Genomic DNA, 72089 nt, shown 5'->3' on the forward strand with positions numbered 1-72089 from the left:
CCTCGAGACCGGCCGTGACCAAGGGAAGTAGAATCCAAATGGGAGGAGTACCTTGAGAGAAAAAGGGAGGCGTCAACCTTAATCCAAATCAAAATAGGAAAAGCTGGGGTCCAGTGGATGATGGACATAAGTAAAAAAGATAAAAATGCTGCAAAGAGGTTTTGGAACCACATAAGGCTACAAGCAAAAAAGACGGAAGGGGTCCAACACTCACTGACCACAAAGGAAGGAAAAAGAGTGGAGGGAGAGGAAGCACAGGAATATATTAGGCGCACAATAGAAACAGCCTTTGCCAGTCTGGAAGTGAATGCCGCAGAAGAAACGGAGAATAATGAGGACCACAGGGACGAGGAGCAAGAATACAAGGAGATGACAGCAAGACAATGGGAAAGAATAGAACGGAAGGTCCCCTTGGGAACAGCGACAGGACCAGATAGCATACCCATGGGATTGATTACCAGATTAGGACAAAAAAGCAAAGTAAAATTGCGACAGTTGATTGAACAAACAATAAAGGGCGGTCAAGTACCAAAAGATTGGAAATTAAGCAGGATGAGACTAATATACAAAGGCAAGGGAAGCAGAGATAACATAAGGTCCTATCGGCCAATCACAGTTACATCAGTTATATACAGGGTAGCAATGCAACTTAGTAAAAGTAATGATGGAGGAATGGGCAGAAGGAGGGAATATCCTCGGAGAACTACAAAATGGTTTCCGCAAGGACAGAAGACTAGAGGATAATTTATTTGTGGTTACCCAGTGTATAGAAACAGCAGCTGCAAGTCAGAGACCACTATGGATAGCGTTTTTAGATATTAAAGGGGCATACGACAGTGTAGATCAGAAAAAACTGTGGGACCAGTTGAAGGAATATGGCCTGAATAAAAACCTGGTTCAGTTCATACAAGAAGTGTATGCAGATAATGAGGCAGTGATAGTATGGGAGACGGAAACAACAAAACCAGCAAAAATAAAAAGGGGGCTTAGGCAAGGGTGCCCACTGTCACCGCTGCTTTTCATGATATACATGAGCCAAATGGAAAGGCGTCTGGAGGAAAGTAATAAGGGATTCGATGCAAGCTATATGCAGGGAGGACAGAAAGTAACACAAGTTCTACCAGGATTGATGTACGCGGATGACATTGTACTGCTGGCAGATAAGAGGGATGGGTTGCAGGAGCCGCTTAAGATCTGTGGAGAAGAGGGCGAAAAGCTGGGACTGCAATTTAGCAGTGAAAAATCAGGAATAATGGTATTTAATGATGAAAGGGGGGACGTGCTGGAAATACAAGGCACCAAGGTTGAACATGTGGAGAGCTATAAATACCTGGGCATATGGATCAACGAAGGAAAAAATTACCTAGAAAAGCATGAAGGAATTACGATAGACAAAGGGAAAAGGAGTTCGGATATTATGAAACACAGGGCCCTCTGGAATTATAACAGGTATGAGGTTGTTAGAGGGGTACGGAAGGGTGTTATGGTACCAGGACTCACTTTTGGAAATGCAGTCCTGTGCATGAAATCAGAAGTACAGTCAGGCCTTGAAATCAGACAGAGAAAGGTAGGTAGATTGGCATTGGGAGCACATGGCAACACACCTAATGAAGGAGTCCAGGGAGATATGGGCTGGGCATCATTTGAGGTTAGAGAGGCAATTAGCAAACTAAAATATGATCAGAGACTAACCGAAATGGAGGAATCAAGGTGGGCACGAAAAATGTACAAGCACCTCTTCATGAAAAGCCTGAATACGAAATGGACTAACAGAACCCGAAAGCTCAGATTTAAGTACCTAGAGTTTGGAGATACACCGCAGCAAAACAGCAGCATTGAAAAGCAGGTAAAGGAGGCAGAAAGGAAAATGTGGGAGGAAAGAATGCAAGGAAAATCAGCATTGGGTATGTATAGAACTCGAAAACAGGATATAAAGAAAGAAAGTTTATTCGACAACTCACGAGGGAGCTCATTGCTGTTTGAGGCTAGGACAGGGGCCCTCAGAACAAAAACGTACAGAAAAAAATTTCAGGAAGTAGATATATTATGCGCGGCGTGCGGAACTGAGGAGGAAACAACGGAACATGTTGTTCTAAGGTGCCAAAAACTTCGTCCTGCCCTTCCCGCGGAAAAAGCGGCAGATCTGGAGAGAGCGCTGGGATTTGCTGGGGAAGATGGACGAATGGGTGAGGAACGCGTTCTGATAACAGAAGAGAGGTTAGAGGATTGGTGGAAAAAGTCAAGAGAATAAAGAGAGGAAAAAGATGGAGGGGGGCGGATACGGCGAATTAGAAGCTAAAAATGGGAAAGAGATAAATATATTTCTTTTAATTTTTTGGCTAGGCGGCGCAAGCTGCCGCCCGATTCAAAGCGCAAAGCCACTATCATCCATCCATCATCAGCATTGGGTATGTATAGAACTCGAAAACAGGATATAAAGAAAGAAAGTTTATTCGACAACTCACGAGGGAGCTCATTGCTGTTTGAGGCTAGGACAGGGGCCCTCAGAACAAAAACGTACAGAAAAAAATTTCAGGAAGTAGATATATTATGCGCGGCGTGCGGAACTGAGGAGGAAACAACGGAACATGTTGTTCTAAGGTGCCAAAAACTTCGTCCTGCCCTTCCCGCGGAAAAAGCGGCAGATCTGGAGAGAGCGCTGGGATTTGCTGGGGAAGATGGACGAATGGGTGAGGAACGCGTTCTGATAACAGAAGAGAGGTTAGAGGATTGGTGGAAAAAGTCAAGAGAATAAAGAGAGGAAAAAGATGGAGGGGGGCGGATACGGCGAATTAGAAGCTAAAAATGGGAAAGAGATAAATATATTTCTTTTAATTTTTTGGCTAGGCGGCGCAAGCTGCCGCCCGATTCAAAGGGCAGAGCCACTATCATCCATCCATCATTCATCCACCCATCCGGCATGGAGGCGCAAACGTTCCATGGCGTTGCGCAGACGTGCACGTGTCTGCCACTTTTCTTATTGGTACAAGCACCGCAGCCCTAGCATGGTCGCCGGATAACTTTGGGTGTTTTTCCACGCACGAGGCTGACGGGGCTAATCGTGACATTTGTGTGGTCCGCGGCATTTGTTCGACCAATGTCATCGATGCTTCAAGGAGCCTCATTGTACAGCGGCGCATTTTCTATCTTGCGTGTTCTAGAAATGACAGTGATAGCTCACCTCGCCTCAACTTGTGGGTGCACTTCGCTGCCAGGAAAGGGAAACATCGACAGCAAGTCTGTAAGTACTGCTATGACAGCTCCGCTTTTCCAAACTCTCCTTTCCAGGCACTCATTGCGTGAAATGTGAAGGGGGGGGGGGGGGGGGGGGGAAGCGAACTACCATGAAGGCCTATCAGCATGTGCGACTCGTATATTGACAGGCCTGCATGTGTGTTTAACTTCGTCAAATAAAAAGCGGAATGCGTGGCGATAGGCCCGATCAGGCCGCCTGTCGTTATCAGAGATATCAAATATCAAATAAAATATTTATTCACGTTGAACTACCATGAAGGCCTATCAGCATGTGCGACTCGTATATTGACAGGCCTGCATGTGTGTTTAACTTCGTCAAATAAAAAGCGGAATGCGTGGCGATAGGCCCGATCAGGCCGCCTGTCGTTATCAGAGATATCAAATATCAAATAAAATATTTATTCACGTTCGTTTAGTACATTGGTTTTCCTGTCCAACCTAAGCGCAGTATGCTTGTTGGTTGTTCAGGCAGTATGGTGAAACATCGAATGTGATATATCAAATAAAATATTTATTCATGTTCGTTTAGTACATTGGTTTTCCTGTCCAACCTAAGCGCAGTATGCTTGTTGGTTGTTCAGGCAGTATGGTGAAACATCGAATGTGTACAAAATTATTACCAAAACAATGCCACTAGTACATGCGTACAGTGCAAAAATTGTGTATACATATTGAACAAATAGGAATACTCTCGAGAAAAGAAAACAAGAATGAACACAGGTCATCATAAAAGCTTGAAATGAGCAATATTTAAACAATTCTTAAATCGAGACCAAAAGCAGGGAAGGTAAAATACAGCATGCAAGAGGCCATCAGTGATTTATCAGCAAGGATGAGCACCATTTTCTTACTGCTTTAGTCATTTTACATTTGGTTTTGAAACTCCGAAACTCTTTGCAAAGTTCATTGAATATTTGTGGCACTTAATATCTTCTTAACTTTTTCCCGTAATGCGTAAAACATGTTGGCTTTACAAAAGTTTGTCTTTTTTAAGGCAGCGTTTTTCTTGACGGGTATTTTAAAATCACTTCTAAAGTAATGACGTGTGAGCACAGTGTAAAAAAATAGTTCCCGCATTTCCAGTACGCCTAGTCTATTGTCAATAAGTTTTCCTCCTTACCAACCTCCTGCAACACAGTACCATAAGTTATACTGTTAACAATTCTTTTAATTATGCGATTTATGGCTCCCATATTGTGATCAGAGCAAGTTCCATACAATGTCAAGCTGTAGGTTATTACAGATTCAGCTAGCGCCTTGAATATGATGAGCCTTAGGTGCATCGGAAGTCTTACCTCTGAGGTTGTACATCATCGTGGAAACAGCTCTAAGCCTGTTACATATATACCGCACATAATTATTCCATGTTATGTGCTCATCAAATATTATTCCAAGATATTTTACCGAAGGTTCAAATGGCATGACATATTACATGTACATGGATCACAATGCGAGCCATGTAAAAGAAGTGACTCGCTTAGGAGTATCCGCTTGTGCGGGTTTATAAAACAGAGAAGCATTGTTTTTTGCCGGTTTAGATATATTGAATTTTGGGCAAGCCAGTCTATTATCTTGCATATATCCTGCTGAAAACATTTGAAAGAAGTGACTCGTTTAGGAGTATCCGCTTGTGTGGGTTTATAAAACAGAGAAGCATTGTTTTTTGCCGGTTTAGATATATTGAATTTTGGGCAAGCCAGTCTATTATCTTGCATATATCCTGCTGAAAACATTTGCTCCCAAAAGTAGGATCAGTGAATTCTAGTGCTAGTGCTGTGTCGTCTGCATACTGAAAGATTCTGGACGTTAATTTCGAAAAACCGAGTTCAGAGACGTACATATTGAATAGTAATGGGCCCAGTGTACTTCTTTGTGGAACACCAATTTTTATCATATTAAATTCACTGTATTTGTTATCAATTCTAACACACTGTGCTCCACCTGTGAAACAGCCCTGAAAGAATTGACATCTGGTAGCTCTGTGGTGATAGTGTGGAAACGGCCCCGAACCTGGACTGTCTCGACTCTCCTTCCTCTGTTAGCAGGAGGCCTTTGGCGAACTCATTGTCTGGGTCGCAAGCAAGAAGGTCAAACACCAGTCGCCTTTTTGCGTCCTCCTGCTGGAGCGAGTTCTACGGTGCACACGACGCTCCTTTGGCAGTGTCATTCTCGGTGTACTGCCTCCACCCTCCTTCACTTTATGCCAGTCTACCGACTGAACTGAGACCCCTTTTATTGCTTTGCTCCGAGATACTCTCCACTGCTGGGGCAAGTCTGTGCATGCCAGCATATCTGGCGCCTCGGCAAATCCCTTCGACTGCAGCAGCATAACGGTGCGCAAGACGGCCAGCAGGTGGTTGCAGGCCAGCTTTCCTGCAGGGCATTCACAACAGCCGTCGACAACATGGGCTGAGGCGTCGAACGCAGCCATCACAGCGTATGGCGGCGCATTCTTTTTTTTGCTTCGAAAGCACGGTGCCTTCACAAAGATGATACCGCCGCTGTAAATAAAGAGAGAGTTAATTTTCTGAACACGTTCTCCCAAGAAGTGAAAAGTCCTCTCTGTTTTCTACATGCTTTAGCGAAGGAAACGGTGCATGCGAGTAAAATGAGCACAACTTTACGGTCGATAAACGCTTGCGCAGAACATAGCCTTACCTGCTCTGGCTGGTGTTGGTCTTCAGCGCGGCCACGTTGATGTAGGACTCAATGTGGAAATTGTAGCTATGCGCATAGCTTCGCTCTGTGCCCACCCTGCCTTCATAGAAGTCAAGTCATTCCGCCATCCCGTAACATAACTGCAAAGCCACGGGGGAAGGCAGCCGCTCGCTGTTGGCCTGTTGCCAACAAGTGTAATCAACAGAGCAGCTGCAGTATGCGATTTGATGTAATAGGTTTGAAAGCCGCTGCAACAGCGCCAACAACCATCCAACAATGCTCGCGCACGCACTCGCTTTCCTGTATAATGGCGCCGCAGCACACTGTTGCCAGAACAAGCAACAACTTTTTACAGTGTTGCTGGCATTTATGCAACTGGTCTATTCATTATATTTGTCATCAATTCTAACACACTGTGCTCTACCTGTGAAATAGCCCTGAAAGAATTGATGAAATCGTCCCTGGAAACCCATGTTTTCCAACTTTTCCAACATTAATGCATGATCAATAGTATCAAATGCTTTCGATAAGTCTAAAAAAGTGCTAGTGTAAGGTGATTGTTTTCAATTTTTATCGTCTTAAATTCACTATATTTGTCATCAATTCTAACACACTGTGCTCTACCTGTGAAATAGCCCTGAAATAATTGATGAAATCGTCCCTGGGAAACCCATGTTTTCCAACTTTTCCAACATTAATGCATGATCAATAGTATCAAATGCTTTCGATAAGTCTAAAAACAGTGCCAGTGTAAGGTGATTGTTTTCAATTGCGGTGTTAACGTAATCTGAAAATTCTTCTAAGAGCGTAGTTGTATTCCGTTTTTTTTTTTGAAGCCATATTGTGCCGGGTTGCTTAGAGAATACTCCTCGCAAAAAAACTGCATAACGGATCTCACGTGTTTGTCCAAAATATGCGCCAGAGCAGGTATAATAGAAATTGGTCTATAGTTTACGCAGTCATTTTTCTTTCCGCTTTTATACACAGGCCTCACTATCGATATTTTTATTAATTCTCTGGGCATTATTCCGGTTTCTAATATGCCGTTCAGTATTTTAAGAATTATGCGTTTTAGTATGTTAAAGTTCCAGTACAGATCACGCACACGGATCTTATCAAAACCTGGCGGCTTGAACGTCTTCATTCTACTTAAAATGTTCCTCTGTTAACTCTGGAAAGTACGCTGTTTGGGCGCATCAGGTTCGCGATAGTTTGCTTCTATTTTCTTTGGCTTACGTTTTGTTGCTTTGCCGCTGGAGCGCCATATTCATACTTACCACCGATCGCAACAGCCGCGGCGCAGTTTTTCCGGCGACATTCGCCCACGTGGATGATACCGCCCTTATAGTGCTTTGATTTTACTTCTATCATTGCGTGTTATCAACGCCTGGTTGCGGTGCGGACTAATAAATGTTGACCAGTTCAAGAAAACGGGTTTTTTCGTTTATGATCGCACCGAATGGATACCGTCGGAAGCATACGTGAAATGAAACGTGCGCTGGAGTCTGCATTTTCTCCGAGCGGACACAAGGAGGCTTTATTTACAGTAACTGCAGCACCACATTTATGAGACACACTCGAGGGCATGGCGTATTCACTTCAGAGAAGGCATAGATAGCCAAAGGGATTACTGTGGTGAATTTCGCATACCTTGAATAACACTATTATTACAGACACAGTTGCATTACGTTCCGTACACAGCCTGTATTTTGTATGACCGTGTACTAATTTCACTTGCGGCCAGAACCAACTGGTCTGTGGAATATAAATCATTGGAGCTGTGTGCAAGCCTATCTGTCTGATTACAACTTGTTGACTTCCCAGCAGTTCAGCACAACTGTGCACATGATAATGTTTGAGACTGAAATGTGTTGGTACAGATCCAGACAAAGGAAAACACCCTTACCAGTCACTGCCATTGATAAAATTATTGTAAGCACATGACCTGCAGCCCACAAGAAAACAGGAACAAGGAGAAAGTACAAAGAAAAGATGCATATACCACAAATCAGGACGAAACTCATTTCTCACATAAACTGCACAGCTTGGTGTTCGCTTCAGTAATTAATTTGTAAGCATGACCTTATCTCGTAGGTAACTCTGGAAATGAAAAACAAAATTAGCTGTGGTTTAGCTTGTGTTAAACCTGGAGTTACGCAAAAATCAGTCTGCATGGCTACGCTTAGGTTCGGCTTGAACTTAAAGACATGGCTTTTAAAGACAGCGGTTTACTCTATGGTTTTAGCTTTATGCTATAGGGGAATCACTTCACGTATGAGCACCCTTGTCTCTCATCGTTGACCATTCTCGTTCGGGTGTAGAAGACTTCTAGTGGTATGACATCGTCTCTACGTTGAACTCCAAGGCACACCGCCATCACAACATTCGAAATTTACTCCTTCTGATACTTCAGGCTCTTTGTCTTCCTGCGAAGCTGGCATGTCTTTGGCTTCTTTCTGGATGTCATCTGCAGGCAACCCCCGTGTGGCATCATAGTGCCTGAAAAAGACTGAAGATGGATATTGAAATCCCCCGTGTGGCATCATAGTGCCTGAAAAAGATGGATATTGAAGATGGATATTGAAATCAGTAAATGACAAGCATAACCTCAGTTTCATATCCGGAAAAATATTCCGACAGGCAAGACTATTTTCCGCCATGTGTCATGGCTGCCACGTGGCTTGTTCAGCTGAAGATGACTGCGCCAACAACATGCGATCTACGAGCGAGAGCACAACAGCTGTGCTCTATAAGTTATCTGCTTTTATTGGCGCGCTATGCACCTGTCGATTGCAATTATGCAGCGGAAAAATACCGCGTGATTGCTGAGCCGAGCATCTGCAATATTTAATAGTCCAATTGGGTTGAATCCTGAGGTAATGCAAATTAAACGTAAGCCAAGCAAAATTATGGGAGACATTTAGGCTTGGCCTTTAAGGCATGGCAGCATTAAATACTTCTGCCTCTGGGTCCATTTCTGATTCTTGTGTGCATAAGCACACTATTCTCTTAATCAAGAATGATCCTATTTGTCTCTCTATTATCTTGCACATACTCATCAGCACACAGTTGGGAAGCATTGTAGGTGCAAAAGCACTTGAAATAGATATATAGGCCAACTTTAATTAAGTCATTCTAGAATGCTTATATGACTTAAATGTAGCATGTTTAACTTGGGATATCCAAGGGACCTAGGGATTTCCACTTCACCCTCCCATCTCGGCAGGAGCTGCCCAAGTGGACAGCTCCTGCCAAGGTGGTAGCAGCTGCCACTGTCTGCCAAGGCATGCCCGTGATTAAAAAAAACAACAAAAAAACATCACATAGCAAACAACGCTAACACTGGATTTTCTCCAGAATGGCGACTTTAATGGTGTAATATTATCATTTGAAAGTACGTACGGAAGGGCAACTCATCAATGTACCTTTTCTTACTTCTATAGCAGCAGAACTGAACATGCAATTAAATGGATTGAAATTGTGACAGTGAAACTGGTTAAGTTTTCCACAGACTTCCAGCACCATCAAAGGTCCTCAATACACTTGTCACCACAAATGGCTAACAGATATTTAATACAGAGGGAATAAAATAGTAGAAGTTATATTATGTCGAAAAAATGCTGGTTTTACCTCTTAGGGCCTCCACTTTTTATGGGGAGAGGGGCTTCTGCGGGACACTCTCGCACTCTCCAAGGAAGCGGTTGGATAGCGTTTCTGTAAAACTCCTCTCCACAAGTGCCTCCGTTGTCCAAATAGCCGTCGCGGCACGTTTGACAAATATGGAATTGTTTTGCGTTGCCATGAGCGATTCGTATGCATGCTGTGTGATGTACACCCCATTAGCCTAGTGCACCTGGAGCAATCAAAGAACTTATTTTGTAAAAAGTTATAAAGCAGTAAATAAAGCTTTAAAATTTGATTTGAATGAACCAGGAAGCACGGTTTACTAAAGTTAGGTAAAGCAAACAAAAAATAGATATTCCATCACTCGATTTTTTAGCTGGCTTGATTACCACTGGAGATATTTCAGTGGTTCCAGTGACGACACTTTTTTTCCAGCACGGTTTTCATCCCTTCCATTCCTTCATCGCTGCCCTCGTTTGCCATGTTCTCTGCATCGTCTGCAGTATAAAGGACACAGAGCTCGAAGTGCAACTGCCGCTAAAAGGCGTGATGGCCTTGGTTTTGATCGTGCATGCCTAGAGGGCTCATGCAGCAACATGAGCATGACATATCATATTTTAGTGATTCTAAGCAGCCCCCTTATGTCGCAAAAACATTTTGGTAAAATATTTGCATGCGATTTTAAGCACCTCCGTTTTAGCGTTTCCCTTAGCACCTTACTAGATGTTCTGTACACTATTTGGTCACACAGCATAGATTCTCAGAGGACGTCAGAATTGCAGCTCTTGGACTTCAGTTGCAGGTCCCGACAGAAGTGCTCAAAAGGCTCACCTTCAGCTTGTGTGCGGCTCTGGAACATGTAGCGCTCGAATGTTTCATTGCTCTGGGGTAAGCAATAGGCCTCAAATGCTTGCGCCAGCTTGTCGTAGTCATTCTTTTCTTTCACGGTAAAATCGAAGGTGTTGTAAATGTCGATGGCCTTATGACTGGCGAGGTGATGTAAGGGGGCGGTTTTTTTTGGTGTTGCTATGCTGCTTTCCAGGTTTCGGAAACTTCTGCTGTTGAGTACGATACCATCGTGCCGATTTTTGCTACCATGTCACTTGGCAAGCTATATTCTTGGTATTTTTTTGTGCCTCCGAAGCCCATCCCGTACACTTAGTAGCGCATTTAGTGTGTCAATGTCCAATCTATTACGTTTCCTCTTAAAAATGCTCATGTCGCTAAAGCATCTTTCTACTCTAGCATCTGAGAAAAGCAATGGCAGCACTCTCGTGGCAAGTGTGGCCAGCTTGATAAAGGGGTTTTCACCCTATGCGTCTCTATATGAACCGACTTCTGCCCATAAACCACCGGTTGTATTAGTAGAGAACAATTTCATATGCCGCAAATTTCTCCACTGCGTTTCGCCAGCGGACATGGCTCTCACGGAGAGAAACTGTGCCGCCAATTCCGTAATTGGCTCCTATATTTCTTTCAGTGCATTCTTTACAAGAGGAGAGAAGCCTTTTGCAAGCACTGAATGTTTTCTAGAAGCAGCTGACACAGCTGGTTGAAGAGTTCCACAATGAAACGTCGACAGCGAAGGCGTAGCTCCTTTTCATTGTCACATGGCAAGCATGCGTCTCGGAGTGCTGTTTCAAACCGGTGACCGAAGTACGGATTTGGGTCGAGATGCTCGTTGGTATTGGCCCTTAAAACATATCGCAAAGTTGACAAAGATACTTTTGCGGCTATTGATTTGACAAGGTTCTTCAGATCCTCGAATAATTTCGTCGGGTCATGTTTTTTCGCTTGATATTATTTGTTGACACGCTGTATTTCCGTTAAAACCCAGTCCAGCAACAGTACTTAGGATTTGTGTTTGGGGTCACTAAACAGTTCATAAAGCATCATTGCCGTGTAGCAATTTTTCTCTTCGTGCTTTTTCATAAACTTCCTTCAGTTCAGTCCATTTGGCAAGTATCCTGTTTACTTCAGTATGTATTGACAACTAGCATGTGCCACAGGCTTGTGGTATAGCAAGTGGATTCTCTTGGTCGTTTATTTCGCGGTATAAGCTTTGGTATTCCAGTCTCCTCGTTGAGGAGTGAGCAAACCATCAGTACGTCTCTCTCACCAGAAATTCTGTTTCGCAGCAAGGTAACTGATGCATATGAAACTGCAAGCTGAAGAGAATGGCAGACGCATCGAACCATAACAAAATGAAGAATTTCGTTTCTTAGTCGAGTGTAAATGCCACTATGCACATGACGTCATGACGCTTGCATTGTCTACTCCAATGCCAACAAGATTTTTGGAGTTCATACCCTTAAACTATACAGTGGTGCACTACGTCGTACGTAGCGCCTGGTTCTGCTACCCTGGATGCTGTAGCGATGCTTCCACTGTAGATGTTTACAAGGGTTGCAACGATGACCTTGGAGAGCTGATCGATGCCGCGATCGCACACTATATGGGGCTGCTGTGTGCAAAGAAAAGCCTCGCGGCCTCTTCGCAGCATACATGAAACGGTGCTGTAAAAGAGTGTCAAAAAAGGTTGCATTCTGAACATAGTGAGTTTTGGGATTCAAACTTTTAGACCGCAATCCATCTAAAAGCGCTGAGGCTGTGCCTTCAGCGTTGCATTGTTTGAGTTCTTGCAGGGTAAGGAAAGTTTAAACGACCTCACCGTTTAACTGGAAAAAATACCAGATGACTATGCCGAGGACCTTCACGACACTAATATCAGTCAACTCGTCGATCAGAACACTTTACTTTCTTTGGCAATATCTTCCCGCAACGAATTTTCAAAATGCTGTCTAAGGACGCCTTTTATAAAATTAGTACACTTTGTGCGATGAATTTTGATCTTAGGTGTGAACTGGCTATCCTGAAAAATGCGCTTGCAAGCTTCTCTCAAGTGGTCAATGGTGTTCATTGCACAATGTTCAGCAACAAAAAAAGAAAGGGTGACTTCTGCGTGCTGCGCAAGACTTGGTGTTATGGCATCCGATATAGAAGGCCGCTGAAGTCCTTTGCGTGGCGTGCATGCTAGGTGTTTTACAGATGTGGCTTGCTTATTGATGCCCGCTTTCTTCGCCTCGATAGAACATTTGCAAAAAGCCTTGAAGGGGTCCCAGCCATCACCATAAGTCACTGCTTGTACTTATCCTCCTTAAGCCAGGAGCCTCTGAAGTGATGTTTGTACATTTTGCTTTTGTCTACTATAATGTCCCGAGTCGAAAGATCCTAAACCTATATGCGCCACGCTCTCAAATTACTTTTCTTGATCAGAGAAATGATAAAGGGGAATTCGCAATCATACAACAAAAAGCTACGTGTTCGACGAACTACTGCAATATATTCAAAACAGTATCTGGCAAGAGCGACAGTAGTGAAAAAGCTATTGCAACAACTGCACCAACAAGCGATATAGCAAACAAAAACAATTTTGTTTGCTATATCGCTATAACAAAAACATGACCGTAGGATCATGTATGGTGTGGTACACTCTGGGAGACTAGTGCGCGCTCCCTAATTGGCTCGCTGGCTGGGAGTCAGTGGCCTCAGGGACAGTCCGGTGACAGCAGGCCGATGACTGGAGCACGGTCGATCCTCCCACTCTCTCTTCAAGTGTTTCCTTCTTTCTCGCAATATATCCTGGTCTGGTTTGCGTCTTATTTAAAAGCTACTAGATGGCGCTATATGCCTGGTGTCAGTTCCATCATGTGTAGCACGTGTATGGCAAGTTTGTTTTCACCAGAATAGTGATTCTGAAATGTAGATAGATTTAAGCTGGACTCCACCAAAATACCTACTTAGCTAGATTTTGAAGAAAGAAGCTAAAATAGCTACTCATAGCTAAACTAAGTTTTTGGTAGCTAGTTGAGTCCAAAAGCAGATAGATCTAGCTACAAAGTAGCTAGATTGGCAACGCCGCCGCCAATAAATTTTATTGGCCCCGTGCCGGAAGTGCCTTGAGCACGTTGCCATACTGGTTGGCGTGCACCATAGTTTTAGCGGATATCGATACATAAAGCAGCAGTTCCATCCCTGCATAAATGCCTTGCTATTAAATATTACCTCAGCCATCAGATTATTTCCTGAGTATTATACTATTTATAGCAAAATCCTGTCTATAAAGGGGCAACAGTGTTCTTCACAAAGATCATTACTAACTGGTGCTCATAGTGGAAAACTCCCCTTATTGCTATAAAAGGCTGATAATTACAATTTATCACAAACAATCCAATTGTCTTTACTTATTCACTGAACAAGACCAGACACTGTTATGTCACCATGCAAGTGCCTAACATTCATTCATTATTTTTTTACTAAGTCTTTGACAGAAAGCTAATACAAAAAAAGCTTTTGCTAAAAACAACTGTATAGTAATTGGAGTCTCTTCTCCATTTTCCCAAGCGCTTTTCAGTAATTCGTCTGCTTTATCATTTCCTTTATTTCCACAATGACCTTTAGTGTGTGGGCGATTCCTCTGTAGACGAGGTAGACGCAAGACACACACACACGCACGCACGCACGCACGCGCGCGCGCGCGCGCGCGCACACACACACACACACACACACACACACACACACACACACACACACACACACACACACACACACACACACACACACACACACACACACACACACACACACACACACACACACACACACACACACACACACACACACACACACACACACACACACACACACACACACACACACACACACACACACACACACACACACACACACACACACACACACACACACACACACACACACACACACACACACACACACACACACACACACACACACACACACACACACACACACACACACACACACACACACACACACACACACACACACACACACACACACACACACACACACACACACACACACACACACACACACACACACACACACACACACACACACACACACACACACACACACACACACACACACACACACACACACACACACACACACACACACACACACACACACACACACACACACACACACACACACACACACACACACACACACACACACACACACACACACACACACACACACACACACACACACACACACACACACACACACACACACACACACACACACACACAGTGAGCCGTGGAAGAAACATCTTTATCTCACTCAGGAGGTCCGTCCATGCAGATGCGGGGGGTCAGGGGTCGTTGTCGGGAGAGCAGCCAGGCAGCGGCCAGCGGGAGATCCAAGAGTGAAGAGTCAAGAGGGAGAGGCGACTGCCTGCGCCTCTCTTTCTAGGGTCCGAGCGGGGACCGGTTTCCCTCGTCGGCGGGAGAGGAGAGGGGCAAAAGGGCAGTGCACAGGAAGTGCTGGGAGTGGCGCGGCCTTCAAATGCGGTGCGGCATGCCGCTGGCTTTAAAGGTATGTGGAGCAGGGCCCCACAAGTGTAAACAAAAGTGATTTGTTCCGTTTTGTTTTTTGCTAATTGTTTTATTGCTTGTACAAATCGGTTGGTATTGTTAGGGTTGTTTAATGCTTTCAGGGTGCTAAGGCTGTGCTAAGCCAAAGAACGACTCAATTGGGTCAGACGACATTTTCCTTGTTAAAACAAAGTGAAAGTACACGTCTTCAAGGAGGTATCAAATGCACTCAACATTTGAACGTGTTGTCATCACCAGGGCTTCGCAAGTCTCCTTGGTTAAGAAGTTCTTCGCCAGGCACTGGCTTTTGAGATCGGCCAAGTAATCTGGGAAGCTTGTTTCAAGCCAGATTAGCATACCTGCCAACCTGAAGATTTCAAAATTCGTAAAACCTCCGCGACGGGGGGGGGGGGGGGGGGGGGCTGTTTTTTTTTTTTTTTTTTTTACTTCCCGAGAATTTATCTTTAGCGACACCCTTGCTCCTTGCTCACTCACCCACAAGCAAAATCCGTGTCCCGTAGAGTAATGAGCGAAAACTCCATTGTGTCTGTCACGATTTATTTTTGCAATGCTTTTGCAGTTGCTGACTTCGCCTGCTTCAAAAACTTCTCTGTGTAGGCTTGCTCAAAGCAGGTGCCACTCTGGTGTCCTTTCACCATCAGCAGACTTTCTAGAGTTTTCTCGGAAACTGATGAGCGAAACTCCGTTCGAGTTTTGTTGACAGAGCTGAATATTCTCTCACATTCAGCGTTACTGTGGGGAATGGAGAGTATGCCCAGCATAACCATTGAGATTCTGCGGAATCTGGGCGATCCGTCGAAATCTCGAGTGCTTCCCAATTGCGACCACTGTATGTCGCACCTTGGCTCATTCAGTATGTCTGCTGGAATCTGGTAAGCTTGTATGTTGGCAAACTCCACTTCGAGTGCATCAACTGTTTCTTCGCTTGTTTCACCACTCTGCTGGGGCAGAATAGCAGGAAATGCCATAATGAAATGGAGTACACTGCTGAATGAAGCAGTTTCTAGAGCCTGCACTTGGGCAACTTCAGCCATCTTCAGGCTGATGTCTTCCAGCGGGAACTTGTGGCGAATATAATCGCATGCTGCAGTGAAGTAGAGACGTACAGCCGAGAAGAACTGCTCTTTCTCATTTGAGGTCAGCGTCTCAACTACAGAGGAGGTTGTCATGCCAATGACGATGTCTTTATCATCTTTTTGATTCTCGACCGCTCCGTAGGCAACTTCAGGCAATGAATGGCATCCCTTGAGAACACCTGGCCGCACAAATCGAGTCAACAGATCCTCGAGAAGGCGGTTCAAGAGGCCCCTGAGCACATGAATCTGAGGAGCCTGCGACTGAAGTAGGCAGTTTGTCTTCTCAAAAAGAGGGATAACATTTTGGAGAAAAAGACAGCATGCCCTGCTTAGCTCCGATGACAAAAAAAAAAAACAGGCGCTCTTCACGGGTCACGTGGCTAGCTTCTGCAGATGCCTCGCATTGAAGTTTCAGTTTCTTTACTTGTGGTGCAGAATGAACTCCTTTTCTTTTTAGTGAAGGTCCATCACAGTCGGTGCTTTTTTTTTCAACACCTGCAGCAGCCTTGGGAAGGTGTGCAGCAGTCTTTGAGGCCGGCGCAGGATTCTTGGCGATTTGTAGAGAAGTCTTGGGAATCTGGTAAGACTCCAAAAACAAGCTCTGCTTATTACACTGTTTTGTTTCATTCAAGAAAAAGCTAAGTAGTGGTTTCCACTGGTCCAGCAGCCTCTTCAAACACTTCCCCAAAGACAGCCAACGTGTCGGCGAATGCTTCAGCATCTTCCTGACGTCGACGTCATGCAATCTTTGAAAGTCTTTTAGTCGATCTTTCCGCTTTGAGCTTTTCTCTAAGTAAAAAAAAAAAATGTCAACCAAGGCCTCATCAACCTTTACAGGAAGACATGCAGCTCCTTTTTGGGCGGCCAAGTTGATGAGGTGGCATGGGCAACCAACCCCGATCAAAGCTGGTTGGGCCTCCCTCAATACAGTCGAAACGCTGTTTTTTTTGCCAATCATGACATGGGCATTGTCCGAAGACAATGCCAACAGGTTTTCAAGAGGCAAACTTCGGGACTTCATTTCGTCGAGAATCAGATTTCCAATTTTCTGACCCGTCGCTTCCCCTTGGATTGTACCGAGGCAAAGGAGGCGGCTTTCAACTCTACTGGTCTCTTTAACGAAGTATGTCGCAACAATAGGGTAAAGCTGCGTATCCCTATTGTTACTTCCGTCCACAGCAATCGAAAATACCTGTTTTTTTTAGGGCATCCAGCAAAGGAGTCTCTGCGTTCGCGGCCATTTCACGAACAATTGCCGTTGTCTTCGTCCGTCCACAGGCGTAGCGTTTGGCTTCCTCGCACTTGGGGAACATTTTCCGGAAAAGTGGTCCAGCGTGATCACTGACACTGAGCGGTATGTTGTGTTCAACTAAAAACGCCGTGAAATGGCATTCTGCACGAATCACACCGAGGTCGCTGTCACTGCGAACAAAACTTGTCAGGCTCGGCTGGCTGTCCGCGGCTCGCACGTATCCTTGGTGCTTTTTTGAAGCGATGTGGATCTTTATGTCGGACTTGCCACCATGTGAAATGTTAACATCACAGGCACACGTGGTGCAAAATCCGAACTTCTCTCCTTTCTTAGACGGCACGAAGCACGGAAATTCTGCCGTGTACGACTTCAAAAATACTTGGAAGTACTGTCGCGGCTTTGAGCCCGCCATTGCACTGCGAAACCGCTGCTACTAAAACTTCAGAGTCACACTGAGTCGGACGCGGCCGCAGATCACGCAAGAACAGAGGCCTACACTAGGGTGGCTAGAACTTGTTCAGGTGTGAAAAGCGCGGCGCGTTTCCATTACCGGAAATGGCACCGCTGCTCACCGATGCCGCCAGGGGCGCTGATGCTAAGGGCGCTGTTAGGGTGGCTATCCGCGGTCGCTGCTCATGCATGGGGGCAAGTGCGCGGACTGCGCATAATTGCATGATTTGCGCACCGTGGTTTGGCTTTAGAATGCCGCTGAAGGTGAGAAATGGCTCGGTGACGGTGGTTTGTCGACACAAAACAATTATGAGGCCCGAGTTAAGAAATATTCACCAATCAGAACGGCATTCTGTCTAGAGCAGACGACACGCAGTTGCGAGAATCAATTTTTTTTTCGGCATAAATTTGCGGAGGTTTCATTTAACGGCAGCTGGACCACTCATAAGGTTCAATTTGTGTGCTGGCATGAAAAGTAGCTGACACAGACCCTCAGACACCTTTCTAGAACGCCCATCCTTCTCCGCGCTGCTAGGGTGATTCGCTCCTAATGCCTTCAGATTTTAATTCATTTGCTTTCATCTCGGCTTCCTCAACAATGTGTGGCATTTTTGTTTATTATCACCACCTTTGCCTCCTGCGGTGGTTTTCTTCGAAGTCCACATGTCGACTAGAAGCTAATAACAATCTGCCTCTTAAGAGCTTCAATTTCAAGCTCATGTGATGTAAACAGAGCATGCAAATTCGCGCTAATACGGTGAGAAAAATTTCAACATATGCGGAAGGTGTTGCATGCTTTTCTTTTGCTCTTTAGATGATTACATGGCAAGACTACTCTGTGTCGCGCAGTGCGTTTGTATCGTGAAAGAATTAGTGGGGTTTTTCTTGCCGAGGCCAAAAGGAAATGGCAAAATTGTACTGGAGGGCTACAGATTAATTTTTTGCCCCATTGAGTTCTTTTAAATGCTTTGTAATCTGAGCAATCGAACGTTTTTGAATTCCCTCTTCTAAGAAATGCTCCAAGGAAATGTAGCTCGTGGAGCATAAAAAAAAAAAAAAAAGATGAGTGCACTTACCCAGCAAAACAGAAAAAGACGTGTTTCTGACAGAATACTTGTTTATTAAATCTATCATTATGTGAAAATACGGTCGCCGGCATGTGTACATGATGGTACCCCAAAAAGACTTCAGGTGTCTAGAGAATGAAGTGTGGCAGTTTTCCCTTATTCTGCAGCCCGCTAAAGCACACATGGCTTCACTCTCTTGGCTTTCCTTTCATCTTCCTTTTGATTTACCCCTTTCAAAAAGAAGTGAACCCGGGTTAAGCAGTAAAATTTAACTACAGAATTCGTCAGAGTAGGTGAGTGCTGGGGGCAGCCTATTTTTGTTGTTTCGCCAATCATTTTCCACATGTCAGTCACCGACTTAGCGTGGAGACAAGTTCTGCTGAAAAAGCTAGTAATTTTGTTCTCTAGTGTCATAATAAGGTTGTACAGGGAGTGTGTGGGATACAAAAGCCCGCCAAGGTCCCACAGCATTGATGCTTCTGCGGGCAAATCGGAGCTGGGTGGTGGTAACAACCTTTATTGCCACGAAATGAAAGGAATTATTTCGGGCTGGGGCGAGTCTAGGGTGGCCTCCAGTCGGGAGCGACCTCTTGAGCTCGCGTGACGAGGGCCAGTTGCGTAGTTTTCCTTGGGCTGGCCAACAGCTTGTCCCATTCCTCCGCTGAGGGAGCTGGCAAGAGTGTCTTTGGAGGGGGATTGCTGGCGCATTCCCACAGTATATGGTCTTGAGTGGCCTGCGTCCCGTCACCGCAGTGCCGGCATGCAGGGTTGAATTCTCCGTTTGTAATTAACGATAGTCGGTAGGGGCTAAGAATGGCCTTTGTTTGTAGGCGTCTGAGTGTCGTGGCTTGCGCCCGGTCGAGGTCGGGGTGAGGGGCGGGGTACGTGCATCTTAGCTCGCGATAAAAGTTTGTTACCTCCGCGTATGTGCGCGGTGCCTCCACAGGCGCGTCCGTTCCCGATAGATCTCCCGTCTCCCGGTTGGTTAAGCCTCGGGCTAGACGGTCGACCCCTTCGTTTCCGGAGTTACCCGCGTGAGCCGGAACCCATACGAGATTGATGTTGTGATTGAGAGATCGGTTGCGCAGAATTCGCGCCGCGAGTGCGCTTACAGAATTTTTGGCGAAATTTTGAACGGCGCTTTTTGAGTCGCTTAGAATAGTTTTGGTGTGGGGATCCGCGATGGCCAGTGCGATAGCTACTTCCTCTGCCTCGCATATGGAGCTAGCATGAAATGTTATAGCGTTAATGAAGGTTGACTTTGGAGTGGCCATACATGCCACGTATGCTCCGTTTTTGATGTGCTGAGCTGCATCCACGTACACTGCTTGTGGATCGTCCTCGTACTGTTTCTCAAGGGTCTGTGCCCTTGTCTTCCTGCGGGCATCATGTCTACCTGGTAGCATGTTTTTGGCTATTGGTTTAACAACTAGTCTACTAGTTATGTCAGCCGATAAATGGGATGTTGCGCACACCTCCTCAGTGGGGTGGATGTGGAGCTTGTCGAGAATTACGCGTCCCGCAAGGCTGCGTGACAGGCGGGTCACTTGTGCTGTCTTATGGGCTTCAATTAGTTCAGATAGTGTGTTAAAAATTCCTAACTGCAGTAGTCGATCTGAGTTAGCGTATACTGGTAAGCTAAGGGCCGCTTTGTATGCTGTTCTAATTATGCTATTAAGTGCATGTTCGTCCCTACGACGCAGATGATAGTACGGGCAAGCGTACATGATTCTGCTTATCATAAAGGCTTGGATAATCCTGCACAGGTCGGCTTCTCTCATACCCCTGCGACGTGTGGCAATGCGTCTCACCAGCCCACCTATCTGGTGCGCCGTGACGCGTAGCCGGCGTATAGCTTCTGTGTTCTGCGTATTATTCTGAATCAACATTCCGAGAACTCTGATCGTGGCTACCGGGGGTATCGGATGGTTGTCAATGTGTAACTGGATAGGTTCTCGAGAATCTGGCTTTACCTGTGAAGCTTGTTTGTTCCTTATAACTAATAGTTCTGATTTAGCCGGTGAACAGGTAAGGCCGTTTTCCTGCACATAAGACTGTACCGTGTCGATAGCTCGTTGTAATGAATCTGTAATATCTCCATCGGAGCCAGAATTGGTCCATATGGTGATGTCGTCGGCGTATATGGAATGATGTATGTGTGGGATATCATCTAACAGACCCGGGAGGCCGCTCATAACGATGTTGAAGAGAAAAGGTGAAAGTACGGCGCCTTGCGGTGTTCCTCTCGTCCCTAGTGTAATTTTGTCGCTAACTTTGTCAACGAAATGGAGCGTAGCCGTACGCGCATTCAGAAAGGCAGCGATGTAGTCGTATGTCCGTTTGCCTACGTGTAACTGTGAGAGGTGATTGAGGATGGAAGCGTGTGACACATTGTCGAAGGCCTTACTCACATCGAGTCCCAGGATGGTTCGCGTGGCTCTTATGCGATTTGTATCTAGAATGTCTTGTTGAATTTGCCACATAATGTCCTGAGTCGAAAGACCTGCTCGAAACCCAATCATGGACGGGGGAAACGTGCCTTCCGCATCGGTGTGCATAAGGAGCCTGTTTAAGACAACGTGTTCCATTACCTTCCCGAGACATGACGTTAGCGAGATTGGGCGGAGGTTCCCCATCTCGAGTCTTTTGCCTGGTTTAGGTATGAAAATAATTTTAGCGTGCTTCCATTCCTCAGGGACGCTGCCCTCTGTCCAGTACCTGTTGAAGAGGTCCGTAAGAGCCTCTACTGACTGGTCTTCTAAATTGCGCAACATCTTATTGGTGATGCAATCTTCCCCCGGTGCCGAGGTGGTGTTAATTTTGTTAAGAGCAGCCCTAATCTCTGCTACGGTAAAGACGCTATCCATGCGAGGATTATCCAATCCTGAGTACCCATCTGGCGTGGGTATATCCTGGGAGGTGTTAATGTATTTATCTTTTAAAGTGGTCATGAGCTCTTCGTCGGTGCCTTGGAAAGATTGCGAGATCCTATGTAGGTTCTTGTGAGAATCTGCCTTAGTTCTCGTAGGGTCCAGTAAATGTCTAAGTAAAAACCACGTGTTCTTGTTGCCCAGTTGCCCATTAAGGCGGTCGCAAGTCTGATGCCACTGTTCTCGGCTAAGTTCCCACGAGTAAGCCTCGATTTCCTTTTCAAGCCGGGTTAGCCGAATTTTTAAACGTCGGTTATGCTTATTTTTACGCCATCGAGCATGGATACTTCCTTGTGCTTCAATCATGTGCACTAGCTTAGCGTCCGGACTGGGGCTGCTGTCCTCAAGGGCAACAGTTTTTGAAGTGTTTGCGGCGTCTTGCAACAGACGCTCCGTCCATTGTCTTAAATCTACTATACTTTCCGCTGGCCTTTGCGAGCGGACATATCTAAAGGCGTCCCAGTTCGTGTGCTTCACTTCCTGGCGACGCATTTTGCAATGCGTAGCTCGGAAAGTGGTACATAGTACATAGTGGTCGCTTCCTATGTTTGTATTTAGGTTTTCCCATCTCGCATCGGGGATATTTCTGGCAAAGGTAAGGTCAGGGCACGTATCCCTGGTTACACTGTTACCAATGCGCGTAGGTTTATCAGGGTCGACGAGTAAGGTATGCCCTAGCGCCTGGGCTGTCTCCCATAATTTAGTTCCCTTTCTACTGTTAACTGAGTAGCCCCATTCTGCATGGGGTGCGTTAAAGTCTCCAACAGTCAGCAACATTCCATTATGAGCGGCTACATGCGCCTTACGGAAGAGTGTGGCTATTTTCGTGCGGTTGTCTTTAGGTGGACTATATACGTTTAGAATGTAAAGGGGAGATTCTGTTCGTTTGTTCGGCAGGATTTGTATAAATGTATGAGAGACCTCCGGTATTTCCAAATCTAATTGGTTTGCAGTTAGATTACGGTGTACAAGTGTAGCTGTGATCGGCCGGCACTCAGCCGACACTTTCTCATTGTATGCTGTATACCCTGCAAGCTTTACTTCTGTATTCGTCTCTTGAAGTGCTATGACTACCGGCCTGTTTGTTTGGGCCAAAACTGCATATTCCAGAGCCTTGCGCTTGGCTCGGAATCCCCTGCAGTTCCATTGCCACACTATAACAGATGTACTAGCCATCGCGTATCGGGTAAGGTTCCGCTCGCGCGGGTTGCAATACGCTGGGTCGGAGAATGCTGCTGGGGGACGGACGCGCCGAAGCACCGTCAGCTGGGCGTGAGAATGCTGTGTTGGCGGGAGGCAAAGAGCCTGCATTTGGCGTTGGAGATATCAGATTGCTAGGGGATGCTAGTGCGTTAACCCTGGTTGTAAGCGTGTCGAGTTTAGCTAGGACAGTTTCGAAAGTAGTCGGAAACTTTTCCATTGTGTCAGTTACTTTGTTAAGCTGTGGTATTAATTTCTGGATAGTTTCCTCCACCTTGGCTAGTCTTTGGTCTATTTTTGCAAATCTCTCTTCATAATTACTCTCTAAGTCATCTGTATCTGGCCGAGGTACCGAAGGTGCCTTTCGTTTGTTACGGCGGTTTTGATCTACTTCCATGTCCTCATTGCGGCTGACTTCAAGGCGAGCGCAAGCCACAGACGACTGTTCATTTTTTGATTGCGCATTTGCAGTTTCTAGCTGTTTGATTTTTGCGTTAGACTGAGCTAACTGTTGTTGCAGTTGTCGGACTAACTCTGCCAGCTCCCTTACCTGTGGGTCGGGTGCTCGGCGTTGCTTGTCTGTAAGTGGAGTCTTCCATGCCAAATGTTTGGCAGGTCTTCCTTCTTCTCCGGAGTTGGAGTTGATCCGCGAGCTGCGTCTCTGGGACGATGACCTGCTCCTATCTCTGCTCCCACTGCGTCCACGTAGAGGGGGAAAAGAGTCATCTCTTGGTTCCTGCAGCTGAAGTGGTGGACTTGTGGCGAGGTCAGTTGGGGGACTGCTGCTTTGCAGTGGCGGGAAGGATTCATCCCTTGGAGGTGGTTGTTGGTGGCCGCGTTCTCGGGGACGGGACTGGCGGCCGCTTGGCGAACTGTCTGGGTCAGTGGCAGTGTCCGTGGGGGACTGTGAAGATTTGCGCCTGTGGCTAGACACGAAGCGGTATTTGCAGCTTCTGCTGCCTGTTGGATGTGAGCCTTTGCATACGATGCACATGGCTTGGCAGGTAGGTGGTTGGCCGGCTGGTGGGGAGTCGTGAGCGACGCCGCAGCGGCGGCATGTAGGTATTCGTGGTTGGGGGCACACGTCCGCTCGGTGACCCAGCTTGCGACAGTTGAAGCACGCCTCCGGACGAGGCTTCAAAGGGAAGACTTCGAAAGTAAACCCCAAGTACCGCACGTATCGGGGCAGCTCGGTGTTGGCGAACGTAACGACGAAGTGCTGCGTCTTGCCCATACGACGTGCAGCAACGATGGGGAGATCGGGATTTCGAGCGCGGAGCTCAGCCAGGATCTCGGCATCGTTTTCGTAACTGTAGGCTCGGTACAAAATCCCCCGTACGGAATTGTCCGGGGCTGGGGCGTAGGCGGCAACCGGGACTACAGTCTTGTCGATGGTGATGGTGCCGATCTTGGCGTAAGACACTGCACGGGCATTGTCAGGCGTGCTCACTGTGATGGTGTTGTTAGTGGGGTGTATGCGGACTTGGTCGGCAGTAACCGCTAGGCGGTGGTCGACGTTGGCGGCTGCGTAGATAGCAAGTGCAAGTCGTGCGGGGCCTACGGTGTGAAGGTTCAGCGTGCCCTGTGGACGGAGGACGATCTTGAGGTGTTCCGAGGGCAGGCGGGGCAGAGGACGCTTTTTGGTCAAAGGTGGAGGGCGTCCGCGTGTCCGCGGATTCGGTGCAGTCGATGTCGTGGCTGGCGTCTGGGCCTCGGCAGGTTGTTTCTTGGGCGGAGATGGTCTTCGGTACCGGCGTTGCATCTCGAATGCCGTCCATGAGCCATCGGATAACTCCGCGGCGGTAATGTCGGTGCCTTCCACAGTGTAAGGCATAGTCAAGGCGGTGTTGGGCTTGGCGGGACGCGACGTCGCCACCGCCGCTGCGCGCGAACGCGCCGATGTCGTGAGGCAGCGATAGGCTTAGCTGTCGCAGCTGTTGCGGCCAAAAATATTTGGTCGAAAAATCATCAAACTGCTTGCCTTGGTCTGGAAATCAGCACACCGGGTCCGGAGCGATAGACGAACGTCCAGGGCAAAGTTGGTGAACGCAAGTGGCAAGAAATACGAAATTTTGCTGTGAAATCACGGAGCTCATGTGAGATGCGTCCGCTCGCTCCACGATCCTGTAGATTGTGTCCTCGGAGCTGGGCACGTCTTCTTTCTTCATTAGGCAAGCATCCTTGCAGTCCTCACAGTCGACAGACAACACACGTTTCCTTGCCACATAGCCAGCGATATAATATATAAGGCGGGCATCACTTCGTTCAGCTGAGTAGGAAGCATGGTCCACAGACACTTCAGCTGCATCGCATTGGAGTGGTCGGCTTTCTTCTTCTTGCTCTCCACCGTCGGTCTCGTTCAGTAGTTCCTCTACAGATAACAATGACTCAACCACGCCATCAGGCACATTGCCTCCTTTGGGACTTCTGGCAAGACTATAGAAACTGAGGCACCTGAAAGTAAGCACGGAATAGTAACTTATCTTTGAAGCCAAGTGTAAACAATTTAAATATGCAGTGTATATGATGCATGCAAGGTAACAAACTGAATATGGCAGAAAAACAGCAAGATTAGTAATACCTCATGATGACAATGAACTGGGCCGGAGTCGGGTGATCATTGGCCCCACCTGCCTGTCTCACAATCCCGAAACACCGTTCAAGGCAATCTTGGCTGAGGTGCGCGGTCATGAGGTACTTATATCCGACTTTCCCCGTGAGGTAGTCGAGTAGGCTCTTGGTTGCACTGAGGGTCACACGCAGACCCACTGACGTGCTCCTGCTTAAAAATCCAAGCCCTTTAGCATGGCCCTCCCAATGGTCGAGAAAGTGCAGCATTTCGACCAATGTTTTCTCGTTCCTGCTGCCAGGTCTGAAACACCATTACGGAATGCACATAAATTTATTGGTTAACAACTGAGAGAAATGTGCCAATAAATTTGAGCCTACCTTAAGGCTTCTGCTGGGAATCTGGATGTCATGGCCTCAATCAGATCAGCCATGAGCCCAATAAAAATTTTTGTCGGGTCGCTGTTTGGGTAGCTGTTCTCAATTTGCTCTTTGTAGAAGGCCAAAGCATTCCTAACTGGGAGCGCTAAAGACTTGAAAAGCAAGGTCTACCCTCATCTTCTCGAACCCATTAGGAAATATATGGGACCTCGTAAGCTTTGGTGCAACCTTCAAGGTGACGCTGCCACTGTCCAGCTTCCACATTGTTGAAATGTGTTCCCAGTGTGCCTGTAAAATGGTGAATTTCGCATCAGAAATGATAACAATGAGGAAACTTTTATGAATATGTGCCAAAATTTCAAACAAAGTTTCTGAAAAGCATACCCGTCCATTGTGGGTGTTGAAACCTTGTTTCTTCATCATGTTGCGCACACATTTGACAAGATGTGGGAAATCGGATATAAAATGGAGAAATCTGCCCTTGTCACAGGGGTGGACGACTCTGCACCTTATATCATTGAAGTTCCCACGTACACCTAGGATGTTCCACATAGATCGATTCCAAGGGGCACCATCAGAACAAATATAATCGACACGGAGACCAATTTTTTCACTCAAAATCGTTGCTTCCAGAATAATTTTTGCCAGAAGCCTTGCTTTCACATTTCCATTGGAAGCGAACACACCTAAGACAGGAAAAACATTGAATGAGAACATGTGACTTGCTATGAAAATTGTGAAATAATGAAATTAATTTACCAATAACTTGAGTCCATTTGCCCACAAACGGCTGAAACATTACCACCAGGCCGTGGTCAGCTTTTTTTCTTTTGTCACATTCCTCAGTGTACTTTCCCAGGTCCACAAAACCTTCTATGTGCTTTGACGATGTCATGTCAAGGTGGGTTGAAAGCTTCATTTCATCAACGACTAGACCACCATGCCTTTTCATTTCGTCTATATCCTGGGCTTTTGACTTCACACATGCCAGAAGTTTGGCATTAAATCCATAAGAAGCTCTGAAACCCTGAAAATGCAATAATGTCACCACTTGGACTTGTATAACACGTTGAGCCACATACCTTAATGTACCTTTGTAGGCAAACACGACTGGGAACAACCAGAATCTTGTGGCTTCTGAGGTGTTCATAGAGGCGTGGGCTTTTCATCCTTAGAATTATACATTCGAGAAGCCATTCCTTGTCATAACGGTATCCACGCCGAGACTTTCGATTACAGGCTTCAAAACAAGCACGAGCAGCAGCTTGCTGCTTTTTTGGAAGCTTTTTCAGCTGAAAAAAAAAAATATATATATTTTTTTATTTGTTCTAAGAGTACACGGACAGTTTGTTATTATGTGCATATAAGTAAATGTAGTATAATTAAAGCATTTTGGCCCACCTTTTCTTCGAAGACAGTTTTCTCGATTTTGCAGTTTTTTTCTCGGAGCTCTGTCAAGCTATCTTTCAGAGTCTGGATTTTTTGGCCTTTCCGCTTCAAAGTGCGCACTGCCTGTTTCAGTCTCTTTGCAGCTAATGAGGCTAGCGGAGCCGTCCTTGCCAGTGGGCGTTTTACTTTTTTCTTAAGGCGCAAAAGGCGAGCCATAAGTGTGTTTCTGCATGCTCTACATGCGGAGCACCTTTCAGTAGGGGCATCTGTTGGGCATAAAAAAAAAAATGCGTTTTTAAAAAAACACATCAGCTCATGCGAATTCATCTGAGGTAAAGCACCAATTTTCCCTTCTAGACACACATTCTACGAAATAATTGCATAGCATACCTTGTGATGAAGATAAGGATCCATTGCAAGCAACGGAGTACACGTGATTTTGGGTCACTTTTGCCACTGCTGTCAGGTTAACAGGCTGGAATTTGCTCGATTCTCCAACTCCATTGCACATGAGAAGTGCGTCAGCATATACCAACATGTCTTGAGCTTCTTGCAATGTAACAACCTCTGTCTTCTTGTGAAGAAGTCCGCCCAAAAAGACGCTGCACATGGAAGATCCTGCATTGTCTCCCATTTCGAACACAACTATCTTGTTCTGCACCACAGGAGGAGTTGCGTGTCTAATAAACTTTGCTGTCTGATACGACACAACATTCTGGTCTTCAAATTTCTGTAATGACCAGAGCTCACTTGGGCGCATAAGCCCACTGCTTAGGGATGCCAAGAAGTGTAATGCCTCTTGCGAAACATCTGCATCGTCTTCTGCCGCCGATGCTGTTTCCCCTCTAATAATATCATCTGTGCGACTGTTTTTGGTCGGGACAGCAGTTTCCCCAACGTTCCTTCGCTTTCTCTCCTTTGGCAGAGTCCTGCTCAAATATTTAGGTAGGTTCGGAAAGATGGTTGGAATCGCATCTTCTTTTAGGACAGGAACAGCTTGGGGCACTAAGACCTCCTTCCCGTTTATGTTGTGCTTGAAGTTCCGCACAATAAACCTATCAAGGAAAGAACGAAGAGAACCATGCATGAACTGAAGTCTGTATACGAGAACACAAATCACACCTGACGATCAAGACAGCACCAGCGGCCACTAAGGCAAGCACCTGAGAATGCGCATATACAGCGCTAAAAAGCGCGCCGTGGGATAAAATAGTTCATACCTTGCGTCAAAATGCTTCTCGCACACAGCAGAATTCTCTTCCAGTTGCTTATCAGCCCTGGGAATGGCGTTGGTCCATTTGGCGAATAACTCTTCCGAATTTGGAGCTCGGAAGAGGGACACTTTTTCTGTTGAAGATCTGTACCCAGAATTGCATCCAGGCACGAAGCACCAGCGCTGTGTCTTCTTTTTTTTTGCTGTTGGTGGCATTCTCAAAGCCGAGCCGACAACAAAATAACCAAAAAATTTCAGAACGCAAAAAGCAGCGCGTGCGATGCGTTCTTACCACGTGCACAACGCTACTGCAGCAATGCGCCGGGCTGCTTGTGTGACTGCGGCCACTCTCCTGAACTGGTATTAGGTTATATTCTCAGTGCTGCTGCCAACACATTGCTGAACAACCTGTGCAAAGTTGAAAACAATAAACTAGATGAGACCAAGCAGAGCAAGACGGCGAAACGAAAACTCGAAACTCTTGAAGCATAAATCTGCTTGCTCTTTAGTTATGGTGCCTATCTTTATCATATTTCACCAAATATGAATGTGCCATCATATGTCATCAAATATGAAAAATAAATCTGCTTTCAAATGAAAATTTGTGCCTGTCTTAACGTTTATTCAACTAATTCTGCATGAAAGTGTAAATTTTCTCGCAACTTCTCTCCTGCCATTAAAGAAAAAGCCAGATGAATTGTATCAAACTTCTCATTTATTTCAAGACTGTCAATATTGGGCAAAACTGGTAACGCAAGTATAACAGGTGGCTCCAGTAGCAGCGTAGAGTAAAGAAAGAACGCGACCGCGTAGGGTGAAGCCGACTTTCAGGCTGATCTCACTCCGATGACGTCACACAACCTTGCACAGGCCTTGTAGTCTAGGTGGTGTTGGGTGAGCCCTCAGGAGGGACACAGAGGGAGCCCAAATTCTCTACTCTCATTGCAGCCGGTCACTGACCCTGTCTGGTCGAGTAATAGACAAAACACTTTTATGACTTTTGTTTTAGTGTGTCTACGAGTCGAACGAAATGCTTTTCTTGTATATCGACATATTGCTTGAAGCAAATACTCCATGATTTTACACGATTTCCAAGCATCAACACTTCTCCTTCCCGTGATCGTTTCTGAAGGCCATGCTAGCAAACTGCCGTTCACTTCAGTGATGGTGTACTTAACAACAGTGAAAAACGTCCCATGTAATAGCAGTTGCAATGAAATCATGCTTAGTGTCAATGATGCTGCTGTCAGGGCCTTTTTGAGGATAAGGTGTGGCCATTCCAACATGGAGAAGGTGATGTCAGTTATGCAAGTCCCTGTCATGAGCTAAAGAGTGTTTACAAGCCGGGAGAACACATTGGAAAGGTAGGATAATGCACATGAGGACGAAATTGTTTTCTTGTATTTCAATGCACTGCTTGAAGCACGCACTCCATATCTTTACACGACTACCAAGCATGAACATTTCTGCCTCCAACGACTATCAAGGCCATGCTACCAAACTGTCCGTTCACTTCAGCTGAAGGTGAACTTAACTGCGGAAAATGTCCCATCTAATAGTGGTTGCACCGAAATAAAGCTTAGTGTCAATGATGCTGCTGTCAAGGCATTTATGAGGATAAGGTGTGCACATTCCAACATGAAGGTGATGTCAGTTATGCAAGTCACTGTCATGAGCTGAAGAGCGTTTACACGCCACGCGAACCTACAGGAAAGGTAGAGTAATGCATATGCCAACGAATTGTTTTTTTTCTATTTCAATGCACTGCTTGAAGCACACACTCCATGTCTTTACACAACTTTCTCCACAAATACAACCATGATATCCAAGTATACAGATTAATAATACAACCGATATCCAAGCATACATTTACGAGCTCTTGTGCCTTTACTTGTGGCAACAGGTGGCTCAGGTCTGGGTTCTCATATCTTGGGGAAATAGGATAAGATAAAAGCTTCAAGATTGCGGGTAGGTCTCCGTAGATATACTTTCCATAACCAATCCAGTGATCCAGGGATACGCCTGAGCTGGTGATGGTGAGGTCATCACTTTAAAATATGTCCATTCCAAATTGTTATCCCTTGGTGAACAGCCTGTTCAGCTATGGAATTTGCCTGCTTGACCATTTTTATTTTTTTGTTCAGCCGGTATTTGTTTTCCTCGAAATATTTTGAATAGTTTCACTTCATGTCATAATACACAAGTGAGAGCAGTTTGTACGCAGGAAGCCTTTTTTCCATGCTACATGTCAATTCTAAGGCGTTGGTCGGGGTTGTCTCGGTGCGGACCCTACTTGTGAACGTCAATCCATGGCATCCGATGTTCTCACATTTACCTATCCCTCTAAACCAAAATGGTCCTTTTTGTAGCATTGATTTTACGACGTATTCTGCTTTTTCTACCACACAGAATCAGTGTATAGCATGTACATAGTTTGGCAGTGTAGATTTTGCACCAAAGTAAACGTCAGATGCAGTTTTGGAAACCTTGGCTGTAAGTTTTTCAAGTTTGGATGCAGCTTCACATTCCCGTTTCTGGTCGCACCCGTGGCGAAGTCGCTGCTGTATACGTCTTGGCACCTGTAGGCAGGCTAGAAACGATTAGCCGATTGTGCCCCCATCAAATGTTAGGTGTATCCTCTGTCCACATGTCGATTCCAGCAGGCAGTGGTTACAGGACCCCTATCACAATAAGCATACAATGACAGTATGCTGAGTTTGTCAACGCTGCTTATCTGCTTCTTACGATGTGTTGAAATTGGCTTCTGGCAACACTACCCATTGTATTCGTTCAAAGCAGCCTGAGGGTGAAAGAAGTTGGGCCTCTTTCATTCCTGCCTCACTTCCGGTCTGTTCGCCCTTTACCCGGACCAATGATGACGTAAAATGACTGGTGCATCTGCAATTGGAATTGGGAAGCAGTTCTGATCCAAAGGTTCCTTGCAAACATTTACCCGGCCGAACTCAGACGGCAATTGCTGAGCAACTTAGCATTTCTTGGAGATATGAATGCTCAACTCAGCAGGTTTTAATGGGCATGCTGCTCCCTTCGGGGTCCGCACACCCCCATCCCTCCGTCCACTAGGCAATTCAGTTCAGTAAAGGCTTACTGGACTCCTTTTCTCCTAAGGATTCCGACTACAGAGGGGTTGACGCGAGAGTGGCTGTGGCTTTTTCTGTTAAGGAAAATGAAAAGTTTCCACGGTCAGCCCTGAGGACATATCCTCTGGGCAACGGACTCCCGGTGGCAATAGCTAAGGTATGCGTTTTACCCATTGTGCAGTCAAAAAGGTGCTCCCCACTTCTACTTTAGCATAGGATGACAGTGAACATACAGAATCACCCCTGGGCATTCCATTCGCTCTCCACGCACTACTGAGACTAAGCGGGTCAACATAGGTCCGAGCTGTCATGGATATCCCGCCCGGCATTAAAAATAAATCTCAGTCTCCTTCTAGGGTTGAGCCCACTGCTGCACCTCCCATTCACTCAGGCCACCTCGGGATTTCTAAGACTCCTGTCACAATGACTGGCCTTACACCACTTACTAGTAAGGCATCCCCTCCCCTCTCTGAGGATGGGAGGAGCCCTCAGGGGGTACAAAGAGGGAGCCCAAATTCGCTACTCTCATTGAAGCCGGTCACTGACCTTGTCTAGTCGAGTAATAGACAAAATACTTTTATGGCTTTGTTTTTTAGTGTGTCCATGAGTCGAACGAAATGATTTTCTTGTATACCGACATATTGCTTGAAGCAAATACTCCACGATTTTACACGGCTTCCAAGCATCAACACTTCTCCTTCCAGCGATCGTTTCTGAAGGCCATGCTACCAAACTGCCGTTCACTTCAGTGATGGTGAACTTATCTGTGAAAAATGTCCGATGTAATAGCAGTTGCAATGAAATCATGCTTAGTGTGAATAATGCTGCTGTCAGGGCATTTTTGAGGATAAGGTGTGGCCATTCCAACATGGAGAAGGTGATGTCAGTTATGCAAGTCCCTGTCATGAGCTAAAGAGCGTTTACACACTGGGAGAACACATTGGAAAGGTAGGATAATGCACATGCGGATGAAATGGATTTCTTGTATTTTAATGCACTGCTTGAAGCACACACTCCTAGTCTTTACATGACTACCAAGCATGAACATTTCTGCCTCCAGCGAACATGAAGGCGATGCTACCAAACTGCCGTTCACTTCAGCTGAAGGTCAACTTCACAGTGGAAAATGTCCCATCTAATACTGGTTGCAGCAAAATAAAGCTTAGTGTCAATGATGCTGCTGTCAGGGCATTCATAAGGATAAGGTGTGGACATTCCAACATGAAGGGGATGTCAGTTATGCAAGTCCCTGTCATGAGCTGAAGAGCGTTTACACGCCGGGACAACCGATTGGAAAGGTAGAATAATGCCCATGCCAACGAATTGGTTTTCTTGTATTTCAATGTACTGCTTGAAGCACACACTCCATGTCTTTACATGACTACCAAGCATGAACATTTGTGCCTCCAGCGGCCATGAAGGCCATGCTGCCAAACTGCCGTTCACTTCAGCTGAAGGTCAACTTAACTGTGAAAAATGTCCCATATAATAGTGGTTGCAGCAAAATAAAGCTTAGTGTCAATGATGCTGCTGTAACATGGTGCACGCCACCTGGGACTTGTGGAGTAAAATAAAGAAACACGCTTGCTGCTCATTCCTACACGGGGCAAGGACAGTCGAAAGGGAAGCGAAAGTATAGAAAGGACGAAAAGTTAGTACCGCTCCCCACGCCTTCGGTGTGAAGGGAGTATAAATCGAGAGCCAGAGTCTTGGGTTGACCCTGACCTCCTCCCAAAGTGCCCGAACGAGCCATCGGCGGAGACGCCAGCAACAGCTCTCCGCTGTCCTAAGTCTCGTCGTCAGAGTCGCCGCTGCAGACGCCAGCGACAGACGCTCGCTGTCTTAAGTCTCGTAGTCATAGACTCGGCACCGCACGGCCGTTGTAGACGCCAGCGACCGCTCAATCCCGCTGTCCTGAGTCTAAGATGCGCCAGAGCACCACCCGAACTTAGAGAAGCAGAGTAGCTCTGCCGGGAGCAGCTTGAGCTACAGAAAATGAGACTGAGTCGGATGATTCCTTCAAACATCTCCGCAGGTACTCACACACGCGACAAGTGGTGGAGGTGCGGGATGCCTAATCCCCTATGGAAGACCGGGTATCTTCCGGACAAAACCGTCGTGACCGACGCGCACGCGCTAAAGCTCATGACGGACGCATCGTCAAGCCCGACGCGCGCGTGCTAACGTTCACGACGGACGCATCGATCCGGCCGGAAAATTGTGTGACGGGGACTCAGAAGAAACGCCCCGGGCTGTAAACGACCAATTTGCTGAAATTTTCCGAATTGCATCAAAGACGTTTCCGCATCAATGAGCTCGAAGAGAATACTAAGGAACCGACTGATTCTGCTGACAATGAGCTTCCATAGTGCACCAGAGTGGGGTGCGACCCTACGGCCCACCGCCCTGCTTCCAGGGTAAAGCAGACGAGGACGTGGAGGATTAGATCCACCTGTACGAACGATACACAAAAGCACTCTGTTGGTCAGAGGCACAGCAGGCACATATATTTGCGTTTGCGGGTGAGGCCCAGCGGTGGTATAGCGCCGTCCTACAGGTGAAGTCAGGCACGCGACAACTAGAGAATTGGCAGCAATGGCAGGAGGCCCTTCTACGGGACTTCGCCAGGGAACACGTGCAAGATTGGGCTTACATGCAGCTGCAAGAGAGATGAAAACTCCTAGAGGAAACACCCAGGCAGTAGGTATCCAGCAAATTGCAGCTCTGCTCTCAGGCCAACACATCAATGACGGAAGCCGAAAAGGTATGATGCCTACTGAGGGGCCTAACAGCCGATATGGATATGGCCATTTCCAACCCGAGAAAGACAGTGGATTTTCTCCAGCATTTGCAGCGCCTAACCCATGTAACCACTATGGCCCACACAATGGCTGCCGTGCCCGCGCATGCGTTGCTGGGACTGGGCACAACAACCCCACCCCTATCTCACCCCGAGATCGGAGAGGAAACAACCAACTCAACGGGTGGGCCCGTTGGCAGCAGGGGTAGAGAAAGCCACCCCCCTGCAACTGATAGAATCAGCAGACGCGTCTCAAGTACTTGCGGCGCTTCAAGAGAGCGTAAAAGCTCTCACGTTGGCTGTCGAAAAAAATGGCCCTGCTGGCGCCACGGAGATTCCCGTCTCGCCAAAACAGAAATCTCTCCAGCAAAGTGGTCTGTTATCGGTGCAAGCGACCTAGCCATATCATGCGGCAGTGCAGGCAACCAGCAGAGGGAACCGGCTCAACCCAATACCAGGGAAACTGACAAGTCGGGGCTTAGGAGTTACGCCCCGGGAAGCGCAAGAAAACTCCATATGCGCGACCTGTCACCCCTCCCACCTAATTTTAGTCCCGGTGTCTGTTAACGGCAGGGACGTAGTAATGATAATTGATCCAGGAGCATCCGTACACATTGCCTCACGCAGCTTTGTCTCAAGAATCGATGCTGCAATGCACTCCAGAACGGCACTCATCAAGGACGTGAACAGCAAATTAGTCAGCACTGCTGGTGAGGTGGAGCTTATCATTAGAGTGGGTTGGGAAGAGATAAGAGAGCAGCTACTTGTTCTTGAGGCATTTCCGTACGACATTCTCGGCGGTCTCCTTCTTTGCAGACATTCGGAGATGGTGATAAGCCTCCCCAAGAATAAGACCATGGCATACTGCCAAGCGGACACCCAAGTCCCATCTTTCTCGGAGATTACATTGCCGGTAACCATCGCAGAAGTGGGTGAAGGCTTTGTCGAGCCAACAAAACAACCATCGGAAAAGATACGTCCATGCGTAGCACGAATGCTGACCGACGTTAGAAGAGAGCAGACCACGCGGATACGTGTCGCAATCCCCACAGCCGGCAATGCGACTGTCATCATAGCTCAAGTGACTCCCCTCCAGAATGTCGAAATCTCTGTAGGGCCACCTAGCGCTCCCTCAAACAAGAGTTCTGCTATTTCCCTCGTGTTGGTTGCAGGAAAGCATGTGCGTTTTGAATCGCAGCATGTTTATATTTTTTTTTTCTTGAAATATCAGGGATGCATGACTGAACTTGTGAGCAGTGCTCTCACAACGTGTCCTCGTCCTCAACCGCCTTTCAGCTTCGTTTAAAATACCAGTGGCCTACTTTTTCATGAGAAATTGCACTGGCCGCGAGCTGCACACGCTCGTGCGGCACATCCTGAAGGAAGCTCAAGACAGCATTTTTCATTGTGCGCATTGTCACCGACAACCACAAAATCAATGTCTTAGCTTTCCCAACTTCCGTGCAACGGAAGACTCAAGCATTGCATTGAGCACCCAGGAATACCGAATCAAAAGCTTTTCTTAGCATTCGATCGGTGCCACTTGGTCAAAAACGAACGATCACAGTTTTTGTCGCGTGACATTGAGAAAGGCAGCAAAATAACGGCAAGCCACTTAAAGAGCCTCTACAAAATGCAGCCTTGTGAAACCAATTCGATTGCTAACGAGAAAACAAGTGTTCCCCACAAATATTGAAAAAATGAACGTGAAAAGAGCAATTCAAGTTTTGTCTGCTGCCGTGACAGCTGCACTGAAGCTCCTGCAAGAGCAAGCGGGCCACACATGCGACACAAGTTTAACGGGTGTCGGGCCACTGGTTGAATTCAGGGAAACCGTGCACCGCTGGTTCATGCTTATGGACGTGAACAATAGGCCGTATGCAAAATTGGTAGCGCCATCTGGTGAACGCGTTCGAAACTACATACGCCATCTTGTGTTGGGCGAGGGACCCATACTGCCCATACGCCTGGGTGTCTTACGGACGGATTGAGCTGCGTGCGTGCGCGTTAAAGCGGAGTGTTTATATAGTGCTTTCTACCGGCAAAATGCCCGCACACTGCTGTGTTCCACTCTGCAAACAACGGGGAGTGATTGACGACTGTGGAATCAAGGTAAGACTCGCGGGATTACTTTTTAATCGAGAATGGTTTCACGCAAAACCGATCGTCTTCAAGCGCCGTGTTTTTAGCATTTGATGCGCAGTGCTAGCGACGTTTAACAGCTGAATTTATTACTAGTTTTGACTGTAGTGTGCGAGTAATTTTAAAGCCAGAATCCAATACGCTTTAAAGCGACGTACCATTAATACTTGAGAAAGGCTTGCAAAATTTGAGCATTACCCACTGGTCGTAAACACTGCAGCTGCGATGATTGAACTAGTAGTGTGTTAGGTGAGTGTGACCCAAGCTCGTTATATGTACAGGTTGTCCACTCCTAGTGTGAACATGCGAGTGTATGGCCATGCTCATTGAAGGGCGACTGCGACCGACTCGGCCGCGCATCGAAGCGAAGTGGCAGATGACGCGAAGCACCACGTCAATCCTCTGCGCCACTTTGATGCGATGACGGCTGCGCCGCACGCAGTGACCCATTATATAGAGCCCGCCGATGCGGTCATATGTTCACACTAGCAGTGCATGACCTGTAGATAACCCATTAGAGTTCACCTCTATGCCCTTTCTGCGCCCCCCATGCAACACCTCATTCATCGTTTACGCGTGTGTGGCGTCCAACATTGCGTAATCTGAGCCGTTCCTTCTGCTGCTGTAGCCTTTTCCGCTACGACTGCCGCTTTGTGTCTGCCCACTGTAGTATCCACAAAGCGCCTATTTCAGGCCATTTTACGAAGGTCCTTGCTGTTTAGTGCAGCACCATGGCAAGTCCGGAATATGTGTGTGTGTCTGGTACATGAAATGTTGAATGCCATCTTTTTTTTTTTTTTTTTTTTAGGTGTCATTTCATGGATTCCCAACTGATCCAGCATTGTACAAGAAATGGATCATTGCAATCCGCAAAGATGAAGGCGCCAACTTTACTGTTGGCAAATCAACAAAAGTTTGCTCAAAGCACTTTCGTGAAACTGACTATGTGCCTGGTGTGGCAAGTGGCTACAGGCTTCTTCGGGACACTGCTGTGCCATCAGTGTTCAGCTTCGTTAAAGATAAAAAGATCCGGAAGCCACCAAAACAGCGTGCGCCACCAGCAACAAACACAACTCTGAAGCAAGCACGTCACACAGTGCAGGCATCAGGGTCGACTGAGAGTACCGGCAGTAGCAGCATTGCTATACCTGTGGATGCATCCATGTGCAGTGATGAACAGGACACCGAAAGCTCATGCGAGCGGCCACAGAAGACTGATTGTTCGACACGAGATTTGGAGCCGGTCATTTCCGTTGCAGAAGAACAGGAAAAAGAAATAAGGAGACTTCAAGATAGGTGCACACAGCTGGAAGAACAGCTGACAGCAGCCAGGGAGGCTGCTCGCCAGCTGCAAGCTGAGAAAGAAGACCTAGCTAATGAGCTTGCTGAAGAAAGACGTAAGGCAGCCGCCTTCTGCATCGAGTCATTTAAGGACTGTGATCAAGATGTCACGTTTTACACTGGTCTGCCCGATTACAGCCGCTTCATTGGCCTTCTGCTTTTCTTGAAACCGGAAGAGAATGGCTGTGATGCTTTCTGCACCGACACTGTGGGTGATGCCAAATCCAGTAAGGGTCGCAAACGAAAACTGACGGGGAAAAATGAGCTATTTTTAGTTCTTGTGCGGCTTCGCCTTGGCCTGTTTGAAACTGATCTGGCACACAGATTTAATGTTTCGCAGTCCACTGTCTCAAGAATATGTACCACCTGGTTGAACCTGATGTATGACAGATTATGTATGATACCCCTGTGGGCACCACGAGCTGTAGTGAATGCAACCATGCCACCAGAGTTTTCTGAAAAGTATGCATCAACAAGAGTGATACTAGATGCAACTGAGATCCAGTGTGAAGTCCCGTCATCTTTGTCACTACAGTCTAGCACATATTCAGTTTATAAGTCCTGCAACACGTTTAAAGGACTAATAGGTGTGCAACCTAATGGACTGCTCTCCTTTGTGTCTGAGCTATTCACTGGGTCAATCTCAGACAGAGAATGTGTGATCAAGAGTGGTTTTCTTGATTTAGAGTTTGATGAGGGTGATTCTGTCATGGCAGATAAAGGCTTCCGTGTTGAAGACCTCTTGTGCAAAAAAAATGTTCACTTGAACATTCCTCCATTTCTGATAAATAGGAAGTTTACGAACAGTGAAATGAAAGAAACTCGAGAAATTGCCTCGCTCAGAATTCACGTTGAGCGCAGAATACAAAGGATCAAGTCATACCACATATTTGACAGACCAGTACCCGTCAGCTTGGCACCACTTATCAATCAGATATGGACTGTGACAGCCATCCTCTCAAATTTCCAGTCACCCCTAATACAACCTCGAGGAAGCATAACTACTTCTGATGAAGCAAATGTCTGAATAAGTACAAACGTTCGTGACTAAAGATTTAAATCCCATTAGAGCAAAATAGCCACGACTGAAGCCTCGGAGTTAGCAAATCTAACTGCCCTTAGCAAGTGCTCATAAAGTAAGATATATAGGTTTGGTTGTTGGGGTTTAATGTCCCAAAGCCACTCAGGCTATGAGAGACACCATAGTGTAGGGCTCAGGAAATTTCAGTCACCTTAGGTTCTTTGACGTTGTCAAAGAACCTAAGGTGACTGAAATGGTGACTTTTTTTTTTCTTTCAAAAACAACGTACCTGAAAAATCATTTGGACGAGGCAGTAAGTAAATATTTTCCAGACATGTTTAATGAACTGTGACGCCACCTATAAGTCGTGAAAATTGCCAACAATGCCACGAGAATGAGAAGGGTTCCCACTTCCGTAATTTACGCTAAAAAAACTAATTTTTAAAAACGAAAATGGGGGTGTATGCATACCTGGGTAGTGCATAGCTAGTTGCAGCTGACACCCTGCTTTGATAATTTGCAATATTGGGTGGTTCAGGTATGATGAAAAACAGGTTAGTGCCAAAACTATAACTTTGTTACTACTATATGTTGTGTACACGAGGTCAATGAGCCAAATGAAATGCTACTCCCTTTTGAAAAGCTGACATTAAATAAATGGTACTACAGAGGACGTGCATTCCTATGTGCTGCACTACTGGTTGTGGTGAAGATGTTTTGAGGAATGCTCGATGTGTCGTCTCCTAAAGATGTCCCGCTGTGCATCCTGTGCACAGCTGGATTAACGCCGTTTATTCGGGTTGTAGTGCACTGTACATGCTGGAGAATCAAAAGAAATTAATGTGACAGAAAAAATATCGGAAGGCGAAAATGCCAAGAAAAATTTGCTTGCATGGATAGCACAAATTAGCGTTAATAAATAAGTGAAATTGAACTACAAGAACTTAACTTACAGCGAAATACACATAATTTTGTGGCATAACTTGTGTACTTACATCATAACACTGACCATTTCCTACGTTTGATGCTTGTGATGTGCACAGGATGCCAGTCCGCTGTAACTTTTTAAGGCTAAGGGTGACAGTTCAAGCATCTAGACAGTCGTTGCATCCGGCCATTTGACGCAAAGCGCTAGAATGGATTTCAACCAGATCACTTGACAGATTTCTCGTGAGGACGTAAAAGCACCCACTTCCTAGAAAGCAAGTACTTAATACTAAGAATGGAAAACTTGCTTGTCAGCAGCAGTGCCTCGTTAGTTTGTCCTCAGAAATGTTTTCCTACTTGATTTGCAGGCACTGTTGAGACTCAAGGTACTGCACACACAAGGTAATGGCACACGCAAGAGGCATCAAAAGGAACATACATCTGTCTACTTCTAGTGGAACAGAAAAGCTTTTGTATAGCACTGCAGAATAGCACTAGAGCATCAAGCCAAAATTAGGAGCATCCTTTGGGAAACTAGAAGCATTCTCTGCGATCAGCTTTCTGCATTTGAAGGGGAGCCATTCAATGCAGGTCCATGCCGAATGATGGTGAATAATGATAATGTTCAAGCCTGTAATAACATTGTTAAATGATGCAGATTTTAGGCCACTTAAACGAACCTGGACGACCAAGAACGGAGTTGCCAACGGCCTCTGGCTGCTGGTGACAAGAGTGGGAGCTGTAACGCTGGCTGACCGATGGATAATTCAAATAAATAGTGGAACGTGTCATGGGCCACAATTTTTCACAGCAACCTGCACGTGACGAATATTGCTCTGTGCTTGCCAGAATCTTCTGCCTTCTCTGTGACAATGCACCGGTTCACACAGCACTGGTCACTGTTGCACACGCAGCTGTCCTAGGGAATGCAATATTGTATCATCCTTTATATTCACCTGATCTTGCTCGGAATAGCTTCTTCTTTCCGACGAAGAGCGCACTGTGCGAGAACACTGCCAGGACGACGAGTAAGTGATTTTGCAATTGAATGCTCTTCAGAACACAAGAAATGAAGAGGTCTAGAGTGATGGTATGCACCAGCTCGTCCATCAGTGTGTGAGCTTGGGCAGAGAATATGTATGCAATAATGAAACTCTTACTCACGCCAATAATACGAACTTCATGAACGACCTTCGTATATATGCTGACGAGCAAGCTGTCCTGCTTTTCGCATACACCTCCACCTGTACGCTGCACTGTCATTTAAGTCATTCAGTCTACAAGTATCGGACAAACTTTGCAGTGCTGTTCATTTTGAAGTGCAGCTTCATTGTGAGGAGCAGAGGTGCACTTCACTTACCTCTGGTCCTTGCCAACGGGCCAACACTTGCATATTGTCCGTGGTGGTAACAAGGCTAATCACAAGTGAAGAGTCTGGGAGTGCACTGAAGAAACTCTTTATTGGGCTGACTTGCACCCACAAAAGACTAAGCGATTCGGTTGCGGTGCAAACAGCAAACTTGCTTGGTGGTTGTCGAAATACGATGCCCGTTGAATTCGTCAGCGCTCAATTTAAAGTGAGCAAAGAACCATCTAGCTAACTGGCCAAAGGAACCTAGAAACGGTAGTTGTGCTTCGCTGCGATCAATCGGGAAAAAATCTGGCGCATTCGCGCTACAAGGAACATATAAAGGGTTGTCTTACAACAGTGAGCACATACAAGGTCACCCTATGCGCCGCAATCATAGTGATAAAACTGCTTACTAGTGACTTGAAGGCAACCAATAAAGCTTCCTATTGTTCGCTGCGTTATTTAACCACTTCTAGATAACAAACTTTACGTTAGGAACTGCAGAAGTGCAGTGAACATCTTACGCTAGGTTTGTTGGTTTGTTGATGCCTGCCAATTTTCTGGGTGGCAATGACCGTATTGTTGACCGCCTGCAGGGGAAACGCACTCGGGCTCTTATGCTCTGTGGACAACAGTGCGGCCATGCTCACCTCAGCAGCAAAAGCCGCATACACCATCACACCCTATAGTAGTGTTGACTGCAAGGTCTACATGATCTCTGCTTGCCTGTACTAGAGTGCCAATTGAGCTCCCATTCTCCTCTGGGACTTCTTATGTGCGACAAATCTTGAGCTGGAAAAGAAGTTACAATGGCCGTCTAACAGAAAAACATACATTAGCAACATACCTAAAGGATGTGCGATGGGGTTTGGGGCACATCCAGCTTCAAATAGATGCAGCTGCCGGGGATAACAGAGGGAAAGTAGAGAATTTTTAAATGTTTCTCGGATATTTTGCTTGGTCTGGTTCGTTGTCTGAAAGTCCATGCATCACTTTGCATCCGCAGAATTAGAGGCCCATGGGTAGACGGGGACAATATGGTTATGTCGGTCACTTGATTGTCCTAGGGTGCCTCGATACCAGCGCCGCCGTACAGGGGGGTGACACCCTTTGGCTTGACTCATGCCGCCGCTTTCTCCGCGCTCGCCATCTTGGGGCAAGTCGCTTCGTGCCGTTGCTGTAGAGTGTCTGAAACGGTTGTGCTGTGCGCTGTGTGCTGGGCGATTGTACTGTCTTCAGTCGCAAAAACTAGCATGCCAGGCTGTTGTGCTCTATTGTGTGCTGGCTCAGCAAAAAAAAAAGAAAGGAGCCAGATGTTTTCGTTTTCTACGGGATAAGAGACTGAGAGATGTATGGGAGGCGAAAGTGAAGCATGAAGACTGGACGGCGAATGGCAATGCGAAGATCAGCGAGGTAAGCCACATTACCTGTGCTGCTTTTATGCATCCATAAAATTTCTTTCGAGCGAATAGGTACATTTCGATTGTGTAAGAAGGCCTAGCGCAGACACAGACCACTAGAAAGATGACAAACACACACACACAAGCGCTTGCGTATGTGCACGTGTAGTCTTTCTTGTGTTCTGTATCTGTTTATACGAAAGCGTTTTACAAGATATTTTTGTACTCGTCTAACGCAGTTACCCACTTACTGTTTGGAATGACATTATCTTACGCCGCTTCACCCATCTGCTTGTAAGCACGAGCTTTGTGCGCTTTTTGGCTTCCCAATCTAGCATTGTGCGCAACAAATTTTGGTCTTCTTTCTTCAATGTTGAAGCAGGTCAAAGCATTGCATTGCCTGGTATCGGGAGTGGCGCGCTGTTTTTTAAGTGTAAATTTTGAATTTTCAGCGTACGTGAGGGCTTATAGGGGAGCGCACCTGAAGTTTGCTCCCACTAAACCAGCGCCGCCTCCTCCTCTGACGGTCATTTCTGAACTGCTGGTCGGGGACGTCGCCGGGGGAGTGCATTGAACCACCCACGTCCCGACTGGTACGCGCGCTGCTCGCGCCGTTGGCACCCTCTCCTTCATTGTATGCACGCGCCGTCTGACTCGCAGGTGCACAAAAGAGATGTTGCTGGTCTCTGCGAGTCTGGCCGGCATTCCACGAGGTTCAGAGAGGGAAAAAAAGTTATTGTGTCCAGGGGTGCGGAATGGCCCCTCTTGGTTCTTTTAAAAGCACACAACAGCACCATGCTTGCAGTGCCACAGAATGCTAGCTGTGCAAGTGCATTTGCCACTGCTTGTAAACTGCTGCTTTGGAGAGCATAGCCATGAATGCTAAAAAAAATGTTCGCGATGAAACTTCTTTGTCGCACAGTTTATGAGTACAGAGAAAGAGGAGACGCGCCCATAATTGTTTTGCCATGAACGGCCTTCAACTAGACCAGACGTCAATCCAGTTGAAAAAGCATGACATTATTTATTGCAGAAACATTTATTTACCACACTTTTGCACGGAATCGTAGCATTTAGTTAGGCATTTCTCCATTATTGTTATTTACTTACGAATGTTCATGCGGCCGAATGCAGTTTCGAAAAAAGAATTTTGAAGTCAAAACGTTTGTCTCCACATCAGTGAGCATTCGCTTATGATCGATGGCTCTACAGATAGGTTGTCTTGAGGGTACGCGTGCGCTGTGATAGCATGAAATAAATAAGCAACCACTTTTCTGTATGGCACTTATTAATCAAGCTTACGACATTTTTCTTTTAACCATAAGCGAGCAGTTGGTAGGCATACTCGGTGAATGGTCTCGTCTTTCTCTTCAGCCTCGCATATCGCCTTCAGGACTCTTAATTTGTGTTAAAATAACGGTAATTTTCAATATTATTAGCACAAAAAATATCAAAATCCAATCTATTAGGTCAGCGAAGTTTTGTGCACCACACTGAGCCGCCGAATAAAATTTTGCATTGGGAAGATGACTATGTAAAAAATAGATTTACTTTCCACGTTTTAAACTGTTTTGCCACTTAATTACTTGCGGCACTAAAAGCGCCATTAACATAATGGCGTTTTCGTCAATTTGTCTCACGGAGGGGACATAATCCACAAGTTTTTTTTTTTTTTTTTGCGTTTGCGCTGAAAAAGTTTTCTAATTCTCTGAAGAATGCGCATGCGTAAACGTTCAAGCATCAAGGAGAAAGCACGCGACTGCACAAACAGATCTACAGCAGCCCAGCACGTGCAGAACTGACCCCTTTCAAGAGCCACTCGCGCAGCTGTTCAATGGGAGGGGGAACCGGCCTGCCCGGTCAATTATCGGGACGCCGCCGAAGAGGGCGCTTTTCACTGGCGCTTCCAGCGCCCCCCTGCGAAGCTGCGGTGCCCTATAAAGTAAATATATGGACCATTGCGTCTTTCAATTTAGTGTAACTTTCAATGAGTGACATTCGACTTTAGTATCATTCGCGTATGGTATTTGTCAAAGGAATGCACCATTGCGCCCTTTCGATCGCTCCTTTTTACGCTCGATCTTGAAAGCTGGTGGCAACCGCCGAGGCTTCAGATTCACACAGATTACATTCCCTCTCTCCTTCTCGGGAAGTAATACAATGGAGAGCGACGAATGGCATGTCACCTCGCGACAGAGTAGGAAATTAAACGCAGTTTGTAACAATTATTTTGGTCGCAAAAAAAAAAAAAAAAAAACCCGTGAGTAGGCCGCGTTGGAATTTGGCAAGTGGGCTTATCGCTAGTACAACATTTCGCGAAACAGAGATAACAGGTCCTCTGAAGCTCTTTTTTTTTTACTTATACACAGGAGCAGTTTCTCGCAAGTTTTTTGAGATTCGCAGTAATATAAAGGTTGGGTTCTCATGAAAATAAGTCGTTTTAAGTATATGATTGGCAGCTCCACAAGTCGCAAAGAAACTGCTCTCGTGAGCTGGAAGGTGTAGCGGCATCATCTTGTGAAAACGGTGGTGAGGAGGTAAGGTGTTTGTGCAGTACAAAAGTTCATCCTGAATGCAGATTTTCCTTCCCTGTATAATTAATTACGCATCGCGAGGCGATGTGCACACCCTGTTCTCCCCGCAAGTACTCGTCTGAGGTTAAGCCAAATTTAGGTGAAGCTAAATTTCACCGCCTGACACCCAAATTAGTGCTGTCGCTTGTTTGGCATCCATAGAAAAATTGTGCTATCGTACATGTAAATATCACATTGCTTCCATAATGTTTTTATAATTTCATTCATTTGCGTGCACACTACAAAAAACACACAATGACTTTCGTCGCCTATCTCATTTCAGCGCCAGTTCGAGGGCAAACACAATGTATGGGCGGCGGCTCCTCAAGTCAACGGCTGTCCCGACATTGTTTGATAGCATGTAAAAATTTATCGGAATGAAATGACGTCTGCGATTTGAAGAGTCCAGTAAAATCCATTAAATGCCTTATCGAACAAACCGTTCCGATTCCAGTGGTTGATTGCGCGGAACACCCAAAGCTGATGAACAGACTGTTAGAGCGGTTTTGGACGATGCGCTTGCACATTTACTTGAATTGGCCAAGTCAGCCAGAAAAAACGAATGATGGGTACGGCAGCGAAACTGTAGCTGGCACCAACCTTGATTAAAAGCATTAAAAGATGTCTCCTAGGCATGCATCCAAAATCAGCTTCAAAGTCTTGATGAGGATTCTTTTGGAATAAAATGCCATGTGCATCATCGTGCGATGCGTGTCAAAGGTTGATTTACGTATCATTTTTTGTTGTTTCTTTTTTACAGTTTACGATGGGCCATTGCGATGCAAATAATTTTCGATATAAGGCTGACTGAAACATAGACATGGTTGATTATCTGTAGCAATAGGTGCAACTGAATGTTATGCACCTCATAAACTCATTCATGTCCGGCAGTACAAAATGTATTGCTTTATAAAACAGTCAGTGGTCAAAATAACTGCATTTGAACATCCGAGAGAACGAAAGAGTAAATTTTTGCCATCTGCAATATGATCATTTCCTCTTAGAACTATGTATGCTTGCAAGCTGTAGTTATTTTCATGCTTACTTTTTTTTTCGAGCAAGCAAGCACTCGGGATTGCAAGTATATGTGTAAAAACGTTACACAGCTGAGCCTGCTAGCGCAAGCGCATGCTGAACATTGTTCGTTCGTTCAACACATTTATTTATTCAAAAGGGGGAGTAGATATGACGGCAGTCCTGGGTGGCGCCCTCAGTCCAGGGCACTAGTTGAGCATGCAGCCAGCCGTGCCCGCACTATGAGCCTTTGCTGGGCGGGCAGGCTGGAGTTGCAGAGCTGCTCTTTCCAGGTTCCGCTGATGTCGGGGGGGGAGGTTGGTGTTCGAGGTGCAGGCCCATGTGACATGCGAGGGTGGCGGGGCTGGTGCAGAAAGGGCAGGTGCGAGTGTAGCGAGTGGGGTAAAAAAGGTGAAGACTCGCAAGGCATGGGAATGTATTTGCCTGGAGGTTTTTCGCCAGTCAGTAGAATCTTGGCGCGTGAGGCGAGAATTTGGAGGGGGATACAGAAGCCGAGAGGCTCGGAAGTAAGCGAGTGTGTCGGAGTATGTGGGTGGGACCGGGATTGGGTGGGATCCGGTTCAGAGGAGGAGGAGGTCGGCGTTGTCCGGTAAGTATGCTCGCGGGCTAGAGCGTGAGCTCTGTTGTTGCCGGCCACCAACTCGTGTCCCGGGGTCCACACGAGGTCGACCATGTGGTCAGGAGGGATAGTGGTCAGGATACGGAGTGAAAGTGGGGAGATTCGGCCATCACGGAAGTGACGAAGGGCAACCTGCGAGTCCGAGAGAATGACGGAGTGCTCCGAGGCGGAAGTGGCTATGGCGAGGGCAATGGCAACCTCTTCAGCAGTTGCAGTGTGTGATGTGCGCACACTGGCGAGGGCCTGCGGCTGTAGGGAGGCATTTACCACGGCAACGATGTAAGCATGGTGGTCGGGGTGCGGGGTGGCATCAGTATAGCGGACTTCATCATTACGAGAGTATCTGGCGCGAGCATGGCGGCGGCCCTTGTTGAGTGTAGGGTTCATGGCGCGGGGGATGGGAGCAACCACGATGCGTTGGCGTAGCTCAGGGGGGAGCGGGACAGTTGTTAAGTATGATTTGGGCAGAGGGTACCGGAGTGCTTGGAGTAGGTGGCGGCCCTGCGGGGTCTGTCCAAGTCATTCGCGTTGCGAGAGCAGATGTGCCTCAATGTGCTCTTGGATTGTATTGTGAACGCCCATGGCGAGCAAACGTGAGGTAGCAGCGTACAATGGAATGCCCAGGGCTTGCTTGTAGGCCTTGCGGAGGATGATATTTAGGCAGTCAAGTTGCTGAAGAGTGAGAAGATGGTAGGGAAGAGCATAGAGAATTCGAGAGATGATGAGGGATTGGACAAGGACAATAGCGTCGGATTCTTTGAGGCCATGATGACGTTTTGTGATACGGCTTATCATGCGAAGAACTTGGTTCGCGGATTTGGTCAGTCGCTGCATTTGCGTGGCGGCCGAGCTGCGGTGATGGAGGTAGAAGCCGAGGATACGCATCTCCGTGACTTGGGGCAGCAACTGAGTCGATGAAAAGCGACACCGGTGGAGGAGGGCGAACGCGTCTGCGTTTTCGGATGATGGTCATCACGGCGGATTTGGACGGGGAACAGATTAAGTCACCGGCTTTGAGGTATTGGGCGGTAATATCTAGGGCAGTTTGAAGGGAGTCTTGCTGTGCACCCAATGAGCCTGAAACAGTCCATAGAGTTATGTCGTCGGCGTAAAACGCGTGGTGAAGATGAGGGATGGTTGAAAGCTGGGAGGGGAGTTGGCTGAGAGCGATGTTTAACAGTATGAGAGACAGGACTGAGCCCTGAGGGGTGCCTCGATCTGGGACAGGAACTTCGGTAGAGCGGAGGGAATCGAATCCAATGGTTGCTGTGCGGGCAGAGAGGAAACTTTGGATGTAGGAGTAAAGGCGGGAGCCGCAGTTGGTAAGAGCAAGGTTGGAGAGGATCAAGTTGTGGCTGACATTGTCAAATGCACCCTTTATGTCCAAACTGGCCACGAGGCGGGGGGTCTGAGTAGACAGGTTATCGAGGACTTCCTCTTAGAGCTGGAGGAGGACGTCTTGGGTGGAGAGCTTGGGGCGGAATCCAAAAAGAGTGTGAGGGAAAAGGTCTATGGATTCAAGATAGGGGTTGAGGCGGTGGAGTACAACATGTTCGAAAAGCTTGCCGACGCAGGATGTGAGGGAAATAGGTCGAAGATTGTCAATTGCTGTTGGTTTGTTCGGTTTAGGGATGAGGATTATAGTGGCGTGCTTCCAGTCAGGCGGGAGCTGTCCCGTAGCCCACACCTGGTTGAAGAGATTGGTGATCGAGTCGTAGGAGGAGTCATCGAGGTTTCGGAGGATGCGATTGGTTGTCGCGACCCGGTGCAGTGTTTTGCTAAGAGCCAGGGCAGCGGCGCGTATCTCTGTGTCGGTGAAATCTCTAACTCAGGGTTGGGTTCCCCTGTGTATGGGGGCTGTGGGGAAGCCGTAAAGGGGGAGAAAACGCTGGATGAGTTGGTCTTTCAGGGCAGCGGGGTCGTCAGAATGGTCATGAAGCAGAAGCCGAAGGACTCTATTGGAATGGGTCCGAGTACAAGTGGGGTCAATTAAGTGGCGAAGCAAGTGCCAAGTAGCCGCGGTGCCGAGTGTGCCTTGGAGCCTGGAAAATGTGTCATGCCAATTTGAGCGGGCAAGCTGTGTAGCGTATTCAACAGCTTGGGCGGTGAGATGCGCGATGCGAAGGCGCAACTTGCGGTTATGCCGCTGTTCGCGCCAGCGGCGGACGAGGCTGCGGCAGGCTTCCCAGAGGTGGAGAAGGTGGGTATCTGCGTCCGGTTGTGCAAGGGTGACAGATAGTTCTTTGGTAAAGGAGTGGATGTCGGTTTTTAATGAATTCGTCCATTCTTGATATGTATCTAGAGTAAGGGGGGGCGGATTGGACGGACGAGCTTTGCAAAAAGCGGACCAGTCCTTTAAGGGCTGCATACGGATGCGACGGTGGGGGAAACGGGCGAACACGTCAATTTAAAGTATGAAGTGGTCGCTTCCCAGGTTTTCTTCTAGGTTGACCCAAGCTATGTGGGGGAGAAAATGGCCGAAGGTCAAATCTGGGGTTGTGTCCCGGCTGACACTATTACCTACGTGGGTAAATGATTGGGGTTCATTGTAGAGGGTGAGGCGGTGATTACAGCAGCCTCATATAGTAGGCGGCCTTTCCTGTTACGAAGGCGGTAGCCGCAAGCGGGGTGTTGGGCGTTAAAATCTCCAGCAATGAGTAGATTACGGTGAGAGCGGTGTAGTGCCAGCTGGAAAAGGAGGTTAAAGTCGGCATGGTTGTCACGTGGTGGAGAGTAGACGTTCAGAATGAAAAGGCTGAGCTGTCCTTGTTGTGCCGGGAGGAGTTCAAGTAGTAAGTGAGGGACGTTGACACCCGCAAATGTGTAGACTCGAGCAACTTGGTGGCGGGCAACGAGAAATGCAAGTTGTGGGAAACGTTGGTTGGTGAAAGTTTGATAGCTAGGGAGAGAGACACGGGGGCCTGGTTCTTGGAGCGCAATGACGAGGGGGGGAGGGGAACATGTGTTAATGAACAGAGAAAGGTGGTGGTGGCGGCTGTTAAGGCTGTTACAGTTCCACTGCCAGACGCGCAAGTATTCACGAGTTGTTGGCGGTCACGGCATCTTCAGTGTGATTGACAGGACGCGGTACTGGTGTGACTTGGGATGGCAGGCAGTGTGTAACGGAAGCTTGGGTGGGTGACGAGCGACCCAAGTCGCGTGGAATGGAGCGAGATGCGGGACGCAGACGTTTGGTTACCTTGGGCAGGAGCTTGGGGCGTTTGGGCTCCCGGGCAATGTTAGAGCCGGCTTGGACCTTGGCGGTGAGTCTGTTGAGCCGGAGGTCGAAGGTGCGCAGGTGATCCATCACTTCGCTCATGGCCATCGCAACTGCCTCGGTGATTGTGTCGCGAGTGATGGGCGGTGATGGAGGGGTAGGTTGGGGGTGGGGAGTCGAGTTTCAAGTGTAGTTATCCGATTGTCGAGGCCTGCAAGGCGATCGGCAGTCTGGACAAGGAGCTGCTCGGTTGGAGTGGGGGGGGGGGGTAGGGAGGTCGATGATGGGAGGGGTGTAAGCCATTAGGCTTACTACGGGCACTGGAGTGAGCATAGGCGGGGGGATGATTGGGAGGTGTTGGTGGTGCTGGGGGGGGGGGGGGATGAAGTGTCCATGGACACCACATGATCAGGTTGGGAGGAGGGGGGGGGGGGTGCCGCATTCGGGGCTGTTGGTAAAGGTTTCCAGACTGGCATGGAAGAGGAGTTCGCGGGGATTGACACTGGGGACCGGGGTTGGGAGTTGTCAGGATAGGGGGGGGGGGGGGTACCTTGAAAAGGGCGGTTGAAGGTGGGAGGAGGGAGTGCCCGGGCAAACCGTAGGGGACAGAAGCGGTTCGTCGTGGGATGGGCTCCATGGCACTGGGTGCAACGTGGGAGGCACAGGTGATGTTGAGGTGGATTATGGGCGGCACACACAGTACACAAGTTCACTTCCGGCGTTGGGCAGACATCTGCACGGTGACCGGTGGTGAGGCAGCGCGAGCAGATCTGGCGGAGGGCGCGGTGGGGTCTGCAGGGCTGCATGACGCCCTGATACAATAGGTATGTTGGTACAGTGCGGCCCTCGAAAGTGACGAGCGCATTATCACTTGCGCCAATAAGGCGGGCATACAGGATGTTGAAACCTGGGGGGCGGTGAGATGCCGCATGAGAGTCTCAGGGGTGGAGCCTGGTTGAACGTCTCGGACAAAGCCCTTGATTGAGTTATCGGGGGAGGCGATGTAGCTGCATGTGGGGTTGGATTTGACGTTAATGATGTTCTGGATTTTTTCCATGGCCTGCACGATGTTGAGAGAGGCGGTGCTCGCCACTATGATGTTTTTGTCGTGGGCTATACGCAGCGTAACCCGCGACTGGAAGGAGGGGAGTGGAATGCCTGTAGAGGCGCTGAGATGCTGCGAAAGCTCGTATGGCTTGTACTTGGTGAGGTCAAGGCCCCCGCGCGGGCGCATCACAACCTTTACCGGGGGAAGATTCGGAGTGCGGCGAGGAGGGGGTGGGAGTGGAGCATGAGCAGCTGACTCCGCCTGCGCCCAAGCCGTGACCCAGCCTGGAGATTGACATTCGGGATTGTTCTGAGCGAGGGCTGCAATGGTGTTAGAGGACTGCGGAAGCGGTCGGCCTTCAGGTATGCTCATCATGAGGAACAGGTAGATGGATTTCTTGGCGGTGGAGCGCCGCAGCGGCGGCCGTCGCAGAAAACGGCGCCGCAGAATCGGCGGCAGGGAGCGTGGATGGGGCAGTGCACTGGCGGGGTGTGCTGGCTAGACGCACCGGACTCACAGCCAGACGGGGAGAGTGGGGAGGGGCAGTGAGCGAGGAGGAAGAAGCGGAGGGTCACTGCTCTGACGGAGCGTCCTGGCGAGGCGTGCTCCGCCCGGAGACGCGAGAAAACGAAACGTTTCGGGGCAGAAGATCAGAGATAAACAAGACAGTGGTAGAGCACTCACTGGTGGCGTCTGTCCACGATGGTGGTGTCAAAAGATGCTCTGAAGCTAGATGCGTGGAATGGGGATAAATTCGAGGTCGGCGAACGGATGAGGATGTCACATTGTTTGAAAACAGCGGAGCACCGCGAGAGAGCGTCTGTAGGTGCTCAGCGTCTCCCGCCTCCCATCTGTGCTGAACAAGAAATTGGGCCACGCTCCATAGCCCGCCGTATCTGCACTTGCCCCAACATGGCGCAGTCGAAGGCGGTGTCTCCACCCTGTACGGCGGCGCGCTACATCGAGGCACCCTAGATTGTCCTTATTCTCTGCGGCCCTCTTGAGCATATAATATGGCTTCCTCTTTTGAGGGCAGGTTCTCAGAAAACACATGTTCAGTAGAGTGTTGACTTCTACGAACGGTACCCATCCCAGAATCCATTGCGCGTGCTGTCCACCTGAAATGCAGTGCCCTACTCAGGGCAGAGAGGTCAGGAATGCCGACGCCTCCTTTGTATAGTGGCTGTCTTACGACACATCTGACTTTGTCTGGAGCACACTGCAGGAGGAAGTGGAATTTGTGCTACTTTCTGGTAGTACGCATTTTGTCCAAAAGTTGTTTTTGGAGCATCAGGATCCAAAAGTAAGTTGCATACAAATCAGTTTGTTTTGCTAGTGATCTTAGAAAAAAAGTTATCTTGCACTGTCTTTGGAATGCACTTGTTCTTCGTTATATTCCAGAACCTTGTACAGCACGAAGTATGATGACCACAGGAGTTCTGCCTGCATTTTTTTCTGAGGAAATTTTCTCAGGAAAAAAAAACGTTTTCACCAGTTTCTTAGTGAACTGGTGAGTTTTTGCACAGCCAAGAACTGGACGTGATCCTTTGCTTTCATTGACAGTATGAATGATATTTAGTTGTTTATTGAAACCTTCTGTTCCTTTGTAGGCATTTAGCAAGACTCCACATCTTCATAACCTGTCCCTTGAAAAACTCTGAAATCTTCCTCTACATAGGTGAAACCTTCCATTCTATGCTATTCCATAAATATATGAAAATAAAAAGTAAAGTTTAATTTGTCGTCGGAAAAGCAATGAAATGCAGGAGCTCATGATGGGACTAGGCACGAAATTTGCAATGCTTTTGCATTTCCACATGTAAGGAGATAAACGTGCACCCCTGTAAACTTTTTAGCGGCCATGAGCAACCTCACAAGGTGATCTATGTACAGTAATGTCTCAACAGTCAGCTTTTGATGAGCCAGGAGTTCTCTAAAAGGGAACCTTGGCCAGCCACCGACCACAGCAAATGCAGAACAAGTCTACATTCAGAAGAGATTGTAGACATGGTAGATGGTAGAGATGGTAGAATGCAGAAGAGGTGGTAGACAGGGCATAGTTACCTGTAGGAGAGAAGGCAGAAAAAAAAGCCCAACTTAGCTACTATAGAAGTATGTATTGTGCATGCATGCAACACATAAGTAGGTACACCTGCACAACTTAGGAGTGCTGGCAGTTCATCTCATATAGGGCTTATAGTGAACATGCACTCTGCAGATGATTATAAGAGGCCCTGCTTTCTGTACTTCTCAGCAGTGCTTTTGCACATTGCACAATAGGTTTGTATCTTGACATATCAGGAATATGATGTTCTTGTACTTTTGGAATGTATTGGAACACCATAATTAAGTGATTGAATTAACCATGATCCTTATTGCAGTATGTACGTGCACATTCAAAAAACAATACTTGCATCATTTTTCACATTCACTAAGTATTACTCGGCACCTACAATAGTGTACTTATTGTTTTATTTATATTGTTACGGAGCACAGTATATCAAGACGACGACGACATGCTGATGTGAAGTAGTGAAGAAGACGACGCTCAGGCCTAGCTAACTTCGTTCTGTGGTGTGCGGTGTGTGGTGTGCGTCTAACAGTGAACTAGCGTTTACCACTGTGTTCTTTCCTTACCATTTGGTTGGAGGTGCGGTTCATCCCTATCCTCGCCTTGCACCGTCGATGCCAACCGTATGCCGGGTCCATCGGCCGAGAGCCCGTGGAGATCGCCGCCCAGCTTTGCCTCAGCCCCTTGTGTTCAGACCTAACCAGCCGCTCTCCCCAGCCCTGTCCCCAGCCCTGACCACAACACACGACGACCAGGAAGAGCCCAAAGCCAACCCGACTGACCCCATGACGAAGCGACCTCACGACCACTAGAGCGGAGACAGCACCCCCGCCCAAGCCGTTCGGCGTGTCCATGAGCCTTGCTTGGCCTTTGGTAAACGGTGACGGTTGGACCTGATGCCCCGGGGCAAGCATTCATCCCATCTTTGCATTCATTGTGGCCTTCAGCGTTTCATGTCCTAATCCTGTGTCTGTTCATCGTCACTTCATGCAATGGATTTCTAGCAATCGATCGGGACGATCGCTCGGTGGCCCCGGGTAGTGCTACGAAGATGACGAAGCGGGCAGTGGAGCAGGGCGGAGTGCTCGCGCTAGGCCCGCTGGCCATTAAAGCATATTTCATCGTCATGTTATCGCGTCAATCTGTTTCTGTTGTGTCGCCATGTTCCATCACTTGTCATGCCACCACGTAACAATATGGTGAAAAGAAGACAGAATGTATCTTGACTTTTTTTTGCCGTCATGACGTTGCATTCAAGCAATGCTAAGTGACCATCCGCGACCCTATCCTATAAGCAAAAAATGGAAAGGCACTCCCCTAACGCTAAGCGCATCCGGATAGGGTCACCCTTTTCACCTCGACTCTATCCTAAAACTAATGTACTGTCATGATGAAAGAAATGCAAACAGCGAAGTACATGACATTCAGCACAATCAGTGCAGCCTAGCATCCTCCGGCTAGTTTGAAAGAGAATATAATCCACAAATATACCTTAGCTGTCTTTGAGCAAACTGGGACATCGAATGGAGGCACCGTGGTGCTGCAATCTTATTTTGCCACCATCGTATCTGTTGTCGCGTCCCTCCCGCGCAGCCGCTATTGCTGTACGCTATGTGCACTAGGCTCAGCATTGTTGTTCATGTATGCCTGGAAACAATGGTCTTCAGTTATGATGTCCTGCTGGTCACTTTGTGGCAATGGTGGCTATGTGTTAAATAAATTGCTCAGGAACAACTTGGAGAATCTTTAATGAAACTCTGAATCATTTGAAATCTCAATGTGGGAGAAGCAAGGTGATGCGTACTTATGGCCATGAAATAAATACTTCGAAAATATGGCACTAAAATTAGGGATTGCCACTGTTATCAAATCTTTGATTATGACAGGGCACGGTTGTTTCATTGTGAGAAATAAACATTGAATAAATGTGCAGAAAAGATGCCAGATATTGTCACGGGGTCATGACAGTGCTGAAGGCAGCGAATGAGGGGACTTGAGTTATGCTCAAATGAACTTTTTACTGGGCTGACTTGCACTCGCAAAACAGTTAATAGAGTCGGCAGTGACGACTCGGTCGTCTATCAATGAACACCCACTGCATTCGTCAGCATTCAGTTTAAAGACGCAAAGAATCGTTAGATAAGGAACGATGCGGAAAGTTTCACTTCACTGCAATCACTTGGGAAAAATCTCTACGCATCTTGCATTGCAAAGAAAGTGATAAAGGCGTCTCGCAACAAGCAAGAACATCATCGTTTCATACACTACAATCTCAGTGATAAGGCTGCATACTGGTAGCTGTTGAAAACGACAAAGCTTTCAGGGGTCGCGGCAATATAGCAAATGAGATTATCGTAAGCGAGCTATGGATTTGCGCGCTCAACATCTGTTAGCTGCTAGAGTTCTTTGACCATTTGGATTTGAATGTATGCTGTGTATTTTGCTGATCCCAGAACACTTGAAAAAGTTTCTCTTGCCCTGCGTCCATAGAGTACACTTGTTCTCCATAATTTACCTGCTTCTTATGCAGGATGAATTAGACCGATCGCAGGAATTCTGCCCACATTTTTTTTGTTGGAAAAAACTTGTTTTTCATCAGTTTCTTCATGAAGTGGCAAGTTTTGTACTCTTGAGAGTAAGAATTAGACTTAATCCTTTACTTCCATTGATAGTATGATCAATATTTAACCCTTAGTTGGAATCCTTTGTTTCAGTGGAAATGGATCTTCATCGGCGTTTAGGAAGATTCTCCACGTCTTCATAACCTGTCCCATACAATTCTCTGGAATCTTCTGGTATAGGTGAAATTGGTACTTGCCATTCTCTGAACTAAGAATAAAAGCAAAGTTGTAGACATTGGAAAAGCAACAAAACGCTGAATGAGCTTTCATGTTTCTGCGCATGAGGAGGTTAACATGTACCCGTGCAAATTTTTTAGCTGGCTTTGCAAACCTCTTGGAGTGATCCATGTACAGTAATATCTTGTGCTTTTGCAATAAAAATGACAATTTTATATCTGTGCTCCTTCACAGCACGAATCACTTACAAGTAGCTGGGGTTCATTGGAAAAATGACAATTTTATATCTGTGCTCCTTCACAGCACGAATCACTTACAAGTAGCTGGGGTTCATTGGTTTTTCGTATCTTTTTCATACATATGGGATCATTTCTTTGGACAAACCCATCATAGCAAAAAGGAAGTGCACCTTCCAGCAAAGGGTTCAGATTAGATGTTCTCGGTTCTTCACCTGGATGAGGAGACAGAGTCACTCCTATAACCAGTTGACGTTGGATTCAGCCAAATGTGAAGATCTCAATTTTCGATGAGCCAGAAGTTATCTAAAAGGGCACCTCGGTCAGCCACTAACCACAGCAGGTACAGAAGAGGTGGTCATTTGTAGATAGGGCATAGTTACCTGCATGAGAGAAAGAAAAAAGAAAGCTCAACTTAGCCACCACAGAATGTGTGCATCTTGCTTCAGCATGCATGCAGCACATAAATACATCTGCACAACGTAAGAATGCTGGCAGTTCATCTCGTAGTGTTTATAGTGAACATGCAGTCTGCAGATGATTTTAACAGGTCCCGGCTTGCATAAATCTAGTTAGCTTAGTTAAGGTATCTTAGTTCTTATACCATGGCCGAATAGAATGCGCATGACCAAGTGTGTGCATAATGTTTAGTTCCTTTATACAAGCAACTCTCAGCACGGTTTTCTAGGTGCTAGAAGTAGTTATGTCTTACACAGCCCAGAATTGTATCTTGGAACAGGTACCTATGCGACAGTGTCAGTAAAAGCTATAGCTTTGTGTAGCAGGACAAGATTTCAGTGCCATGGCGGTGAGTGTTCAAAGCGCAATTTGCCTCTCAACAGCCATTGCAGTTGGACAGAGGTCTTCACTTGCAGGCCGACACTGGAAGTTCCCAGAAGTCCCATTGCCTTCTTCCATACTTGTGCTGACGCGTTCTTCTCTGTAGAATGCCAGATAGGCCAATGGGTGATAAACGTGCCCAAGCCTGCACGATTACTGTTATATAGGCTAAGGTGGGCGTATGATGAGCAGGTACTCGATGTAATGTGACAAACAGTGTTTGTTCGAGGGGCAGGCATATTTATAGTTTAAAAACACTTTACCCAAATATCCAGTCAGCAGCTACACAGGTTGCACACAAGAAAAAAAAATAAACCCGTAAAACAAATCACAACTGAAAACCAAAGCTGAAGGTACAACATTCCCTTCCTTTCAGCAAAGTAGAATAAAAAGTAAATTTTATTGTCAGTAAAGTAAAACAGTAGCATGCAATTTTTGCCAAATGCATAACAGAAGATGATCACAGAATTTTACGAAAGTGTGTAAAATAAATTGCCAAACATAAAGCGAAACATAAAGCATGAAAAGCAAATTTGACAAATTCATTTGTCAAGGAATTTGTGTTAACTTACATGTCTAATCTTTTTGAACATGTTCAACATTTTCTACTATATGTACACTTTCACTCTTTCTATAAACTAGTCGTGGCTCGCACAAGGTCATGAGCAGCTGTGAGGCTGCTGACCCATAGTCTGCAAGGAAAGGACGGTGCAGAAAGCAAACTTACGAGTGAAAGATATAATTGCGCCAATCATAATAAACTGTGATAGTCAAGGAATAAAAGGCGATCTAGGTTTAATCTGTCTGAGTAATTATACACAGCAAATCGACAGCACACAAATACAACTGCCATGTAGCGAGCGAACGCCGCGTATGGGGGTGAAATAAAGACCACCTAATTAGGATGCGCGCCAAGAAGGTGAGAGGAAGAGTCTTCTCGCCTCACACAGCTTCGCGCTCACATCCCGTTGCAGTAAGTGCCTACGGTCAGTGGGCGATTCTCAGTGACTGCGGCGGTCTCCTCGGCGGAAATCATGAACCGTGTGCGTGCGCGCCCAACTGCCGAAGACCCCCAGCGAGTTGCGACAGAAGCGCTTCTCACCTCGGCTCGAGGAGAGGTGGTTTTGCGGGCAGGCCGGGAGGAGAGAAGGAAACCCGTGCGATGTCGCCGCGGGAGCCTGGGAGGAAGGGAGGGTGGCCAGTGTGCCCTCTCCTCGCGGTCCTCCCCAAGAGCACGCGTAATCACGCGTGTTGACTACGCGCAGCCCTTTATAATGAGGCAGGGGATTACCCTAGGAAAAAAATCCAATAGAAAACTAATAGCCTATCAGATTATTGATATTGGTTTTGTAGGTTTGCCAATTGGTTTTACAGGTCTGCTGGAGTGTTGGTTTTATAGGTCTTGTTGTTTATTGGTTGTATAGGTTATGGTTTTGTCGGATGGCATCTGGTAAAACAGATAGGTCTGTAATGCCAATATGCCCATAGCTGTCAATAATCTGATAGACCTACAAAACCAGTAAGCTTCCTACTGGTTTTGCAGGTCTTATTGAATATTGGTCTCATCGAGTACCTGCGTGTTTACCTCTCCGGACACCTGAAGGGAGAGGGCAGCTATGTTCCATTTTCTGGGGATGAGTTACGCAGCAGGTGCATGTATGCACATTTTATTCCACAATGACAGCGGTAACGCATACTGGCACATAATCCAAACATTGACTGCATCCAGGTAGCACTCGATTCCAAGATTACGGACTTCGGCCAGATGATGTAGTCTCTCCAATACTAAGGCACCTGAAAGAAATAAATTGCGTTACAGCTTGTAAAATAAGCGATTTCAGGAGCGCGACAGCACCACGACTTCAGTCAAGAAATCGGCGCAAATATATACCGGCAACAGCGATTGCGTGCATATTCATGCGGAGGCCGTTAGGTGAGGCCCCGCCATTATTGAACACCGAGGTAACCGCTGAACCAACACTCCGTTTTGCGCCTCACCACAGGTTCTGCCACTTGAACACAGTGCGCACGACATTCAAAGCAGATCAACGCTAAAACGTCTCATCAATACTTTCAAGAAATCGTGCCGACAACTTTTCAAACTCTGCGCTGCATTGTATCACACCGTGCGATTCAAATTCCTTTGTTGGCGCGCAGACAAGGGCATTCTACAACGCAACGCCACATCATACACTGACAGAGTATAAACGTCAGCCCGATATAAGTAGCAAGTGATGCACATGCACCTGGTCAAAAGCTGAACATGCGCTTGAACGTAGATATCCTCGAGAAGCACCCAGAATAACGGCGAAAACTTACAAACACAGAGTACCGAAGTGACCGAACTGCCGCCGGCCCGATTGGCGATCGCGCCAATGCCTCTACGGAGTTGCGCATGCGCGCCCAAAGGAGAGGTGGAAAGGAGAATGAGAGAGGCCTGCACGGGAACGCTTGCGCGGGTGTAGGAGGGAGGGGGAAGGAAACTTACCTTTCCGCTGCGAAGCACCGTCGGCATCGCGCTCGGCAGCTCGACTCCTCGAGCCGTACTCTTCAACATCGACTCCTCTCGCTTCAGCAGCGAGTGCAGTTGCTTGGACTCGCGCCTCTCAATCCATTTCAACGCCCTGCTCTGCACATGTAGGTGATTGTGACTCAGCTGGGCCCCGATAGAACCATGCTATAACCGTGATTTCCCCTCTTCAGTCAGTGATTCAGTCGCAACAGCAGTAGCGTCGCGCGTCTTGCAGCGCCAACCGTACGTAGTTTGTTGAGACCACGCGCAGAATTAAGTGAGAATATTTTCTGTGTCGCGGCGTTCTCAATTCCTATTGCGGTTAACACTGTACGCTACGGCAACGTTCAATAAACTGGATGAATGCGTGAGTTTTGGGGATGTGTCCGAGTTGGAAAAGTAAGCAATATCCTAAAATCTCCAACTGACTGATCCTGCATGTAAGACCCATAAACAAAGGCATACTGATGTATCAGACACATGAACCAAAATGTACTGGTCTACAAGACAAGCATGTATCAGCCTATGAGATGTATGGGCTTCTGTACTGGTCTGATACTTTTCTTATACAACCCACAGATAAACCTATGAAACCAATGCTATTGCCTATAGGACGGATATGTATCAGCCTATAAGATTTATGAGTTTCTACATAAGTCCCATAGAAATGCAGATACAACACAGAATACCTACAGAACCAATACCGATTTTTATAGAACCAATAACGCTCCCTATTGGTCTTTTTTGCTAGGGTATGAATCCCCACATCCCCCCTCCTTAAAACCGCCGTATCACCTATTCCGAAATGGGGGTGGGTTCTTAATCGGCCATCAACTCCGTGAAGTCCATCAGCGGGTCCGCCGATGATGCCGTCGAGGGCGATGACGGGGTCCACTCTGGTGCGCTCTGACCTGGCCCCCCGTTGAGTGCCAAGAATTTGAGGGTTATTTCTCGCAAGAATGTGCCACGGGGGGGGGCTAGATGCTATAGTAGCCTTTTAGCCCCGATGTGCCAGCCCTAGCAAACAGCCGTGAACCCCAACCCGCGGTGCGAGAAATCGCCACTGCGGCGAGTTCGGGCCAGAGGGGACAAACAGTACTTGAACAAGCTTTAATCTGTCCGAGTAATTATACACGGCAAATCAACAGCACACAAATACAACCGCCATGTAGCGAGTGAATGCCGCATAGGGGAGTGAAGTAAAAACCACCTAATATGGAAGCGCGCCAAGAAGGTGAGAGAAGAGTCTTCTCACCTGACACGGCTTCGCGCTCACATCCCGTTGCGGTAAGTGCCTACGGTCAGTGGGTGATTCTCAGTGATGGCGGTGGTCGGGAATCATGAACCGCGCGCGTGCGTGCCCAACCGCTGAAGACCCCCAGCGAGTTGCGACAGAAGCACTTCTCACCTCGTCTCTGGGAGAGGAGGTTTTGCGGGCAGGCCGGGAGGAGAGAAGGAAACCCGTGCGGTGTCGCCGCGGGAGCCTGGGAGGAAGGAAGGGTGGCCAGTGTGCCCTCTCCTTGCGGTCCTCCCCAAGAGCGCGCGTAATCATGTGTGTTGACTACGTGCAGACCTTTATAATGGGGAAGGGGATTATGAATCCCCACACGTTTATGAGAGTGGTGTTCAAATTTTGGAGCACCCAGCATCTCTGCTACTAGGTATGAAGCTAACCTTTTCTGAACATGCAATCTGCCAGAGATATATGCTTTTCACACTCATTACTGCATCCACTAAGTCTAGCCAAGAGAAGCGAAATCCTAGACTATATTTCGGCACCTCAGTGCTTCCGGGCAAAATAACCATGAAATTTTTCCTGCATTTCACACACTTCGCAATATGCATGCAGTAAGGTTTGGCATCTGAAATCCAAAGTAGGGCCAAGATGCCATGCAAAATGTACCAGATAATCAAAATAAACGACAGTTACGTGGCGAAAATTACCCACAGATGCATTAAGTGTTTGCAAACATGGCTGTAACAGATGCAGATATAGTGACGTGCCGGTGTGTGTGTACTTCCCCAGCACAACAGGCTGTTTTTTTTCTAGCACTGTTATAAAGCGTGGCACTCCAGCACAAGCTGTGCAGCACGCACGAAGATCCGGCAGCTGAAAAAAAAGTTTTCTTTTCTGTACACTCCGCTAAATGTGCGACGCAGAGGTGTGCACCTTCTTGTTCAAAAAACGGCACTTACGCAGTCGATCACCAGAACTTTGTACGGCAAAATGAAAGGGATCACTTATCGGTATCTGTTTCCAAGTTTTTCAATTTGGTGCTTTATCTCTTTCATCGTCTTCTCAATGCCTTATGCATGTAGGCACTCGGCAGTTGCCATATAAACTTTCATGCTTCACTTCATGCGGTGCAGGACACTCGAGTGAACCTCCCATATTCTTATGAGAGCATGCGTCACATCATCTGTTCAATACATCTTGTGCGCTTGTGAAACTGCAGCAAGCGCGCTACCTCCAGAGCTGTCTCCCATGGTGATTGGTGTTGATCGAGAACAATAAAAAATCGCGGAATTGATCCTGGCGCTCGCTTCGCTTCGCTATGGTGGCGTCGCTGAGGAATGAATATGGCCGACAGGTAGTATAGTAGCGGTCGGCAACTGGGAACGAGTATAGTTGTGCAAATTTGTTCAAATAATATGATGCAAGTACATCAAAGAATGATTCAAAACTTCCTTAAAGCAGTTCATAGAAATATGTGCATTGACTAATAAAATTGGCGTCAAAACTTGACGTCCAATATACATAAATGGCCTATATACATTACATACAAATAAATATAGCGATGAAATACCATGCATACTATACATCAAATAGAACCATCAATGCAGTTTTCCATGGTCAGGTGCTTTCTCGACACCTGCCATCTTGTCACAAACCCCTGCCTTTACGGAGAACAGAGGCGTGTGATCCCCTTTACGGTTACCCGTCGTCCCTCTGAGGTTTGAGACCACAGTTAAAAAAGGCCGGTCAACCCGTGAAGTATGTGTCAGCGTGTAATTGATGAATAAGTTCAAGAAAGTGACTGTCTTTTACAAACAATTGAATATTTATAGATAGTAGTTCAAATAATACTGCATAATAACGAAGTAGAATAAAAAAAATAAAATGCCACTACATGATAGTGATAAAAGACAACTCTGTATATGACAAGAGGAAAACCCGACAATGAACAAAACACTGCGATAAAATAAGATAAAGATAACAAAGCAAGTATTCCAGATATAGTAAGTATGGGCAAGGGTTACATAGAAAACACAGCGTAAAATACTAAATCAGATCAAGGTTAAACAATGGGGAAAACAATGTTCGATTAACCAACAGTCTTTGGCAAAAAGGAATTCTCACGGCTTGTTAGACGAGGCATCGAAGGATAAGTTGATCGGTACGGCGCCGTACAGGTGAGGAGAACGATGCGTCGATCGCGAGCTTTGAAACACGGCGCTTTCCCAGAGCAACCGTGAGAAAGGCCCGGAAGACTGGATCTTCCCAGAGCGCACTGCTGTGGGCGTGCTGCGGTATGCGTTTTTATACTCGTGGCCGTGTCAAGGACGTGCGGTCGCTGCCCCGAAGATGTCGAAGCATCCTCGGAGGAGCAGGGAGATCCCATAAGTTCCGCTCTATATCTGAGGCAGGAGATTCTGTAACTTCCACTCTATAGGTGAGGCAGCTTGTGACACATCTACGCCCACATGCTGTTTAGCAGGAATGTCAAGATTGCCTTGTGGTTTCCAGTCATAACTGGAACAACCCCGCATGTGCTCATTGGGTGAAGCAGAAGGATGAAGTTGCTTGCGTCGGCAACCCACTTCACCTTGTGCAGACAGACATGTCCCTTCTGGAAAACATGCTCCATGATGCTGTATTGCTGTATTTTTCAAGTTTCACAAGTTGCTAGAGCAATAACAGGAAGCAGTTTGCAAACAACTTCTTTGAAACTGGAGTCTTGGGGCTACGTTGAGGGCGTGAAGCTTGTTCCAGTCCCCAGGTGGCCCCGAATGATTTTCGGTTATGTGGGTCATTTTTCTTTTTTTTCCCTAGCAAATGGATGCCGACAAATCACGATTTATCTTCAGCACTGCGCTACACAATTTCACACGAAATGAAAGAATAAAAAAAAGGTATTTTACAAAGTCAGCATCGAACCTCGGTTTTCTGCGTGTAAGGCAAGTGTTCTAACCATTATACCACTAGCCAGTCAAAATGAAAGGGATTGCTTACCATTGTCTGTTTTCAAGGTTTTCAGTTTGGAACTTTTATCTCAATGTTGCATCTAGTGAGGGCTAACGATCACAGTGCTTCAAGCGGAAATGACCTTTTTTGGCTTCAATTTTGATACACAAGTGGCATAGGCGTTTGAGGCACTCTCTTCTAGTTTACTCTACCAATGGGTTACTAACTCTGATGGAATGAAGCAATGTCAATAAATGTGAAGCACAAAGAGCATATCTACAACATGAGCAGATGAAACTAGCTAAGATTAGGATTCGAGGTGAACGGGGAAGCGCAACAGGCTGTTTGTTTTCCAACACTGTTATAAAGCGCGGCACTCCAACACAAGCTGTACGGCATGCACGAAGGCTGATAAAAAAAGTTTTCTTCTGTGTAGACTCCGCTAAACGTGTGACGCAGAGGTGTGCTTCTTCGTGTTCAAAAAATGGCACTTACGCAGTCAATCGCCAGAACTTTGTACGGCAAAATGAAAGGGATTGCTTACCATTGTCTGTTTTCAAGGTTTTCAGTTTGGAATTTTTATCTCTTTCACCGTCTTCTCAATGCCTTGTGCATGTAGTCACTCAGCAGTCGCCATATAAACTTTCATGTTGCACTTCACGAGGTGCAGGACACTCTAGTGAACCTCCCACATTCTTATGACAGCGCACGTCTCATCATCAGTCCAATCAGTCGTGTGCGCTTGCGACTGTTTTCGCTAGATGAGCTGGAATCTGAGTGCGGAGTAATTATTAGGCTGTCGAGTTGGCTGTCGATTGCGTTCCGTTCCCATGCCTCCTCTTAGAGCCTTATCACATGCGCACAGGCCAGCAACCAATTTTCTCTGGATACATGGGAGACACCATAACGTGCCAGTTCCTCCACAGAGGCCAAAGTGAAGACTGTTATTTGAGCGACGTAGCCTTTCACCTTGCTCCACACCAGTTTGATTGGATTTCATTCATAGTGATACGGGGGCAACCATACTACTTCGTGGCCAGCGCACTTGGCCAGAATATCATTGCGGCGTCCCAAAAACTTGTTCTTGTTTTGCTTCACTAAATCCAGCAGTTCTACCATCAATTGGTCATTCGAACATGGTAGGCTTTTTCTGTAAGCCAAGACTGAATGTCCGCTTTTCGACTGCTCGTTAATGGCACTTTTTCCAGCTGGATGCTGTGGTAAGAACTGTTATCCATCAAGATTACGCTGTTGAGTAGGATATTGGGCAGAAATTGCTCTGTAAACGACTTCTCGAATCGGGTACCATCCAATTCTGAGTGGTAATCACTAGTTCTTTTTGTTACCCGAAAGATGAGCGCTCCCTCGACAAATCCTCCACTTCCTGCTTGTACAATGATGAGTCTACCACCTTTGCCGCTTGGTGCGCGAAGACCAGTCGTCAAGCCTGTGGGGATGCTTCATCTCGTGAATCACGGTCATCCAAACTTTATCTTTGTATAGCCAGCATTCGCCAGCGTCTCATCAATGTAGTAGATGGTACTGCAAAACAAAATTGTAATCTCGCAAGTTGTAGTCCAGAAGTTGAAAGCTTGTACATATTACCATGATGATGACTGATGTATTCATGCACTTCTCGAATTTTGATGCAGGAAATACTTAGCTATCTGTTTCATGCATAGCTCTCATGTCGGCAACTGAGCGATGGTGGAGGCGTCGCTGCTGGCAAAACGGTGTCAACGTGATACATACTATATGCACACAGCAACCAAATTTAACATGTTTAAAAGCTGAAGTGATCCATGCAGTCAATTTGTTTTATATACACGAAAGAATTCGAAGATACTTTTGCCGCCACATGACATCATCTCTTTAAAGAAGTGCAGAGTTCCGCTTGCACTTTTGAAAAGCAAACCCATTGTAGTTGGGAATCCTGCACATTGTATGCACACACGCATTCAGCATCTCTATGTCTGGGTCATTTATGACATCGTTCCGGATCTTTGCAGCAGTCAGCAATTTATTCCGTAAAAGTACTCATGCACTTTTCGCCACAGAGCACCGACAGTAAATGAGTCATACTGCTGCACTCGCGTCTTCCCAGTTTTCTTGGAATCACTGCTGGGCGTCCACCTGAGCCACTTTCGTTTCAGTGATTTCAGATAGTTGCACAAAGCTCCTTTTTTGATACGGGCGATGGTGTGCTCACTCACTCGGTCAGGTTGCTTACTGTATGGTACGCGTCATCTGCCACAAAGGCTGGTGGCAGAAACAGATCAGCGGATGGGTCCATGTTGACTCTCTCTGGCAAGTTAGTCCTATTTTTTTTTTTTTTTCAGAGCACATTACAAAGGTGTCTGCCAGACACCTGCATCGCCCTGTGATCCAGGTGTGCCGACACTAATGTAGAGAAATCGATATCGCGCATCCACTCAGCAAATAGAACAATGCTGTATGATTCCTTATAATTGAAGTAAATTGAACCTGATTTTGTCAGTTTTGCGATGCAGATATGTTTTCCATCCATTGCCCCAGCACCATTTGAAAATTGCCAATTTTCACTGAACCCCATTATCATTTCTTGCCAATCTTTTTTTTGTTTTTGGTGCCCTTATGTTTCTCCCTTAAAACATTGGTAAATGGCGGGGCAGGTGTCTTTTATGATGCTGTTGATCGTTGAGTGGCCAAGTCTGAATTGCCGGCTGAGGGAATGTTGAGTTTCATCTGTAAATGAAAAATAAAATTCAACCACCCGCTCAGTGTGCGAAGACCTGATATTTTACTTCCATTAATATATACCATAGCAACCTAGACATGCACTTAAGTGCCTGAAAATGTTTTACATTTATGAGATTTTCTAAGAACATTATGCGATGGTTGAGAATCACTTGTGCAGTCTTGTGCCTAGCACTCAACGTTACGGACATGCATAATATTGAAATAAGGTCACTCACCGGTTGTGAGCTACCGGAGTGTTACTTGTAGCCTTTCTGTTGTTGAGACTTCTGCACGGGCAGATCAGCTGCCTTTCTGTATCTGAAGTCACTTTCAAGCAGTCAAGGTAAAACTAATTTCTTGAGCATGACTGCTCCAAAGATGTTAATCACCAATCTTCAGCGGCATACTGCAGTTTTAGGGATTTGCTTATTGTTACTCTGATACATGTAGCATGCTGCATGCAGTGTTAAGCACGCAGTAGTAAGTTTTCCCTTAAGTACTGCAATATTGTCCACAGAACTCTTTGTTTTGGGTCATAATCAAGTTGCCATTTCAGGAATGGAGGCTTGTTCACAACATGCCTCTGAGAGATCTTTTGCAAGGGCAGCCTTGCTGCTGGCTTCTTTGCTGAAATGAAAAGCAGAAAATATCTCCTTCAGGCGCAAATTAATACAAACAGGAAGGAAAATTGTGATTGCTTCAAATATTGTCTCTTGCAAGGACCCAAACTGAGTGGTATGAATAAGAACATGTTTATTGAACCAACAAATTTTTTCTCCGATGTGTACACTTGTACACATGGCGCCTCAAGGCCGCAAAGATATTTGATGTTCACCTACACAAGGAACAACCTGTTTCATGAATTTCCAATGCCTCTTAGCTTGGCTGCCTGGAGGGCGGCTACATTTTGGTATGAAATTCATAAAAGCAGTCCTTTGCAGCACTTAGGCAGAGGAAAACTCCGCATTTGCGACAGCAAACACGAGACTTCAAAACGCATCCTGTGTTTCGGCACCTTTGAGGGAAGTTGGCGTTCTTGTGAAGAGGCCAGTGGTTGTTGCCATCAAACCTTGTGGAGTTTGTTGGCATGGGCACCCCCACATGCGACTTTGGAACAGGTTTTGGAGAGCTGATGCTTGGTCTTCCCCTTCTGTTTGGCAAAGCCCTGTTGCTGGCAATCAAGCTCCGTGCAATGTCAGACTGAAACGCCATAACATCTTTCACTTCCTTTTTTCGCAATCCTTCAGAGTTAGGATCACGAATGTATTCGAGGCAACTGTTACAAACAGCGAAGGAAACGAAGTGTGAGATGACCCTCACTGGCCATTTCTTCGTCTTTGTTCGGAGGGGGTACAAAGAGAAAAAAATCTAGCTTGTCGACGCCGCCCATAAATCGATTGTACTCGGCGATTACCTGTGGGCAATCTATGTCAACGTGTTTCTTGGCTGCTTCGCTCCATCTCATCACTTTAGTGATGTTGCCTAGACCTACAACTGTTGAGATCATGTTGACGGGGCCATTGTCGTGCCAACGAACAATGACCACATCTTCCCTTTCAGCAATCTTGGAGTCATAGCTACCACGGCCTTCTTTCTTCAATTCTTTCTCACTTCTGAGCTGACAACCAAGAAGTCTATTGGCTCTAATGGTGCCAGAGGACAAAATACCGAGCGATTTCATCTCTCGGAAGAGTGGCACAGAAGAAAAATAATTGTCCATGTAGCATCTAATGTTGAGGCCGTGTGGGAGCGCTTCAATAAGCCGCATCACAACCGATCCACCAAGGCCCAAATGTGAATGGTCTTTGCTTACGCCAGTGCCTTTCCCTTGATAGAACTCAAAATCATGGGCGAGGCCATCTGAACTACAGCGGACAAATACTTTGATTCCTTCTGGGTGTGGTTTGTTTCTTACGAATTGCTTAGCGGGTACCCTTCCTGTGAAGGGCACCATCTGTTCATCAATGCTGTTTTCTGCCAGTGGTTCTAATTCAAGACATCTTCTTCTGACAGCATCGATGACTGGTGCCACTTTCCAAAACGTGTTCAGTGAATCTTGATTCCATCTCTCTGCAGTGCGTACATGTTGGCGAAATGTGCTAAGTCGTCAAAAATGCTCTCTGGGAAGTAGTTCATGAAGTAATCAAGCGGCTCACTTGTAGCTGATGCTCGGTTAGGGGTGTAGCTGCACTCGGTGTTTACCAGTGAAAATTTCTGCTTGATCCACTCCACCGGGGTTTTCTTTCTTTTGGCAGGCAGTGGCTGCACGTCCTCTTCATCGTCACTGCTACTGATGAGATGGTCTACTTGCAAAGTATCATTTGAAGCAGCCTGGAATGAAATAAAATATTACAAAAACAAACATCAGGAAAAGTTTTAAAAAAGTTGGTGAGAAGTGGGGAGCCCTACTAACCTCAATTTCGGCAGATTCTTCCAATTCATCATCCGAGAAATCTTCATCGGAGATGTTACCGTCAGCAATTCTGGCCAAAAGAGCTTGGGCAGATGTAGTCGATGCCTTCTGCCAGCCTACCGAGTGCTCTCTGAGACCTAAAGTACATAAAATATATGCATAAGCTCTGCATCGCCACTTCAAGATGGAATAAAATACAACAGCAACATTATGTGACAAGGCTGCTTTGAGTCACCATGTGTACAATTGTACACGCATTTTACATTGCACGACACAGAGCCAAATTTAACAAAAACCGCAAAACCTTCTCGCTTGCAAAAAGCCATGACCTTATACATTAAGCTGATATGAAGACCGTTTCTAATAAGATACTTTTCACGCGAAGAAAGAAAAAGCATTGCAAGGCACTCACGTGCAGATCCGTAGAAGGTAGATGTGTCCATCTTGACTGTTTATTTTGGCGCCTACTTACAACTGCATGAACTAGATGGCGCTACTTGTCCATCGAGAAGGCATTGCTCAGTGCTCACGTGGCTTTTCAGCCCATTTGAAAAAAGGGCGGGACCGCAGAGTGGCGCCAAATTTGACGTGTACAATTGTACACACTGCCGCTGAAGGGGATATTGAGGGTTTTATGACAAACATTTAACACGTCTTCAGTCAATACCTGGGGTGCCACATAACCTTGCACTATTTTTCACCAGATGGCTCACCATCATGCAGGGCCCAGTTTCAAAGCAACTGTCCAAGCTTGTGCCATTTTTACCATTTCAACTATTGTCATACATAGGCTTAAGGTTAAAGAAAGGAAGTATTCACAAAATGATATCTTCAGCAGGAATAATCTACTTACATGGCAACTCTATATGAGGACTCATTTTCATTTTATGTGGACCCTTTGTCAGTGGCAGCTAGGAAAAGTCTGGCAGGACTCACAGAATCGGAAGGAATGACACAATTTACTATTGAGCATGCTTCAACACATAAGCATAGTGAACAATTTGTGAAGAGGGAGGACACAGTGATCCCCAGCCCCTCCTCCAGTTTTTTGCTTTAATGGCCATTGCCAGCTTTCTATAGAGCATCTTGTAAGCCAACTTTATTGGCAATACAGAATATCTCGGAATGGATCAACCAAGACATGGGCTGTGATTAATTTTTTTACCATTACTTATTGAGCGACCATCGACCGCACAGCACAGGAAGTCGCCAAACGTTTGTGCAAAGGTGCTGCGTCACCTCCAAAGCATGCATTGTCGGCTGCACTGCTTTGTTGCATACTAACATGCGAAATGGCATTATTAGAATGAAAATCGGAAGAGGCGGCAGAAGTATGCAAGTGCACAGGTGGTAACGGAAAAATACACGCGTGCGCAATGGTTTCGATACTTAAGCCTTTCATGCCCATCGTAAGGGTAACAAAGCAGATGACGTTTTTTATAACCACCGTTTTTTATATCAGAGACGTCACGCGCGACAAAGAGGACAAAGCTTGAGCTGTTGCTGTGAACAACTGGGTCATGGTGTCTGTCAGGATGGTAGAGCCGGGCAAGGTTTGACTACGGAGCTCCAGGTTGGGAACAGGCGACACCTCCACTAAGTGTAATCAAGCGGTTTAGATGGTTCACACAGCAATATATTTATCTTACGTAGCAGCTACAACGGCCAGTGTTCACAGCAACAGCTCAAGCTTAGTCCTCTTTGTCGCGCGCGACGTCTCTGATTTCCTCTTCTTTCTCCTTTTCACAGGTCGTGCATCTCTCTTACACTTGTTCTTGCTTAAAGTATTCAGCTTTTTCTTGGGCTCCTTCAATAATTCCTTTTTTATTTCAAAAGCAACCCCATCTGGGCTGTACTCGAGTCATTCGCAATGCCATATTCGCTGTCAGCCCAACCTCAATAGAACATTGCCAGAGTTGGGTGTAGTATTTTAGTGCTTCTTTCTCTGATGCTTTTCCAACTCTGTTGCAGTGTTGCCACGAAAATGGTTTTGTGTCGTCAGTAACGCTGTGTCAGTGAGGAGTGGTTTTTTCTTTTTGCATGGAGATGATGTTGCTTCGTTCTTCCAACGAAGTACCGTGCCAATAGGAAGATACTTGAGCGAAGACAGGGAACTCTTGTTGAGCACTGGTAAATGGGTTTTATATACAGAAGACTATTTACAATGACTATATACAACTCAGCGTGATGTCTCACCGGCCGCGCCGTGAACCCACTCCACGGCTACTTGGGAGCACGATCCGCGTGCCCGGCTCCGGTCGAGACCAAAATCTCTGTCTACGATGGTGCAGAGCATCGCGCGTCCCGCGCTCTCTCACCATGCGAAAAGAAAAAAACACAAAGTTTAATTGTTCTCAAGGCACGAGCAGGAGGAGTCTCGTCAAACCGGGCAGGTTCACATGTGTTTTTACTCTCTCCCTAAAAGCCTCGGCCTTGGCGCCATACACAGCTTGTAAACGCGGCGACGAACGCCCACCCGCAACAGGTACAGCGACACCTCCTCGAGGCAGGCAAGGTGCCGCTACACATTTCAGATGTGGCTAGCAAATGGGCACGCCAATCCCAGGCATTGTCTGCACCGCGCCACGCCGCGGGGCACCGGCCCTATAGAAGAGTGGATGCCTTCGCTAACCGCAAGCGTGCCCCTCACAAGCCCTACTCTAAAGAAAGCCGGGAAGGGCGAACGTCGTTTACCCGTCTCCCCGCCTTGGACGCGTGGGTGATCCGCATTCGGCCACGGAGGATGCTGTCTTCCCGCACTCTGTGACTGGGCAGAAACGCAACCATCAACTGATAAGGGGGACCTCTCGTTCGCTTTGGTTAAAAGAAAAAAAAAAACAAACGAGCTTTTAGCGGAGCAACAAATGCCGTTCGAACAGAAGACCCTGCCGCGCCGCGCAGAGCGGCTATTTCGGTGGTTAGTATGGCGCCGGTTAAAATGGAAAGAGGCAAATGAATGGCGCCAACCTTACAGTGTCCGTCCAGGAACCATTTTTGCTTCAGACAAAAGTAAAATATGGCCAGCATGTGCTTGCAGTAATTTGCACTTTGGGCACTTTTATCCATTCTGTATTGTTCTGATCTCACATGTGCAAGAACTGATAGTGATTGCCCTTCTGAGAGTTCTACGTATGTGAAATAAATCTTTTTTTCATTTCTGAGATTCCATGTGGAGTAAATTTTGCACTTTGTGGCATCTTCAAGGTGACATTGAAATTGTATATATCTGTATG

General features: G+C 46.7%; 2 protein-coding genes across 2 annotated transcripts; one reads left to right on the forward strand and one right to left on the reverse strand.

Annotated features, from left to right (window-relative positions):
• The first annotated feature begins 2921 nt into the window (after positions 1–2921).
• LOC146181311 (uncharacterized) lies at positions 2922–45436 on the forward strand. The gene is made up of 2 exons (XM_084576373.1): positions 2922–3241; positions 37359–45436. Exons 1-2 carry the CDS (start codon positions 3098–3100, stop codon positions 38916–38918), a joined length of 1704 nt encoding a protein of 567 aa, XP_084432499.1. The 5' UTR covers positions 2922–3097; the 3' UTR covers positions 38919–45436.
• On the reverse strand, positions 9940–28504 carry LOC146181312 (uncharacterized). The gene is made up of 4 exons (XM_084577716.1): positions 27685–28504; positions 15822–16236; positions 10369–10523; positions 9940–10034 (listed from the first exon to the last, which is right to left on the reverse strand). Exons 1-4 carry the CDS (start codon positions 28379–28381, stop codon positions 9940–9942), a joined length of 1362 nt encoding a protein of 453 aa, XP_084433842.1. The 5' UTR covers positions 28382–28504.
• Positions 45437–72089: the final 26653 nt, after the last annotated feature.

Source organism: Amblyomma maculatum, chromosome 8, assembly GCF_055883805.1.
Source record: "Amblyomma maculatum isolate TAMU_Amacu chromosome 8, ASM5588380v1, whole genome shotgun sequence".
Classification (NCBI taxonomy): Eukaryota; Metazoa; Arthropoda; class Arachnida; order Ixodida; family Ixodidae; genus Amblyomma; species Amblyomma maculatum.

Excerpts from the sequence above, each read along its gene's own strand:
- LOC146181311 (XM_084576373.1), top strand. The coding sequence starts at position 3,098 with ATGTCATCGATGCTTCAAGGAGCCTCATTGTACAGCGGCGCATTTTCT. Across the intron at positions 3,242-37,358 it reads GAAACATCGACAGCAAGTCT|GTGTCATTTCATGGATTCCC; the intron begins GTAAGTACTGCT and ends TTTTTTTTTTAG.
- LOC146181312 (XM_084577716.1), bottom strand. The coding sequence starts at position 28,381 with ATGCATGGTTCTCTTCGTTCTTTCCTTGATAGGTTTATTGTGCGGAAC. Across the intron at positions 16,237-27,684 it reads ATCCTTATCTTCATCACAAG|GTGTTCTCAAGGGATGCCAT; the intron begins GTATGCTATGCA and ends TTGTGCGGCCAG. Across the intron at positions 10,524-15,821 it reads GACATACTGAATGAGCCAAG|TCATAAGGCCATCGACATTT; the intron begins GTGCGACATACA and ends TCACCTCGCCAG.